The 58,156-nt window shown below is 28.6% G+C and overlaps 2 protein-coding genes and 1 pseudogene across 5 annotated transcripts; all 3 read left to right on the top strand.

Annotated features, from left to right (window-relative positions):
- Positions 1-23,626: 23,626 nt before the first annotated feature.
- Positions 23,627-31,187, top strand: LOC111303850 (general transcription and DNA repair factor IIH subunit TFB1-1-like). The gene is made up of 20 exons (XM_022900326.2): positions 23,627-23,900; positions 24,260-24,338; positions 24,430-24,491; positions 24,668-24,731; positions 25,208-25,322; positions 26,481-26,556; positions 26,645-26,740; positions 26,916-26,960; positions 27,142-27,198; positions 27,356-27,511; positions 27,646-27,711; positions 27,962-28,085; positions 28,286-28,342; positions 28,426-28,553; positions 28,630-28,821; positions 28,915-29,028; positions 29,294-29,371; positions 29,832-29,879; positions 30,228-30,296; positions 30,730-31,187. The coding sequence occupies exons 1-20, from the start codon at positions 23,820-23,822 to the stop codon at positions 30,814-30,816; spliced, it is 1,794 nt and encodes a 597-aa protein (XP_022756061.1). The 5' UTR covers positions 23,627-23,819; the 3' UTR covers positions 30,817-31,187.
- Positions 31,188-33,765: 2,578 nt separating this feature from the next.
- On the top strand, positions 33,766-51,979 carry LOC111303848 (ubiquitin C-terminal hydrolase 13-like). 3 transcript variants are annotated; one of them, XR_016327053.1, is made up of 34 exons: positions 33,766-33,976; positions 34,132-34,198; positions 34,361-34,511; positions 34,621-34,778; positions 35,549-35,814; positions 35,882-36,100; positions 36,188-36,296; positions 36,380-36,495; positions 36,903-37,001; positions 37,789-37,898; positions 39,083-39,157; positions 39,684-39,762; positions 39,881-40,027; positions 40,463-40,543; positions 40,623-40,742; positions 41,651-41,773; positions 42,090-42,167; positions 42,615-42,703; positions 42,788-42,896; positions 43,355-43,423; positions 43,506-43,658; positions 44,521-44,576; positions 44,749-44,926; positions 45,018-45,119; positions 45,207-45,278; positions 45,379-45,444; positions 45,812-45,877; positions 46,122-46,208; positions 46,326-46,442; positions 46,707-46,781; positions 46,872-46,958; positions 48,898-49,088; positions 50,840-51,083; positions 51,710-51,979. XR_016327053.1 is itself a non-coding variant. In XM_022900325.2 (32 exons), the coding sequence occupies exons 1-32, from the start codon at positions 33,947-33,949 to the stop codon at positions 47,220-47,222; spliced, it is 3,354 nt and encodes a 1,117-aa protein (XP_022756060.2). In that variant the 5' UTR covers positions 33,766-33,946; the 3' UTR covers positions 47,223-47,603. The 3 variants fall into 3 exon arrangements, 2 of the variants coding, with proteins under 2 accessions (XP_022756060.2, XP_022756058.2); XM_022900325.2 differs by lacking the exons at positions 48,898-49,088; positions 50,840-51,083; positions 51,710-51,979 and adding an exon at positions 47,181-47,603 and having other exon boundaries at positions 43,506-43,616; XM_022900323.2 differs by lacking the exons at positions 48,898-49,088; positions 50,840-51,083; positions 51,710-51,979 and adding an exon at positions 47,181-47,603.
- On the top strand, positions 48,942-52,308 carry LOC149515249 (uncharacterized; annotated as a pseudogene). The gene is made up of 3 exons (XR_016327054.1): positions 48,942-49,088; positions 50,840-51,083; positions 51,710-52,308. The product of XR_016327054.1 is annotated as an uncharacterized LOC149515249 (transcript).
- The last annotated feature ends 5,848 nt before the right edge of the window (positions 52,309-58,156 follow it).

Below are 58,156 nucleotides of genomic sequence, written 5' to 3'. Positions count from 1 at the left end.
AATCGAAAATCGATTAAACCGAACTGAAATGACCATATTTCATAATTTTAGTCGGTTAAATCGGTTAGAATCGATTTATGCTCACCCCTAGAAAATATATACCAAATAGATTTTTTGAATAGATTAATAATATATTTTTTTAAATGCAATTTTTTACTTAATATTTTAAAGCAATATGAAATTTTTATTTAATTTTTCTAAAATGATATAAAATTTTCTCCTTAATTTTTAAAATGATGTGAAATTTGTTAGAATGATTTTGAATTTCTTTAACTTAATTTTAGTTTGTTAAAATTTATTTTCCATTAAAATATTATTTTAGTGATTAATCATATTATGATAAAAAATAAAAATTATTTTAAATTATAAGACTTTATAAATTATATTTTAAATATAAGAAACCAATTTTTTTATTTTTTGTTTTTATTTTTTATTTTACAAGATGGATTTTTTAATCTAAATTTTTGAAAATCTATTTTCTATTAAAAATAAAATTATATTTAACTAATAAATTTTATATTATAATAAAATATAAAAATATAATTTTAAATTTAATATTTTATTTAAAAAATCGAGATAATAGTATTTTGATTTTTAAATTTTAAGTGAAATTTTATTTTGATTCATTCATCTATCACATGAGATGCAAGTGATGACAATTACTATTAATTTAAACAATTTTATTAATAGAATGATTAAAATAATAAAACTTTATAAAATAGATATCAAATTAAAACTTAAAAAAAATAGATATCAAAATAAAATTTAGTTTAAAATTTATAAAATAAACCACGAATTCTATTAACACTGTGCCACATGTCACATCTTGTATTTTTATTAGTGTGACATGTGTTTATCTTTTTTTTTTTACTTTTTAATATATTTTATTATTAAAAATTATTTTTTTAACAGTAAGACCGTTGCTTTTACGGTGAACCCAATTTTTTCGGTTTGTTTTTTTTAGTTTTTATGTATCTTATATATATATATTTTTGTATACTTTATTATAAAAAAATTATTTTTTAGTGGGATCCACTATTTTTCTTCGTAAGATTCACTTTTTTTTTTGTTTTTTCAACGTTTCTTTTTATATATATATATATAATTTTTTTTTGTTGAATACACTTTTTTGGTTTTTTAATTTTTTATGATTCATAAATTTTTTAACGTGAGATCCACTTTTTTGTTATATTCCTTGTGGTACCCATTTTTATCTTCGTTTTTTAAAACTTTTTTCATTTAGGTTTTTATTTTTTTAATGTTTAATAAATTTTTTTATTTTTTTGTTTGGACCACTTGTACTAATTTTTTAAAAAAACTTAATTCATTTATTTTATATTTTATTTTTAAATCCACTTGATATCAAAAAGATGTCATTTATTTTTTTTTAATTTGTAACATTTTCTTTTTTTCTAATTTTTCTTTTTTTATAATTTAATAATTTTTTGAATTTTATTTTTTAGTAACTTTTTTGATATAAAATATATATCACGTATCAAGTGGGTTAAAACTTTTATCTTTGTTTTCTGCAGTACATGGCACCCATTTTTATCTTTGATTTTTAAAACTTTTTTCATTTTGATTTTGATTTTTTTAATGTTTAATAAATTCTTTTTATTTTTTTGTTTGGACAACTTGTACTAATTAAAAAAATTAATTAATCTATTTTAAATCACTTGATATTAAGAATATGTCACATTTTTTTAAAATTTGTAACTTTTTCTCTTTTTTTTATTTTTATTTTTTATATTTTAATAATTTTTTAAATTTTATTTTTTAATAACTCACTTGATATAAAAAATATGTCATGTGTTAAGTAATTTGATTGTTTTTCACTTTTGCCTTTTAATCATTTTTTCTTGTTTATAATTTTTTTCTTTTTTATTTAATAAATAGTTTAAAATATTTTAATTTTTTTTATGTTGGGCCCATTTGGTAATATTATAAAAAATATATTCATTTAGTTTTTTTTTTTCTTTTATGAATTTTGATTCATTTAAATTCAATTATTTTATTTTTTAAATCTTGAATTGGGTCAATTTTTTTTGAAAATCAAAATCAGATCAAATATATTTTTAAAGTGTTCTGAATGTATAGGTATATAAAAATATATTTTATTATCTATTTAATTTTATATTTATATATACATATTATATTAATAAAATAATTATTTAATATTTTAATTTAATAAATTGGCGTGACATTCATATCTGCCTTTCTTTTTATTTTCTGTTTCGTTAAGTCTTGGTTTTTTTAACTTTTTACTTTTTTAATTAAATAAAATTTATAATAAAAAAGTTAATGGATGTAGAAATAAGAAAACAATATATATATATATCATAAGTTTTGAATTTCTCCGATCAATTTATGCGACTTTTTAAAAAATTTAACATCAGGTTGAGTTTTTAATTTATTTTTAAATTATATTCTGATCAAAGAAGGATTTTGGATGTTTCATCTTGTTTCGGATATATATAAAATTATATTTTTAATTATTTAATTAATATATATTTATATATGTATTATATTAATAAAATTATTATTTAATATTTTGATTTAATAAAAGTACTATATTTATCCATAATTAAGATGTAATCTATTTATACATTCATTCATCTATCTATTATATAAATTTTATTGATTTTGCATTTTGTTTAACTCTCGTTTAAACTGTCATCGATGCACTTATATTTTTTTTTCAATTTTTTTTATTTAAATAAAATTTTCAAAAAAAAAAATGAAAGTGCTCACATTACACCTCTTTTTTTTTTTTTTGTAGTTAGTTAAATTTTGCAATAAAATATATAGATACATAAGAATGGTAAAACAATTCATATTTGATAGACTTCAATCACACCGAATTTGATAGAAAGGTGATTTTTTTTTTAAAATTGGGATTAAATTTAGGCAAATTGAATTTTTTAGAAGAAACAAAATAAGGTTAGCAATGAGTTAATGGCACTTTTCACTAATCCGCTTCTCGTATATATAAAGTATATATTTTAATATCCATAATATAATTTTTGTGCCTTTTTACCTTTACTTGTCATCTATTTAACTCCTTCTTTTCTTCTTTTCTTCTCTCCATAATTAATATATAATTTTTTTATTTATGGTGTGACTTATTTGGTATTATTCATTAAAAATATTTTTTCTTTAATTAGATAAGTTTGTTAAAAAGAAATATAGCATAAAATATCCATGCGGCATTTGAATTTTGTTTCTTTTTTGCCCTTTCAATTTTTTAGTTTTTTAAATCTTTTTAGTGTTTTTAAAATTAAAAATAAGTAACAAAAAAGGCAGTGTAAATGTCCACATAAAATTCTATTTTGATTCTTTTATCTTTTTTTTAATTGTTTGGGTTGTTTTTCTTTTTTCCCTTTTTTTTAAAAGCTTTTTAATATAAATCTTACATATCCATCCATAAATTAAATTTATCTATCCATCCATCCTCATATTAAAGGTTGCAAGATTTTAAGAGTAATCAAATGTCCATGTCAAACTTTCATTAGCACATTTTTAATTTTTAATTTTTAATTTTTAATTTTTAATTTTTAATTTTTAATTTTTAATTATTTTTTATTTTGTTTTTTTATTTTTACTATTACTTTTTGTTTTTTGTGTTTTTTAATTAGATAAATTTGAAAGAAAATAATGTCAATTAAACTGTCCTCATGGCATCCTCATTTTTTTTTGTATTTTAATTAAATAAATTTTACAACAAAATGTGCCAGTTGATATGGATGGCAAAATGATCAATAGTCAATGGGTTTTAATCAATTTTGATTTGATATGGATGTTTTGTAAAAATCATTCTTTATTTGACTCGAGTTGTTTTTTTTTTTAAAAAAAGCAAAGATAGGTTTAAAGCGGATTTAAGATGTTCTACCCAAGTCACCTTATGGTATATAAAAATATATTTTTTTATTTATTTAATTTTATATTTAAATATATATGTATTATATTAATAAAGTTATTATTTGATGTCATAATATAAGATTTAACATTTTAAGCTTAATTTGAATGTTTACATGGTATCCTTATCATAATTTTTTCTTTTTTTTTATTTTTTATTTTTTATTTTTTATTTTTTATAATTTTTTATTAATAAAGTTATTATTTAATACTAATTTAAGAAATTAACATTTTAAACTCAATCAAGATATCCAATAGTACTCCTATAAGCTTCATTTTCTCCATTTTTTCTCTTTTTTTTTTTCATTTTTTGTTTGTTTTTTCATTTTTTTTTGTTTTGTATGCCTTTTTAATTAAATTAATTTTGTTAAAAAAAAAGGCCGTTTAAGTGTCACGTGGCATGCTCATTTGACTTTTTTTCCTTTTTGTGTTTTATTTTGATATTTTTTAATCAGATAAATTTTGTAACAAAATGTACCGATTGACAGAGGTGCCAAAACTGTGAAACTCATACCCAACTTACGAGGTATTATCCACTTTAACCTGAATGTCTCACAAATGTCTCACGAAGGTTTCACAATTTTGCTTCATAAAATATGCCTAACATATATGGGTTTATATCTCTAGATATGTATATATCATATCATATTCTCATATATTTTGTAATGTGAAATTAGAGGCATTACAAAAATAATTCGTATATTACAAGTTTTTTATCCATCTCAATTCGATAGGGGATTTTTTTTTGCTATATTTATATTTATATATTATATAAATTTGTAATTGAATATTAAGAACATTACTATTTATAATTATTTTTATTTAACTTTTTAATTTTTTATTTCAATAATCGTTACTCTTATTAAAAATATACTTAATTTGTCTTATTCATTAAATTTATAATAAATATTATTGTGTATGAACAATAAAAAAAATTGATCCCGTGACAAAATGCAAGCCAATTTCTAGTAGGTTTTAATTTTTTTATGAATTAGTGTGATACTCGTGCTCTACTACCAATTTTTTTTAGCATAATTAAAATTTTAAAATCTATAAAATTTTTATTTAACTAAAAACCAGTATACTAAAAAATAAATAATCAAACCCAAGTCAATCTAAAAATTTATGTATAAAAGCAAAATAAGATATAATACAGAAAATTTATTGAATTGATCACAATTTGTAAACTATACATATTACATTTTTATAAAACTTCATGAATCATAATCATACAAAAATAATTATTAAAGGAACAAGTCCATGTATTATCAATATCATAAAGTTGTGTCATTTACAAAACAAAAAGCTGATTTACAATCTTTTATGTTATGAAATTTCTAGTACATAAGAGATGTATGTTTAATTTTTTTCAAGACATCATAAGCATGCAATTTTAAGATTTAGCCATTGAAAGAGAAAAGATATTTTGATTCATTGAGAAATAATGAGACAACAAAGTATTAGTGTGCATTTATACTAACTTTTATTGGGTCATGGTCAAATCTCTTTCTACTTTTCATAATTTTTTTAAAGTTCTTAATTTACCTCTAACCTCACTCGACTCTATAATTGATTGGATGAGGGGATTATGCCTCGAACGTTGGCAACCCTCTAGATGCCAATACCATAATGCCACTAAACCAAAGACTCATTGGTTTCACCTTCACATGTTTAAAATTTGTCATTTATCTGTAAATTCCAATTTTTTTAAACATCTTTCAATCTGCATATCCTCCGTAAGCATTATACTTCAAAACAATGAATACTACTTAGTATTTTATATATAAAATCTATATAATTACGTTTTAAAAGAAAAGGCTTAAAAAAACACTTTTCCTATACTTAAATACAACTATTACCAATTTCAAGAAAACTAAATATTATACCAAATAAAGACAACTTTGCAAATGAATAAAAAGAAAAATGAATGAAAAAAAATTGAGCCTAAACATTTTTTATGCAACACCTAGCAAAAATATTAAAACTCTATGACAATGCATCTAAGATCAACTTGGTAGCTTTTCCTTTTTCTTTTTCTTACTTACTTTTTCTATTTACAAATTCTAAAAAAAAAAAACCATAAAAGGATTAGTAATTACATGTCAATTAGTTAATGCAAAGGTACTTATAGCATTTACTTCCAATAAATTTGAGTGTCATTTCCACAATTACTCAATTGCATAGAAATGATTAAAAATTTAGTCTCAAGTGCTCTTTATAAGAGAATAGGGCTAAATATGTTTCTTAAACAAGTTTAATTATTCTATACAGATCCAGCCTAGACTAAAATTTTATCTAAAAATCGACACAATCATTTAGCAAAACCAAGAATATTACATCTCATTTATATCTATACGAAATTGTTCAACTATAACAAATCAAAATTGCATCATTAAACAAAAGGGACAAAAAATCTAGAATACCTTAAATATCCATTATATGCATGGTCACATATGTTCTAATAATACACTTACCATATATTAAAGTCTAAAACACAAAAAGAGGTAGCCTTAGACAAAATAAAATATGATGAAGTTATCATTTAACAAAAAGCTACACCATAACCATGGATGACAAAAAAAAAAAAAAAACCAAAAACAAAGACAATGGTCAAGGCACAATGCAATTATAAACCAACAAAGTTGTTTCTAATATAAAAAAGAAAAAGTGACTCATATTTAGATACATATTTGAATTTATCATCAACTCCCAATAAAATTTTCATAGGAATTAAAAAAGATATAAAATACAATAAAACCATACACAAATAGATAAAGAACCTATTTAAAATTTGTTTTTCACCAAAACGTAACCTTGAAATATAGTCAAAATATGCACAAACGCCAAATGCTATGACTAACTCTAATAAAAAGCTTATAGCAATCAAAATGATATAAAATATGAAAAATAACTCACACATAGCATAGAAACAAATCAATGACCACTTAAAAATGGCATTTTTAAAGCAAAATAAAGTAACTTAAAAACATTATAAAAATATGAACTGATTACCAAATGATGTGGCCATAACACTTTCACAGATCTTATGCACTATTAAAACAACCAAGTAAAACAAAAAATGTTAAAAAATAACATATCTTTTATTGTATCAAAGTTCAAAAAATGTAAAATCAAATGACTGTATAAGGAAGCAAGTATATGCTTAAGTTAAAAAAAAAAATTTAATAAGTACACAATTATGGTTAGGTCATACCAAAATATATATGAGTGGAATAATTAGCAAAATCACGATAAAATAATTAAAAATAAAATCTTAATCATCTATGGAATATATATAGCACATTAAAAATACATTATATACATTGGTTAATCTAGGTATGAAATATATACTTTCAATTGAATATAAAATGTATAAAGTAATAACTCCCACCATCTTGATTGCATATGAAATATATATAATGTATTAAAAGTACACTACATACACTAATTAATCTAAGATGTAATATATATACTTTCAAAGGAATATATAGTGTATAAATTAATAACTTAACTATCTTGATACTTTTAACATAGCATACTCTAATTTGTGCTCGATTATATTAAAATATTAAAAAATCAATTAAAAAGTAAGCACACGATAATCAAACATCAATTAATAAGCAACTACACAATCAAAACCAAGTTAAAAAATAAGCAAGTATATATTAAAAGAAAATATTGGAATTTGTGTCCATGTATAAACTACAATAAAGCAACAATCAAACTACATGCTTTTATAAAAATGTAGTTGCTATTGTCCATTATATATATTTGTAGCTGTTTATAAAAATTTAGAAGTGAGTATAGATAAATGTTTAATTCCTCTCAAAGGTTGGTGATCATACAAACAATTATGTGAATAGTTTAATGACATATAAAAATACTTTGTTATAAATAAAAGATTATGTACTTTTATTATCTTCATAAATCTATCAAATAAACAAAGATAAATATTACAAATCATGGAAATTCACCTAACGGTGGTAGCAAAAGCAATAGCAAGAACTAAGCAATAGTAAGAACCAAGATAGATAACATCAAGAGACATTCTAAAAAACATTTTTTATGCTCAAAATCTTCTTACATAAACAAAATCAAGAAATTTATCAATTAAATCCCAAAATTATAGAAACATTTCTAACAAAGACAACTAAACAATTACTAAGTTGAAATTATAGTAAGAAAACACCGATTCCTAGAATTCATTAAACCCAAGCATATATAAATAAATTTAAAAAGCAACTTTATACATCTTAAAGTGATTACAAACCTTTAATTGCTTAAACTAATGAAAGTCGATGTAGAATTGATTAAGATCACTTTACTTGTATGGTTTAAGATGTACAATGTTAATGCTTCATTCCATCTAAAAAAAATCTTTTTATCATCACAACACTATAAATACGTGCCCACTTGACTTCAACCATAAAAAACAACATAATAAGTTTGTCCACATCTATTTTAAACAAAGATAAAACTTATTATTTGTAGGTAACAAACCTCTATATCCTTTTGTAATTGATTGGATAAAATTTCTAATTGTTCAACATCATGCTACCATGTCAATAAAGCTATTACTCCTACCTTTCTATAATTGATTATGTAAAAAATGATTTTATACATCAACCTATCAATAACTTTTTTTGTTTGAACAAAAAGTATATATGAATATAGGCATCTAAATAATGAAAAAGTTGAAAGCAAAATAAAATGAAACAAGGACATGAAAGAATCAAAGCTTTGAATAGTAAAATGTAACAAAAACATCCAACTAAAAATAATATAGAGGTTCACCTTTCTTTAAGTTCATATTTAAATTAAATTATATAATAATGTTTTGTAAAAAAAGGTAACATCAAAATAGAAATGTTATACGATTCATTTGTGATTAAGTAAACCTAAAAAAATGCATATTGAGATAATATTAACATAAGTGAATGAGTAATAATGTAGTAATATTAATAAACAAACAAAGCAAGGTACTAATATTAATATAAAAAAGTAAGAAAAAAAGGTAAAGAAGATTAGTTAAAATAACCAAATTTGATATATAAAACAACCATTGAACATAATAAAATGCAAGTTATTTCATGCTTTATTAATTTTAAACTAAAAATTAACATATATTACATAATTACAACATAGATTTTTCCAAAAGAAAATGTTCCTATTAAAAAAAAGAAAGAAATCTCATAAAACATCAACCCTACTTCAATTTTCATTAATAAAATTTTAAAAGAAATTGAAAAACAAAATTTAAAGGCTTAAACCTTAATATTTTTAAAAAACCAACTAAATCATTCCATGCAATAATCAATCATTCCATGAATCACAAATACATGGAGAATTAATTAAAGTCATCTTAAAAATCACAAAAAAAAGAAAAGAATTATAAAGACAAAATCAAAAAATTATCAAAAACCAACTCAACATATCATGCAATAATTATTCTTAGTTAGATTAATCTTCAAACTCTGAATCATAAAAAAAATAGAAAATCAGCTAAAGTCATCTTAAAAATCACCAATAAAAATAAGAAGAAAAGAATTATAAAGACAAAATTAAACAATTATCAAAAACCAACCCAATTATTCCATGCAATAACCAATCTTAGTTAGATTAACCTTCAAACTTTGAATCACAAAAAAATGGAAAATCAGCTAAAGTCATCTTAAAAATCACCAATAAAAATAAAAAGAAAAGAATTATAAAGACAAAATCAAACTACTATCAATAACCAACCCAATCATTTCATGTAACAATCAGTTTTAGTTAGATTAACATTTAAACTTTGAATCACAAAAAATGGAGAATCAACTAAAGTCAGCTTAAAAATCACCAATAGAAATAATAAGAAAAGAATTATAAAGACAAAATCAAACAATTATCAAGAACTAATTTAATCATTTCATGCAATAATCAGTCTTTATTAGATTAACATTCAAATCCTAAATCATAAAAAAATAAAGAATAAGCTAAAATCATATTAAAAATCATTATTAAAAATATGAAGAAAAGAATTATGAAGATAAAATAAAAAATTATCAATAACAACAAAGAAACAAAAAAATAAAAAAAAACCCTAAAAAAATAAGAAAAAACATATAAAAAATTAAAAGGAAATTTTAAAAAATAAAATGTTCTTGTTAAAAAAGCAAGCCAAATTGGTGTGTTTAGGCCAATTTTGAAAAAAAAAAATGGGAAAAAAGAAAGAAATGGGAAGATTTCTCACTTACCCCTTTTCGATATGATTTTTTCAAATTGTAGAAGAAATGAGGTAGAATGGGAAACAAACTTTTTCTTCTTATTTTTCCTATTCTGTCATTTTTTTTAACTTTTTAGTAATCTAAAGCCTTTTTTAAGTTTCATCATCTTGTTTTTAATTTAAAAATTACCTCTTATCATAACATATAGATCTATAAATCTATAGCTAGACTTAACAAATGAATGTAGTCACCACAAATCTTTTTTACCATGTGTGATTGGCCTCGTAATGAATTTACCCTTTTAAAGGAGCTCATAAGCTTGACTAAAGGCCCCTAAAAGAATAGGTTTGGGTTTGTAAACCAAAACAAGATTCGAGAGTTTGGTTACATATGAGAAAAGTTATGGCACCCTCACATGCCTATCCAAAGCATAGTACCATTTTATTTTAAATTTATCCTAAAGTCTTGAGTCTAATGGTTTCAAATTCTTATGTTAAAATATTGAAAATAATTTTTAAGATTCTCCATCAATCTGGTAGAACTCTTAAAAAATATTTTCTCACCTCAAAAGTATTCAAGAATCTTATTTAATTTCTTGAAGAGGCTTCATCATCGAAAAAAGGTTTATTTATTATTATTTTTTTATGTCAAAAATATATTCAATTATTCCACCATTTAGGCCAAATTAAAAATTTTTTTTTTTGAATTTTTAAATTCTCCATTATTTGGACCTATTTAGAAATTCTTTTTATTATTTGGAAAGAAAATAATATGAAAATTATTTTTATTGAAATTTCATCTAAATTATTTCACCATTTGGGCCAAATTTAGAGAAAATTTCTCACCTAGAGATTTCTTAAGAATTTACCAATTAAAATTTCTAAGAAAATCTCATCATTAGGTAATAATCACATATTTTCAATCAAAATTTTATTTGAAAAAAATACAATTACTTGTATTAAAATTTTATCTAAATTATTCCATCATTTGGATCAAATTTAGAGGAAATTTCTCACCTAAGAATCTTATTCTTGGGTAATTTGTATTTAATTGCAAAATTTTTATATTTTTATATTTTTATATTTTTATTCTTTTTTTATTTTGAAAATAAATATTAATTATTGCTATTAAAACTTTATCTAAATTATTCCACAATTTGTGACAAATTTAGATAAAATTTCTCACCTAAGAATTTTATAGAAATTTACCATTTGAAATTTTTATAAATTCCATCATTAGATAATTAATATTTATTCTCAAAATTTATTATTTTTATTTATTTTTATTTTTTCCTAAATTTAATAAAAAATACTAACAAAAAAATAATATTAAGAAAAATACTAAAAAAATACCAAAGAAAAATAAAAAACGGCTCGACTAGAGGTTGGATCGGCTCGGCTATAGACACAGAAAGTGGCTAAAAGGCATGGCTCGGGGGTATGGCTTGGCTCGGCTCAGCGACGAGATTCGACTGGGACACAGGTCACAGAAGTGGGTTTACGCGTGGGTCGAGTCACCCACTAGAAATCGCGCAGATCCGAGGATTTATTTGGACGCAAAACGACATTATTTTCAATGGGTATATAAGGCTAAATCTCAGCCTTTTTAGCAGAATTCTTCTTTCCCCTCTCTCTTTTCCCCATTTTTTTTTTATCTTTCTTTCTTTCAATCTAGATGAACTCTAGTTGAACTTTGATTGAATTCTGGGGAATGTCACCGGAATCTAGGTTGGGTCACCGATTGATTGTCAAAAATTTTAACTTTTACTTGAATTTTCATCAGATTTTAAATTTTTTCACCAAAAAAGTCAAATGGCGCTAGAAAAGTCGTTGAAAAATTCAACTTGCACCAAAAAATTCAACGAAAACTGAAAATTTTCTAGAATCTGGAGATTTTTCCAAAAAAATCCCTTTTTTTTCTCTAAACCCAAATATCTTCAAAAAATTTTTGTGCTTTCTACTTACTGTGTTTCTAATTTTTGCTTTCTATGTCTGTGATTTCTTTCTATGATCTTTTCTATGATTGACTTCTATGTATCCTCTGATCTGTGTTCTGTGTTATATTTATAGAGCCTAGCACAAGTGTTCCTAATTAACCAGGAATCCACTTCTAACAAAACTCTCGCATTACCACAAAAACATCATATTTTTTTAATAAAAATCAAAACCAATTTTAACTCTACCACCATCTATCCACGACACTCTTTTTTTTTAAATTAAAATTTTTTCCACCTAAAAACTAAAAAAAAAAAGAAGATAAATTAACAAAAACAAATAAAACCCAAAAATAAATAAAAAATAAAAGAATAGGCAATTAGGCTTGATAACCTGGGCTCTATTGAGCCAAGCCCAATGGGTTTAGGCCCAATAGGCATGGGCCCGCACCAATTAAGGTGTCTATAGCTGCCCTTCTTTGTACATTTTCTGTGAAACAGAAATTGTATAAAGACGTAGACACCCAATCAAAACTCAACTCGACATTTTTTTTTTAAACAAAGCTCCTTTAAATAGATGCACCACAACTTTAGAAAAATAAATTGCTCATCTAAATAGAAGCAACTGCAACTTAAAAAAAAATAAAATGTTTCTCTAAATAGAGACAACCACAACTTTGAAAAATAAAATGCTCATCTAAATAGAGGTAATCACAACTTTGAAACAAAATGCTTCTCTAAATAGAGGCAACCATAATTTTGAAAAATAAAATATTCCTCTAAATAGAGGCAACTACAACTTTGAAAAATAAAATGCTCCTCTAAATAAAGGTAACTACAACTTTGAAAAATAAAATGCTCATCTAAACAGAGGTAACCACAACTTTAAGAAAAATAAAATGCTCATCTAAACAGAGGCAACCACAACTTTAGGAAAAATAAAATGTTTCTCTAAATAGAGGCAATCACAACTTTGAAATATAAAATGCTACTTGACAATCATGTCTAGCGAAGTAAAAAATCAGATCTAATGAAATTTGTAATGAAAACTCAAAGATTCACAATCTGAGTTCGAAAGTCAAAGGTTTAAATTCATAAAAACCTTTTAACTTTGTAAGAATTCACTGAAATTTAATTATCAAAATTTTAATTTCACAAGAGTTTGATTTGTAAGATCTCAAGATTTGCATTTGCAAATGCAAAACTCGCATCCAACATTTAAAGATTCTCATTTGAATTTTAGAGATTTATATCCAAAAGTTCAAAGCTACTCATTCAAGTTCAAAAGTTCATGTTTGGGATTCACATCCAAAAAGTTTAACCTTTGAAGAGTCATATCCAAAAGTTCAAAACATTTCATTATAGTTTAAAGATTCACATTCGACGAACATTAGGGTTTCACACCTCAAAGATCCTTATTTAAAACTAAAAGATTCTCATTTGAATTTGAAGATTCTTATTTGAAATTTAAAGATTCTCATTTGAGATTCAAAGATTTTCATTTGAGAACTCAAAAATTCTCATCAAAAGATTTACAGTTTCTTTTTCAAGTGACTTAAATTATGCAACAATGAATGTTATGATCAATAATGCAAATGTTTTCTCAATGATGCAAATGCAACAATATAGATTTTCATAATGCCATAATGCAAATGCATATCCAAACCAAAGTTTTAAACATTCTCTAAAAATAATACCAACGTAATGCATGTAATGCGGATATCAATGTCATGAAATTCTAATCAAAAAGTGGTAATATGGTTCTCAAGACTCCACCATCTCACGTTTTCTCCTTGTTTAGCTTTTCAACATTTTGAAACAAGTTTCATCAACTGATCATCATTATTTTCATCATTTGATCACCATTCGGAGGTTTCTTAACATTAACAATTTTAGAACAAGTTTTGTCAATTGCCTCATATCATTTAATCATAACTCACAAAAAAAGCTATTTAGTATTAGTAATATCAACATAAATTCCATCCATTTACCCATATTATTTTCACCATAATTCACAGGCTTCTAACACTAGCCATTTTAGAATGAATTATGTCCTCTAATTCATATTATGTTCATCACTTGATCACCATTGACAAGCTATGTCAACCAATTCATTCATATACTCATCATTTGGTCACATCATATGCCTTCTTAAATAATCTTTTTTTAGGTTTCTACCATTTCTTTCTTTTTTTCTTATTATCTTGGATTTCTCTTCAAAGGAATACAAGATTTTTTTATGTATATTGTCATTCATTCATCATCATTTCAAATCATGACAAATATAATGCACTCATACATTTTTTTGATTTATTCTGGGGATGCAACAATAAGAGAACACATGGTGATTTGAGAAAAAGGTAATCAATGAGTAACGAGTTTGGTACAAAATAAATGGAAAAAAAATAAGTTGGATGCATGTCATTGGGATGAATGGTATATCCAACTAATGAATATTCAGACAATTTTGAACATTAATTCAAGATTTTTTTTCAAAAACCCATTCTAATGACTATCAAAATCATCTTAAGCTTATCAAACTTTATTCTAGCTTTGAGAAAATTTCAAATGTCTTTGACCTTTATCTATGCGTCCAACTCTCAACTCAGATATTTTTTTACCTAAATCGCCTTTTCAAATTTTTAATTTGAGTATTTCTTTTTTCTTTTTTCTTCTTTCATCTTTTTTATTTTTTTATTTTTTTTATTTTTTTCTTTCTTTCATTCTTTCACCCATTATTGATATCTCTTTCATATCAATCTATAAGCAATAAAGCATGATTCTGTCATTTCATCACGAGCATACATTAGCCCAACATATGATTATTCAATTCGAACACTCATATTTGATCCAAATAGACTTTTAAAGGTTATAATGTAGGCCATGATGAGGGGTCATGAAAAAATAGATAAAATAGGCTCAAAACACGTGTTTAAAGGGTTTAAAACCAAAGGATCATTCTTATCATTTGAAGCAACTTGGCATTTTACCCCTTTCCACTTCATTTTACTATTTTTTCCCTTTTTTCATCTCATTTCTCATAAAAAAAATCCTCACTACTTTGCCCTAACTTGTTTGTGGCATTTTTTTCTCTCTTTCTTTCATTTTACTTTTTTTTCTCTCTTTGAGACCTTTTACGATCTTTTACCTCTTTTTTTTTCAAAAAAATACCCAACAATATGGAGGGTAATCCTTGGTCAAAGTTCTTTAGAAAAATAAATCATAATAGGCTCAAAGGGGTAGCAATGAATGATTTTTCAAATGGTAAAAGAAATATGATCATTTTTTATCTCAAATATAAATATTTTTCTTGAAGATCATCTATTGAACAAAAACAAGCTCATAGATCTTTATAACAGATTGTATATCTTCATTATATACCTATTTTACATCTGCTAGTAGCTGATTTCTTTTACTTAAATAATCTCTTCAGATTAATATGAATGAGTTCTCAAAATTAAATCTCAGAATTATTATTATCATTGTCTAAACATTCATCATCTAAAATTTGAGAATGAGAATGAAAAGTATGAAAGGTAACAAAGTATAGAACCATGGTTGAATGAAAAAGAAAATGTAATGAAATGCATTATCCTTGCCTTTCATTAAAATGATAACAAATGAAATCATATTGCATAAAAGAAATCTTAATATTACTCTAAAAAAAATCTTAAAATGACAAACAACTTTTAACTAGCTTTAACATCCTTCTCAAAATTATACTCCTATGTAATTAGGTGAAAGATCTTTATCGACATTTTACCTCTTGATTCATTATAGCTCTCTAGGCTTTTTTGGATCAATGTGTTCTTGATTCTCACTCGGAGCATTGATATTGTGATTAGGCAATAGATTGCCATTGATATTAAGTGTTGTTGCTTTTTCTTGATCAAAACTTATCATACTTATCCTTGATTAACTATTGCACCTTATATTTCAAAGCAGTGTAATTTTTAGCGAAATGACTAACAATTCTATAGTGGTAGTCATAGTGAGCTGTAAGATCATACCACTTGAGATAAAATGGCTTGAGTGGCTCCATACAATCGAGGGTAATCAAGTGGTTATTATAAAGCTCTCAATATAACTCTGTATAAATCATAGAGATCGGATCAAATATGGGTTTTTTTAGGTAATTCATTACTCGCATGAATCATTTACTGGGCTAGTAGGATGAATTTAGGGTCTTATGAGAGGTTGAATGTTAAGGCTGTATATGAGAGCTTAAGGGGTTAAAAATAGGCTGGTATATTGATAGGTAAAATGGTTATGGTATGGACTGGTATGGGTATGATAAAGTATTGTTCATAGCAGGATAGTATGGAGAGTAACCTTGTGGATATGATTGATATCCCTTGAACTGTTTATCAAAACTCACAGCTTTAGTTTCGATCTCTTTCTTTTTTGATGCCTTCTTAGTTTCTCTTTTTTTAACTTATCATTTTTAATGGTGTTTTCAATGATTTCGTCTAAGATTACCATATCAGTGAAGTTTTTCGTTGTATTTTTTATTATTTTTTCATAATAGAGAGATTTTAAAGTACTGACGAACAATATTGTGATCTCTTTCTTAATCAAATAAGGCTGTACCTGAAAAGTTATATCCCTTCACTTTTGGGCATATTCTTTAAATGATTTATTTATCTTTTTTTCATATTCTGCAAAGACAGACGATCATGGGTTAAGTCTATATATATCGATACTGACTGATAAAGTCATGGGCCATATCACTCTAATAACAAATGCGAGTTCTATCCAATTGGACATACCATCTAGTAGCAGAGCCCGTAAGGCTATCTTGGAATACTTTCATTAATAGTTTTTTATTATTAGCATTGGCTACTATCTTTCGACAATACATGGTAATGTGAGTTTTTGAACACTTTGTACCATTATATTTTTCAAACTCTGGCACTTTAAACTTCAGAGGAATAACCATATTTGAGATTAAACAGAGCCCAGCAACATCTACAAAACCATAAAAACCAACTCATTTCACTGTGTTAGCCTTGAATTGATCCTTATTTTGAAATGAAAAAATATTAAAGCTAAATAAATTTGATCAAGATTTAAAAAAAGATTTATTTAGTACATTTCTTAAGTTTTATATTTTGGTACTAAATAAATAATATGATTTTCAAAGCTTAAACAAACTTTTCTTTGTTTTCATATTTCTCAAACCAAATCTACCTTTAAAGATTATTTATTTGAGCTTAAATGAAAGTCCAATTATTGTTTTTAAAGTGAACATATTCATTTTGGACTTAATACAATTTTGACAATATTGGTTTTGAGAAATAGATTAACTTAAGAAAGTTATTTTACAAGAATAAAATTTTTCGACATTGAACTTATTTTATTTTTCTGTATTAATTCACAAAGTTTTAATATTTGAATTTTATATGGTTGGAAAGCTCTTTAAGTCTACTTTCTAATGGATTAAACAAAATCAAAATCCAAATTTTTTAAGAAAAGATTTTGAATTTTTACTAGACATTCAGCAGTTGTCAAAAAAATTACATAAAGTGTAAATTTGAAAATTCACTATAATTCATACATAGTGAATTAGGTAATGAACTTTATATGGATAGAAAGTCCTTTAAGTCTAGTTTCTAAATCTTAAAACGGTTTGTGATTTAGATTTATGTAACTTAAGTTATGATCAAGTTAGTAAGTAGAGTGCAAAATAAGAAACCACCACCCAGCATGGACATGATCGATCCCCTCTAGAAGGGATCAATTGGCTTTCAAACAAAATGCTCTTATGATCGAAAATCCAAAAAAGGGATCGATCCCCTACAAAAGAGATCGATCGGTTAGGCTATTTTTAAAGGAAAATTGGTTCAAAACATGAACCAATCGATCCTTTAAGGGAGGGGATCGATCCCCTGAAGGCCAAAATCACTCAAACGACTATTTTATCAAGGATTCAACAACTACTTTCACTTTCCAAACACTTTCAACAGCTACTTCTTAAATTTCTATATGAAATCAGGCACTCCAACATATTAAAAAAATTGATAAATCAAGAAAGCAAAAGCTAACAAGCCATATTTTTATTCTCTCAAATAATCAAGAGTTTTTAGAGCTTCAAAGTCTATATCTTTGTCATTATTGTATCCAAATTATATTTGTTTTTCATTCATCATTTTCTTGTACTTAAACTTAGCAAACACTTAGACTTAGAGATGTTGTTCTATTATTTATAAAATTACCTTGGATATACAATGGTGGAAGAGAATAAGAGGTGGGGTATCCTCTTGATATTGTAAGGGTAGAGGTTGCTATCTAAGCTTTAAGAAAAAGATAGAGATTTAGTATAAGATAGGTTTGCATATTATAAGAATTTTTCTTTAATTAGTGGATTAAAGCCTTAGTGTGGACAACTAAGAGAGATGACGTAGGTACCTTATGGAGAAAGATCGAATCTCTATAAATCATTGTGTTTGATTTCTCTATCCCTATCTCCTTATAATTTATTATTGTTCATATTTGATTTTAAATTCATTAATTATTATTGTTTACATTATATTTTCATCAAAGGTGCTTATTGTCTTAATTTTCATCCAATTATATTGAAATCATTGTTTGAAAAAAATTTAGAGAGATCAAATTCACCCCCCTCTTGGATCACCATTTAACCTATAAAGCTAACACATTACTCATAGCCTCTCTTTCAGCATACTAATCTTCTGGTCAGCTTTCGAGTCCCTTAGTGACTTGTCCTTTTTTTATTTTAACTTTTTATTATTTTTTGGATTGTCCAAATCAAGGACCTGAACTAGTTCTATTACTTTTTCTATAAAGATAGAATTTACATAACTCTGATATTATCTAGAGTTTAAAGCTGATGGTATTTTAAAGTATATGTACCTTACAGGATAAATAAACTATTATGGTAGTGGACCTTGTGTTGGTTGGGTTTGATGTGGCTCAAAATCAACTAGGTATAATGGGTCATCCATCTCTTGTGATGGATGGTCTTGTTAGCTAGTACTTTCTTCTATACATTTCCCCTTGTTTAATTTGTTTAAAGCTTTTAAAATCCTATTCAACTCCCCTTCTAGCTTCTCTTAAGTTTTCTCTATCCTCTCAAGACGATTGAAATTTTTTTATTTTAACTCTTGTGTTATACTGGTGAGTTGATTGTGTGAGATTCTTAGTTAATGTAGCTACTCTTGAACCTTGAGTACCATAATTCTTATTATTAGAAATGCTATGCTTTATGCATGAATGGAATGTGGATCTTCATGGATGAAATGAGAATAATGCAAATGATAATGTTAAAATGTGATCATGAAAATGATGTATAGAATGAAATGATGCATATGCATAAAATCAGACAAATAACATGGTTAGTTTCATGGGTGAAATGAAAATGATGTAGATGTTCAATGTTACATATGATAATGAAAATTATGTACAAAAATAAACAAATTAAAATAGTTAGCAAGTTACAAATTATTTTTTATTGTGTCCTAATTTTGGGTTACATCTATCAATAGGTAGAAATGGCTTTATCTTGAGTTTGGCCTTTAAGTATACACTATATATAGGGTTATGTGACTTTGACCACTAAAAGTTTCCAAATTATTCTTTACATTATTGTCCATCATAGACTAATAAGGTAGTCCAATCCTCACCCATCACAGGCTACCAATAGAAATGATTCAATTTGAGTGGGAGTATTTCACTAGTCATTGCAGATATTATCATTTCACGAGAGCATAGGTACTTTACTCCTTCCTAAGAGGGATAGAGCTCGGGTATAGAGCTTATGTAATGCAAATGCATGTGATAATGTGTGTGGAGGAACATATAAGTTTCATGCCCCAAAAAAATCAAATAAAAGTAAAAAAAATATTAGTAAATAAATAACACAAATCATTAAAACCATTAGACCAAAGGATATGATAAATTCAAAAATTATGGCTTGACTCTTTATAGCATCCCTGTAGAGTCGCCAAACTATCATAACATATAGATCCGTAAATCTATAGCTAAACTTAACAAATGGATGTAGTTACTACCAATCTTTTTTACTAAGTGTGATTGGCCACATAAGAAATCTACTTTTTTAAAGGAACTCCTAAGCTTGACTAAAGGTTTTTAAAATAATAGGTTCACGTCTGTAAACTAAAACAGAGTTTGAGAGTTTGATTACATGTGAATAAAGTTATAGTATCCCTATATGCCCATCCAAAAGATGATAGCATTTTATTTTAAATTTATCATAAGGTCTTGAGTCTAATGGTTTCAAAATTTTATGTTAAAATATTGAAAATAATTTTTAAAATTCTTCATCAATTTGGTAGAACTCTTAGAAAATATTTTCTCACCTCAAGAGTATTCAAGAATCTCATTTGATTTCTTGAAGAGGCTTCGTTGTCGGAAAAAAATTTATTCATTATTATTATTTTTTATGTCAAAAATATATCTAATTATTCCACTATTTGGGTCAAATTAAAAATATTTTCTTTTTTAAAATTTTTAAATTTTCTACCATTTGAGCCTATTTAGAAATTCTTTTTATTATTTGGAAAGAAAATAATATGACAATTATTTTTATTCAAATTTCATCTAAATTATTTCACTATTTGGGTCAAATTTAGAGAAAATTTCTCACCTAGAGATTTCTTAAGAATTTACCATTTGAAATTTTTAAAAATCTCATTATTAGGTAATCATCACATATTTTCAATCAAAATTTTATTTGAAAAAAAATACAATTACTTGTATTGAAATTTTATCTAAATTATTCCACCATTTGGGTCAAATTTAGAGAAAATTTCTCACATAGAGATTTCTTAAGAATTTACCATTTAAAATTTTTAAGAATCTAATCCTTGGGTAATTTGTATTTAATTCCCAAATTTTTATATTTTTATATTTTTATGTTTTTATATTTTATATTTTTTATTCTTTTTTTATTTTGAAAATAAATATTAATTATTACTATTAAAACTTTATCTAAATTATTTCACTATTTGGAACAAATTTAGATAAAATTTCTCACCTAGAAATTTTATAAAAATTTACCATTTGAAATTTTTATAAATTCTATTATTGGACAATTAATATTTATTTCAAAATTTATTATTATTTAGTGGCGAGATTCAACTGGGATGCTGGTCATAGAAGCCGGTTGACGCGCAGGTTGAGTCACTCGCTAGAAAACGCACAGATCCTATGATTTATTTGGACGCAAAACGACATTGTTTTCAATGGGTATATAAAGCTAAATCTCAGCCTTTTCAGCATAATTCTTCTTCCCCCTCTCTCTTCCCCTTTCTTTTCTCTCCTTCTTTCTCTATCCAGATGAACTCCGGTTGAACTTTGACCAGATTCTAAGGAATATCGCCAAAATCTGGGTTGGATCACCGGACGGTCATCGAAAAATTTAACTTTTATCGAAATCTTCACCGGATTCTGGAATTCTTCATTGAAAAATTCAAATGGCGTCGAAAAAGTAGTCGAAAAATTCAACCAGTGCCGAAAAATTCAACGGAAACTGAAAATTTTTCAGAATCTGGAGATTTTTCCAGATTTTTACAAAAAACCCTCTCTTTTTTTTTCTCTAAACCTAAAAATCTTCAAAAAAATTTTTACGCTTTCTGCTTGCTTTGTTTTCAATTTTTGCTTTCTGTGTCTGTGATTTCTTTTTGTGATTTTTTCTACGATTGGCTTCTGTATATCCTTTGATTTATGTTATGTGTTATATTTATAAGGCTTAGCACAAATGTTCCTAATTAAACAGGAATCCACTTCTAACAAAACTTTCACATTACCACAAAAACATTATATTTTTCTAATAGAAATCGAAACCAAAACTCTGCCACCATCCATCCATGACACTCCCTCTTTTTTTTTTTAAATTAAAATTTTTTCCACCTAAAAACTAAAAAAAATAGATAAATCAACAAAAACAAATAAAATAATAAATAAATAATAAATAAAAAATGAGCAATTGGGCATGATAACTTGGGCCCTATTTAGTTAAGCCCAATGAGCTTAGGCCCAAACCTTATTTAACCAGGCCCAATGGGCCTAAACCCTAACCAATTAGGGTGTTTACAACTCTAAAATTAGTTTTTAAGACAAACATGAGCTGACTCCCTTAATTGAAATAAAAGGACAGTTTTTTTTGTTATGTATAAATTTGACCTACTAGCCTATTACATAAGAAATACGGTGAACCAATTAAATAACCATGGTAAAAGTAAATTTTGACTTTTTTTTCTTTGAAAGTATTGAAAATTAAATATCTATTATTAAAATTAAGAATTCAAAATTTTATTAACATATTACGAAATTAATCTTTTTATTTTATATGCTTGATAATAATTTGTAATCCAATTTACTTCAAGCCATCAATGTTTTGTCTTATGTATCTTCTTCAACATCATGTTATAATTTCCTAAATATCGTTAAACTTTGATATCATAGTAAATTAATGAATCGTTTAATTAAAATAAATATATTAAGCAACATCTTTTATATGAATTGGCCAAAACTAAACTTTAAAACTATACTAACTACATTGTTTTGTGATGCACATTAAAAAGGCTTAAAAGCTAACTTTGAACCTTATCCCCCCTCCCCTTTTTTTTTTACGATGGATAACAATTATTAAGTTAAATAAATTTTTTAATAAATTTAAATTTAAATTTAATTAATTTGTTACTTACATATTTGAGTCTTGGCTTATGATAAGTTCATACAATCATATTTAAAAAATAATATCAAATAAATTTAAATTTTAAATCTCAACATCTATAATATATTTTTTTATCCTCAAATTTACAATTTTTTTTGTAAGAAAAAAAATCTATTTTTAATACTATCATTAGAATACCCTATGCATTGGTCATGAATTTAAAGTGTATATGTAAAATTTTCATTTTCTTTAACTTTTAAAACTTAAATGCATGACAAAATTTGTCCATGTGAAAATTAATTGGTTTTGGTTACATAACCAGTTGCAAATATTATTTATCTAACAAATCATACTTCTATTCTTAAAATTTGGATCTAACACTTTCAAGTTGAAATCACAAGCTATAATAATGGAGTAGGTCTACTCTTTCGAATCAATAAATATTATTACTAAATCAACAGAGTTGATTAAATTGGTTAAATATAAATACTTTTTTGTAAGATTTAAATTTGAATTTTAATACCAATCATCTTTTTGATAAATGATCTATAAATTTAATGTAAGTCTTTCTTTATACTTTTGATTTATCTTGACCTTAAATTAAAGAAGTCCACCTCGTTTTAAACTATTACGTGCCAACAAATATTATTACTAATTCTATTACTATTAAAGATTTTTATTAGGACTTTTCCTAATTCTAAAGCACTGGTAAATAATTAATTTTATTACAAATATGTCCATTGCGTAATTTTTGGGTTGGTTAAATTCGAATCAAATTATAAAACAATGTTTGTCTGAGTGCCAAGGGTTTAAAAGAAGTCCAATTTCAAATTACATTATGGGCTTGAAATTTAACCAATCAAGCCCAATACTTTTTTTCCCCCTTCATAATCCTCTCTCTGCCGATGATTCCTTGGGTTGATCTCGCTTTTCAGTCTTCTTTCCATCACTCTACCTGCAACTTTCTCTTTCGCCCTTCGTCTTTTTCCTTTCCGATCCATTTTTTTTTCTCTCTATTTTCGATACAACCAAAACTATAAATCTCAATTATATGAATTTTTATCAGTAATTATTAATTTCTATAAATTATTTTCCTAATTAATCAAAGATGGCGAGCCGTCACGTGACTAAGCGAGCTAAGTACAAAACCACAATCAAGGATCCTGGAACTCCCGGTACTCTTAGATTGGTACTCACTTTTATTTTGTTTTATTTTTTATTGATTTATTTGTTAGATTTCAATTTGATCGATGTTGAAAAAGAATAACGAACTAATTTTAAATATTTGAATTTTTTTTTTTATAAATTTGAAGCTATTTTCACTTTTTTAAACAAGTTTTATGGCATTATATTTATGTTTATAGTAATAAAATATGGTTTTGAATGGATGCTAATAAGAGAGCAATTGGATAGAAAGTTTTAATTCAGGAAATATTTTAAGTTTGTGCTGTATTTTATTGTATTAATAGATATTTTTTAGTGACTATTTTGAAAAATGTATTATGTGGTTCGAGGAAATAATGAGCTGAGCAAATTTGCTTTGTACAGACACTTGAGAAAATTTTATTCGTGCCTCATAATCCGAAGTCGGCTGGAAAGCTTGATGTTGAGTTTCGATTCATTAAAGGTAAATTGCTATGTGTAATTCTGTATGTACATTTGCACGTATTCACTATCATATTGTATAAACATTGTTGCTTACATTACCAAATGTGCAGGTCAAAAGCATACGAAGGAGGGATCAAATAAGCCGCCGTGGCTTAATCTTACGAATAATCAGGTATAATTGTTTATCATTTATCTTCATTGAATACATTTTTGTATAGGGACAGATAATTGTGGTTTTGGTTATTGATTTATTTTATTATTTATTTAGATTGAATCTCAATGATTTTCTGTGTCTTGACTTGATGGATAAATGAAGCATTCAAAGTTTTCTTTCTGTGTTGTTTTCAGAATGGGAGTTTCATCTTTGAGTTTGAAAATTACTCCGATCTCCAATATTGTCGAGATTTTGTGGGTAAGTTTAAAGTTTAAGTTGAATGAGATTTGCCACAATATGATTCTTGGATTTCATTAAGGATTTACTTTCATGTCGGTCCTTGTTCTTAGCATTCGCCATGCATGCTTTTGAATATCTTTTTCTTCTTTGATAAATTTTTGAAGAAGGCTTTTAGGTTTTCTAGCTCTTTTTGTCGACATTGAATAGCTTATAAATGATGTTAACTTGTTCTTGTTTTTGGTTTTTGGTTTTTGGTTTTGTATTTTGTTTCTTCACTCTTAACGAGTGTATAATTCTGTTTAATTTCTATGGTTATGGGCCTGATGTGTACTGTGTACATGCTTATTTATCAAGTATTGTTTGATCCAAAGGCAAAATATACCCCTTATCTTTTCCCTTTTAATTTTACTGTTGTACACTTTTCATGTTACACTGCATTGGTTGAAGTTGTAATTCACTTATTTCAAGATATGATGTTCATTTATCATGAACAGGAAAAGTTCTTGCAAAGAGTGGAGAAGTTTCTGAAAAACCTACTGTTACATATCCTGATGAACAACTCAGTGCAGCAGAAATGGAACTCCGAATTAAGTTGTTACAGGAAGATAGGTAAATTTACTTTTTTTTTTTTACATGATTCGGAAACAAATTTATTAAAAAGAAAAAGAAAAAAAAAACAGAATTAATTAGAAATCAACTGTCATCACTACCCATTTGGTGGCATGCTGGTTTGCATTGTGAATTCCAAATGGGGTGGGGTGAGGGATTCAAGAGGCTTACCACAAGCAAATTTGAGAAAAAAAATTTCAAGGTGGGAAGGAAAATAAGAAAGAAACGTGCTGTAAGGTGAAGTAATTAACATAGTTGTGGTTTACAGGATTAAGTTTTATTATACTTTTATTGCACCCATGCATTCTGTTAGTATGGTTTATACTTGAAAGTATTTCAGGTAGATAAAGGAACATAGTATTCAGGCTGTGGTTTGTAAAATATAAAAATGCATGTTGATATTATATTATTTTTGCACCGTAAATCTCTAACAGGAAGTTAAAACAAGCCAGAAAGTTTTGATAGTGAGTTTATTTTTGTTCAGAAATAATCTCCTTTTGTCTTTCTGGAGATATAAATAAGTTGAGTGGACATATCTTTGTGTTTATGAACATTTCAGATGACAAAATTTTCTTTAGTTCTATGTATGATGAGTGGAACATAAAATATGTGAGTTTGAGGTGGACACAGGATATAGAACATGATGGCTATTGTTATGTATATGTACATCTTTTAAGCCAAATAGGATAAATAAGGTATGATTGTGTGAGTTGAATTGCCACAATCATATAAATATTCTGAGCAGATTTGACATGTAATTAAAATTCTCAACAGACAGTGTCTTGTGTATGTTTGCTTATTTTGTGTAGTTGGCTCTGCTTATGCCTTATTTCATTTTGTTTTATATGAACTGGACCTTGTGACTATTGTGAAAGTGATGGATTAGTGTGGAACCCCAATAATCTACACTTTTATGGTGAGCTTGGAAGTCCTATTCCTATATAAAGATTTGTGGCAGAGTGTTTTGATTGGTAAATGATTACATCTTTTGTGCTGCCATAAATTCTGTAAATGCTTGTACTGAACATATAATAAACCTTACCCTTTACATCTTAAGCATGAAGTTTGAAAGTCACTGCTACTGCCTGCTGGATTCTTTGTTACTAGATACAACTTCCTGAGCTGACAATTACTTGCTAAATTTTCATTTCTTCACAGTGAACTGCAGAAACTTCACAAGCAATTTGTGCTTAGTGATGTCCTCACAGAGGCTGAATTTTGGGCAACACGGAAGGTTAACTGCACATTTAAGCCTGTGTTTTCTCCTGTGCATACTGTTATTTTGGAATGAATATTGAAATATTCCTCTGCATCAATTGCAGAAGTTGTTGGATACAGAGGCCAACAAGAAGACAAAACAACGGCTGGGTTTTAAAAGTGCTATGATTTCTGACATCAGACCATCAACTGATGGTCGGGTACAACTTTTCCCTCACTCGCTCTCTCACTTATACTTGCTTACATCTTTCCTCTTCCCATTTGTCTATGTCTTCACTCACAGGATCAATTACCATATGGTAGTTTATTTAATGTCCTTACCGAGTAAGTTGGCTAAAAAAAATTTATATGATTTTTGTTCTGTTGTTCCTGCAGACAAACAAAGTCACATTTAATTTGACCCCAGAGATCATTCTTCAAGTATGATATCTTTTTTTTCTTTTCTTTCATTATATTTAGCTAGTGCCAAACACCTATTTAAACTTACCTTGTTTCTTAATTTTTGTTTCTACTATATATTTGCAAATGGGAAATGCTAGTTTTAAGCATTAGTCTTTGGCTGTCAGACCTGGTATAACTGATGCTCAATGACTTTTAACAGATTTTTGCTGAGAAACCAGCTGTTCACCGTGCATTTTTAAGTTATGTTCCTAACAAGGTACTTAGCATTGAAATGATTTTGTTCTTCTGGCTGTTTGGCCTGTCAATGATGACCTTATTGTTATATTGTCTATTTGAAGATGACTATTGTTAGGGGTTCATTCAGCATGTTTCTGTATATCCTATTTTTTTTCCTTTTCTTTTTTGGATTATAGATGTCAGAAAAGGTTTTCTGGACCAAATATTTTAGAGCAGAATACCTACATAGTACGAAAAATAGCATTGCTGCTGCAGCAGAGGCTGCTGAAGATGAGGAACTTGCTGTTTTTCTCAAGCTGGATGACATATTGGCAAGTGAGGCTCGGTGGAAGGTGCTCTTTCTTGGAAAGTTAGAATTTTCTTTATTTTGAATATTCTTAAATGGAACGGTTCTACATTCTTTCTTACGAATAATCCTATGAATTAGGATAGTCTTTACCCTTTTGTATATGTGTTCTTTTTGCAGATCAGGCGGGTTGATCCAACTCTGGACATGGAGGCTGATGAGGGGGATGATTATACACATCTTCCAGTATGTTGGATGCCATCATTTCAGTAAATTCATTCATTTTTTTACTGCCTTCTGATAATTTGAAGATAAAAATGGATGTTTTTGAATTCAAGTTTTACCCACGGTTCATGTATATTATTTCTTTGTCTGTTTGTTGTGGATGAGTTCCACAGTCTCAACTTTAGGCAAAACATCTTGTCTTAATTGTCATTTCTCTCTGTCTTTTTTTTCTTTCCTTGCATCATATTTGTTAATGTTTCTTAATGTGCAGGATCATGGAATCTTTCGTGATGGTAGTAAGGACATGACTGAATCACAAAATGAGCTCTACAGAAGAACTCTATCACAAGATATTAACCGGCATGCTGCAGTTGTTCTCGAGGGAAGAGCTGTAGGTAAAGGCCTTCCCTTGAATTTATGTTATCTATGACCATACAATTTAGGTTTTTTCTTACATATATATTTATTTATTTGTTTGATAATGGTTTGTTTTTGGGGAATATGGTTTGTTTTTGGGTAATATGGTTTACATTTTTCCTTTCTGAAAACAGATATGTCTCATTAAATTGCATCTGTTATATGAATCTGAATGTAGATGTGGACTTAGACGACACAAGGGCTGTAGCAGAAGCGCTTGCTTGGTCAAAACAGGGTTAGCATGGTTTTATTCTAATTCATTTAACCAATGTGGTTTTATGCTTTATAATTGGTGTTTATGTTCAATCATTGCATTAGAATCATCTACTAAGAGAGAATCTGATGGGGATACAAACCAGGAGAGATTAGCTAGGGTATCAAGGATGACTGAAATAGAAGATCTTCAGGGACCAAATAATCTTCCATCAGCACCACTTTGCATTAAGGTGCCTTTCTTGTGATTGTGTGGCTTTAGTATATCACTGTCCTATAGATATTTTATTTGTTTGTGCCTCAAACCAGGATCCTCGAGATTATTTTGACTCTCAACAAGCTAATGCACTTAGAACTTCCGGAGATGCACTTGGTAGAACTGAACAAATAAAATGCAGTTTGAGCACCCAGGAGGTGTATGGTTCTTTGAGACAGTCCATCTCAGTGATCAAAGCTATGGGGTTGAAAGATCCTATAGTCAAGCCAGAAGTTGCTCATCAAGTAACAGCTATTTCTTCATGGTGCTTGTTAATATTCTGGTACATAATGGAAAGTGGTGGAAATTATAACTAACAGTGAAACATTTTGATGCAGGTTTTTGATGCTTTGACCAATAGTATCTCAACTACCAAATATCATATCGGTAAAAATCCTCATGAAAGTGTTCTGGACAGATTGCCAAAGAAAACTAAAGATGAACTATTGCATGTGAGATTTCTTTTTTTTTTTTTTTTCGTATAACATGTGAGATTTTTTTTGTTAGTGTAATTGATATAGCTGCTTTTTATACTGTTGATATCAGTCACCATTGCTTACTCGATAATTGCTGGAGCATTATCTTTTCTGCCTTAACTCTTAAGGCTGTGCAATTATATTTAAACTTTATTTTTTTACTTAATTTGATAATTTTTTTTCGAATATTGGTTTGTGTCCTACAATCTTTTGCTTATAGAAAAAATCTCAATGTTTCCAGCATTGGACATCAATCCTTGAACTACTCAAACATTTTTGGGCATCATATCCTATCACCACCTCTTACCTCTATACCAAGGTAAATCCCACACTTCTTTTTACATGTTTAAGTTACAGAAAACTAGGAATGGGTAGAATATGTGATTAATTGAAGGTTGGTGATGTTTCCTGTCAATGGATGAAGATTCAGGTTTTAAATAATTTTTTCAAAATGTTTTTGTAGTCCCCACCTCTCTCCCTCCGTCCTGCATGCAATGATACCAACACACCCACACAAAGTCACAAAGAAAGAAAAAGTCGGGTTAGAAAGAAACTTTTTTATTCAAATAAGAATCAAGGCCTTTTTAAGGAGTAATTTACAAGAAAATGCATATTCTGTTGTTAGGAACGTTGTCCTGAAAGAAAATGATGGCCAAAATAAGAATATGAAAGAATTCTTAAAAATAAATCTCAATGTGATTGACTTTCCTGTTTATAGAATTTTTATTTTTCGGAATTTATCATTCCAAACTGTTGTTCATTCAGTTTACCGTATGCAGGTAAACAGACTGAAGGATGCCATCTCAAATATCTATCCACAGCTAGAGGTAAATTTATCGAAAAAAGCTTTTCTTCACTTAACTTTCTGATCTTTGTGTTAGTATCTGTCTTCATGGTTGTTTATGTCTATAGCTAATAACAATGTAGTCCTTGTAGTTCTGAATTGATGCTATTATTTTTTTAACTAGCATTTTGTATGCTCAGTTCTGTTTGAATTTTGCCCTTTCTGCAGTTATGTTGTCTAATTACCCATCAGTACCCCTCCTATCCTCTCATTTCTTTTATCTTCTTGGCTAGAGTGATGCCAAAGCATCATTTGTTTGGATGATTGGTCAAAAATGCTTTACCTTTACCAGTTTAGCAACATCGTTTCTAACTATGCCATAAAATTCCAGGAGATTAAGGGATCTGTCCCCTCGGAACTTCGGCATCAGGTTTCCCTCCTTGTACATCCAATGCTTCAGGTGAGGACTTTTTTTAATTCTCAGTTCATGTGCAAGGTCATGTCCCATAAAACGTAACAGAGGATGGAGAGGAAATATAAGTGTCAAACTGCTAGGCAGGAGTTTGACTTGTTCTCATGAATTTTGTGTTCCAAAATTACGCTACCTGCTTGGTTGTTGCCCATGTGTTGGCTTTGGGATTTGGTTGAAACTTGGACATGGTTCCTTCTATTTCATAATAAATAAAAGGGATAGATCTTCCATTAGCCTCATGGGCAGATGGTAATAGCAGCACATGCAGGTGCAGTTACGACTTATATGGTATGAAATTAGCTCCAATATATCCAGTTGGAAACCAGTAGGCCATGTCTCTTATGGCATTATTGGTCAAAGTCGGTTTTATTAGGCTTAGCTGTTTTCTGAACTTCACTCTGGTCGAATGTGACTTGTGCAGGCTCTGGATGCCGCTATTCAACATTATGAAGCAGACATGCAGAAGAGATCCACAGGGAGTGTAGATAAACCAAACGGATATGTCTAGGGGAGCTTTATCGTTGTCTTAATACATATCTTATTCTTATATTCACCTGTACATTAGATCAATTTTGATGTGGAGGTGATTTTATTTTTGTTCCATTGATGTCGAAACAAGCTTCACAGTTGCAGATACAGCATTTTTCTGAAATTAGAAGGGAGGAAGCCTTGTGCATCCCTACAAATTGGATTCGCATATCCGACCTGATTGGATAGAACCGGTAAAAGCTATCTGTAAGGTGGCCAAGTTTTGAATCTCAGATGCTATTGTCAATGTATTTGACTTTGGTCTTCCGGTATTTGTTGAATTGTTTCCCGTAAAAGAATTTGTTGTGGAATATCCAATTATGGTATTTTAGTATTTTATTTTGTCAACAAGGTGACTAGCTTTGAATGATCTTTCAAGTTTTCAAATGGACTCAATTGAAGCAAGGGAAATTGCGTAGGAAATTATGTGGCATTTTCCAAACTTTGAACCTTTAAGAGTTGAGCAAGGGTGACCCAAAAAAAAAAAAAAATTTATGTGGTATTTTTGAAATTTTGACCCTTTGCAAGTTTAGCAAGGGTGCCCAAAAGAAAAAAAAAAAGAAGAAAAAGTATGTCGCAAGTACATAAATCAAGAAATTAACTTTGATGTTTTAAAAGATTAAATAATAATTGCTTTTTTATTGTGGTTCCTAAGAACAAATTGTGTCAAATATTGAAATAGAATATAATTTTAAACAAATAAAAAAAATTATTATCATTAATGAATGAATTTTCATAAGATGATTAAAGAAAAAAAGAAAGTGCTTGCAAAAGAAGAAAAGTAAGTAAAAAAAGAAAACAAAAAAAAGGTAACAAGTCCATTAAAATATTTTGATTGATACGAAAAGATAAAAAAGGACAAAAGTGAAGATTAGACTGGTGCTTCTATTTTCATTTATTTTTACTCTTTACCCTTGTTTTTAATTATTTTAAAATAAAATTATCTATTTTTTTTTTTAAAGTTTTTGAATATACATGGATGATAAATTTTATAATTTATCAAATTTTTATATCTGACAAATTCAAAAAAAAATTTACATTTAGGGTTTTCAATAAAACATATATAATCAAATTATCTTGATATAATAAAACATTTATTTAATTTTATGAAATTTCAATAAAATCCAAAATTTCACTAAAGAAAAAACAATTCGAAGAATTTTTATAATATTAAAAAAATTACAAACTGTTTCAAATAATTATTAACTTATTTACAATTTGAAAAACGAAAATTATAGTTTTAATAGAAATGACACATGATTACGGTATATATGTTTTTAAATTTCTTTTTAATTTAAATGATTTACGATGAAAACTTTTAAAAAAATTTTAAATTTATAAATTCAAATTTTAAAAAATAGAATGAATTAATTTGAGAAAAATAATGAAATAATTTCATTTAAAAATAATTTTAAAAAATATGTGAAAACAAAAATAAGAGTGCAAATTGAAACTCCCTTAATTGAATTTAACCTTTCTATCGTGTATATCTAAAAATATAATAGAATTGTTTTGTATTTGATTTTGGAAATCTGTATATTATATGTATTATACTATATTCATCTCCCAAGAAAAGGGTAGGAGTATTTGCACCCCAACAACCCTCGCTATACTCCCACAAAATTAATAAAATAAAAAATTACTTAAATATTCATCATTTAATTTTTTTTTCTTTTACATCAATTCTCAATAAGTTATTGAAAATAAACTTTTGAAAATTTTTTTAATGTATCCAAAATGTATTTTCAAAAACTTTTTAATCATACAAAAAAGTATTATAATTATCCAAAAATATATTTTCAAAAAACATCATAATTATCCAAAAATATATTTTTGATAACAATATTTTTACTTTAATTTATTTGTTGCGATCTCTAAATAAATTAATAATATTTTTTTTCGACATATATGATATTTAATTTTTACAATAAAAATATCATATCTTTGGATCAAATATTATTTATTTAATAATATTCGAAACATTTATCAATTTTAATAAACATGCATTTAAAAAAATCATTAATTATAAAGAGTGTTCGTGCAAATGCACGCGATGAGATAGTGACGGTTCATTGCACTTGGGGTAATAGCTAATTTGCACGGTATTTTTTTACGTTTAATGGTTCATCTCAGATACACGTATGTTAAAATTACAAAATATTGTAAATATTATTGGACGTGTAGTGCTTGATAGCTTAAAGATTAAAAGTTTCTAGTGATGAATTTATCAGTCCACTAATTAAATAACGAGATCAATTTTCATTTACTGAAAAATTATTTGATTTCAATTGATAGTCGAAGATTATTACGTTCTAAAATTTTATTTTTGAGAGTTTTTAAAAAATTTCATAAATAAATATTTGAAAATCATTAAAATATTTAGAAAATACATTATAGAAATTTCTAGTAAGTTTTCATAATTAGATTTTTTGAAAAACATTTTGAAAATGAATTTTTGATATGTTAAAAAAATTTTTGGACATTCATTTTTAAAAACTTTCAATATATTTCAAAAATTCACATCTAAAAAATTTGATTCATCATCTTAAATCATATTTTTAAGTTTAAAATCTTAAATATTTAAAAATTAAATATAACATCAAACAGATAAAATGATATAAATAATTTATCTATAATTATAAATTATTTAATATTAAAATCAAAATTAAGACTTGATTTAAGGCTTACAAAGGGATTAGGGCTTTGATGAAGTAAAAAAGTGAGGGGTGTGGAGTGTTTAATTTTTTTAAAAAATTAATTTTACTTTTGGGCGTAAAAGAAAGAAAAGATGAGGGTTAATAGTAGCGGGTGTGCACAGAAAAAATAGGGTGTAAATAGTCAAATTTAAAGTACAAAGTACAGAAAATAATTGAAATTCCAAAAATACCCATTTCCCAAATAAAGACCATCGAACGACCTTTCCTTCTTCGTCTCGACAACCTTCTGCTGATCTCTCTCTCTCATCGCTTCGTCTCTTCACTGTAATAAATCATCAAATATAATTAAACCAAAAAAAATAAAAATAAAAATCTTTCTCCCAATTTCCACCTTTCTTTTCTTCTTTTCTCTCCTTTTCATAAGCTTGAAATTAACCTTTCAATTTCATAGCCATGACTGTCATGACCCCTGCCCCCATCGATGTAATCACTCTATCCGTTTCTTTTTTTTTTATTTCTTTTTTAATTTTTACCTTTTGGAGTTTCTTTAGGGTTCTTTTTATTCAATCTTGATTTCTTTATGGATCCGTCTTCTTCTATTTTAGTTATTTTGGGGAATTTTTTTATTGACTTTTCAGCAACAAGAGGACGAGGAAATGCTCGTCCCAGACTCTGATTTGACCGACAATCACCAGCCCATGGAAGGTATTTTTTTCTTTTTAAATAATTCTTTTTGAGAAATTTACTTCTTTGAACCGCTTACGACAATGCAAGTTCGCAAAAAGTTCTACTTTTTTTTTGGGGTTAGCGTTGAAAAGAGAGGGTTTGATTTGATTGTGATCCTTTGATTTATGTCTTAATTATTAGTTGTAGCGCAATCCGAGACTGCAAATACTGTGGAAAATCAACCAATTGAGGATCCTCCTTCATCAAGATTCAGTTGGAGAATTGAGAACTTCTCTAGGTTAAACACCAAGAAGCATTATTCTGAAGTCTTCGTCGTCGGTGGTTATAAATGGTATATTTCTCATTCTCTTCTTGTTGATAGTACTACTGTTTTTTCTTTCTTGCTTTCCATTTTTGGCAATAGCAATTGATGATTTATACTTTTGGTTTGAATTGCTTAGGCGAATACTGATATTTCCAAAGGGAAACAATGTGGATCATTTGTCTATGTATTTGGATGTTGCTGACTCAGCAAGTTTGCCCTACGGGTGGAGTAGATATGCGCAGTTCAGTTTGGCGGTACTTAATCAAATTCACAATAAATATTCCATCAGAAAAGGTATTACCCTTTCAGTATACTATCTATATACTGTTTAAGTATTTTTTTTAGTTATTTTTTAAATTCTTTTTGGTGTTATAACATAAACAAGGTTTGTTGCTGGGTTGAGATAGCTTGCAACATGGTTGGAGAAAAATGTTGATTTAGTCTTGTATAGGAAGTTGCATCTGTTTTGTTTTGTCGTGATCAATACAAGAACATTGCTCATTGGTGATGTTATTCCATCATGTCAAAGAGTTATGCTTTTGTTACCCTTTGGTGAGCAGTCTAATATGGATTTGATTCAATGAAAAGCAGGTCATCTCTGGTTACTTGTCAGATGAAAAAGAAACATGACACGTTTTTGAAGCCCTATGTTTCAATATGGAGTTCTTGATGTCTTGTCATTTTTTACGATTAAGAGGCATGACTTCTATTGGCCGATAATAAGACTTTTGAATTTTGGAAGATAATCTTAGCACGGTGTATTCAAATCTTGATCTTTGGTAAAATCCCCTTTTTTTCTTGTGACTTCAAAGCTCGCCTTGCATGTATAACATCTGACCAATGTTCAATTCGTTCTCTGTTTCTATCTCTCTTTTTTATGGTTTAAAAATTAAAATCTATATGTGGCTCTCTAGCTAAATGTAGGTGATGGTAATATGTTCTAGTGTTACCTTAGTTTTCATAATTATTCTTTTGGTAACTTTATCTGGATTTTGCCTAACATTGGAAATAATAATGTAAGCTTATTAAATTTGCACTTATCTTATCTGACTTGGATTTTGCAGACACACAGCACCAGTTTAATGCGCGAGAAAGTGATTGGGGTTTTACATCCTTTATGCCCCTTGGAGAGTTGTATGATCCTTGCAGAGGGTATCTTTTGAATGACACTTTGATTGTTGAAGCAGAGGTTGTTGTCCGCAGAATTGTGGATTACTGGACATATGACTCAAAGAAGGAAACTGGTTATGTTGGACTTAAGAATCAAGGAGCAACATGTTACATGAACTCTCTGCTCCAAACTCTGTATCACATTCCTTACTTCAGGAAGGTAAGTACTGATGCTCCATATTTTGTTGAATTAATGTATCGCTAATGCTTCGGATGTTACATTTCAGGCAGTGTATCATATGCCTACAACTGAGAATGATATGCCATCTGGAAGCATCCCTCTTGCTCTGCAGAGTTTGTTTTACAAACTCCAGTACAGTGACAGCAGTGTTGCAACAAAAGAGCTGACCAAATCATTTGGATGGGATACATATGATTCTTTCATGCAGCATGATGTTCAAGAACTTAATAGAGTTCTGTGTGAAAAACTTGAAGATAAAATGAAGGTGAAAAGCTTCAATGATTTTTAATCATGTGTTTATTCTAATGTGAAACCAAAGTGAAAATTTTGATTACTTATGTTATGCCACCAGGGAACTGTTGTGGAGGGCACAATACAGCAGTTGTTTGAAGGACACCATATGAACTACATTGAGTGCATTAACGTGGATTACAAATCTACAAGGAAGGAGTCATTTTATGGTATCTGTTTCTGAAACAACTGGTTTTGGGTTTTATGAGTCTTGTTCACCATGTGATGCTAATTATATTTTTGCCTATGCCAGATCTTCAGCTTGATGTTAAAGGCTGTCATGATGTTTATGCTTCTTTTGACAAGTATGTAGAAGTTGAACGACTTGAAGGTGATAACAAATATCATGCTGAACAATATGAATTGCAGGTAAGCGACTATTGTATTTTGCAAAATACAAATGGCAGACTTGTTAATGATGTTCACAGTGAGCATGAATAAAATGGATCTAGAATTTTATCAATCCATTTTCATGTTTCTAAGAGAATATTAGTAAGATGTCTCTGCATACACTACAAATCACTTGATTACTAGCAATTTTGCCTTTAGTTAGATCATTATTCATTAGTACTATAACTGCATAAGAGGCTGTGGTTGTAACAAAATGTTTTGTTCTGCAATAGCTAGAACTGAATGGCTTTGGCAGTTTTCTTTTGACACAAGCATTTATTTTTCTTTCAGTTGTTTATGTATGGTGTTTGGTGCATTATATCTGATTGTGTTACATCTTTTCCCAGTTAAATGACTGCATTTTGAATTTTGAATGATTGTTTCAGGATGCTAAGAAGGGTGTATTGTTCATTGACTTCCCTCCAGTCCTTCAACTTCAGCTTAAACGATTTGAATATGATTTTATGCGGGACACCATGGTCAAGGTCAGCAGTTCTAACATCTTAGCTTTGTGTGATTCTTTTTAATCTATGGTGCATGTGCAGTCCAGAGGCCTCCATTGTTAGAGCTTAATACAGTCATTTCCTTTTTAGAGAAGTGCGGAAACCATTAGTTCTATTTCTTGTTTAACTCTTACTATACTCAAATGATTGTTGTGAAAAATAATCGATATCCTGAGCCCTAAATTAGTTGTCGTGTTCTGTGCTAGTTTTGACTATGAATGTAACAAAACTTATAAAAAAGATTTTAGATTTTCTTTTTGGTTGGGGGGGCGGGGTCCAAACCTTGTAACCCACTCATCTGGCACAATTCAATGACTAGTTTTCTTCAGCTTGATGTTAAAGGCTGTTGTGATTTGATGCTACTTGTTGGGTGGTGTTGGGGGAGTTCCATGTGAAAACCTCCTTCATGGTTTTCACTAGCCTCTCTTCATTTTCTTTAGAAAACAGAAATGGAATGACTGGTGTGCTTTTTTATTTTGTTGTATCTTTTTGGTACGTAGGTTCTATATTTTAATAAAAACTCAAAGGAGGCAGCAACATAACTTCTTGATGTCTTATTCAATGTATGATGACAATCCTTATCTCAACGAGACATTGTTGCAAGTTCTGTCAGATGAGAAATATCTGTTTTTTTTTTTCTTTTTGTTTGCATATATTCATTACATGATTCTTTTGCATGCTTTTTTTAATTTGTGCTAATAATTGTTAAGTGTGTTGTCTTTATACTGGATTGAATTGGTAAACTTAATGATTTCCACTCGTTATATAGATTAATGACCGCTATGAGTTCCCTTTGCAACTTGACCTTGATCGAGATGATGGAAAATACTTATCACCAGAAGCTGATAGGAGTGTTCGCAACCTTTACACGCTTCACAGGTACCTATAACATTAAGCATTTATCAAATTCGGATATACCTTCCCATTTTCTTTTATTTTTTCAATTTTGTTTTTAATAATGCTCATGGTGGAAATACTTTCTAGATGTTTCTATAACTTCTTTGATATCTGCTATATATATGTCCTGAATTTGTGTTATTAGTAATACAACAACAAACAGGTAAACTTTTTAAACTAGTAACTCATGATGATTAATTTATTTTATGATTAGGATTTTTATTGTTTAGAATCTTGTACTGGCTTCATTGTAAGAAAAATTTGTACTCATATTCCTTTTCTGGATTAAAGAAGAAAGTGGAAAGACAATGAAGTGTCCCTAGAATTTTCTTTTAGCAGTAGAATTTCAAAAGAGCAAATTTGGCTGCTGTTTGAAAGCAGTGGACAGTAGCAGCAAGAGAAAAAGAACAAGTAATATTACTAAATAACCACATTCTCAAAAAACACAAAATGGTTCATATCCTTAATGAAATTCAAGTCTGCCAAGTTTGGTCATTACAAGGGGATATAGTAGGCAAACACTTATTTGTCCACTTGGATTAGGATTCTGTAAGTGATTAGACTAAGTAATAAAACACAACTAATAGGAACTAAAGACTGCTTTAATGCCCCAATAACTAAACCAAATGCAAAATGAGACCCAATGGATGGTGACTTAAGGCCCAATCCAGCCTAACTGATAATTAACAATATTGACCTGGGCACCAAAATTCTGATGCTGATAAATTACTTTTCTAATTTCTTATTAACCACCTAGGAGATCTTGGACCAAAATAGTCGTCTTTGTTAATGAATAAACAATTCCAAAGAGAATGATATAATTGAACCAAGCTATTGTGTACTAATGTTGTTATATTGTGAAGAGAGGCACCTTACATGCCTGACAGAGGCAAGAGAATGTTGATTCTGTTTTGCATCTCCCTCAACTGTCCTCAACAATTCGACTTGGTTCTTTTTCCAATTGCCTACTGTAGGATGGCAAGGAAAAAAAACCGACGAGTTTAGAAACAAATCATGTTCCTGGGTTCTATAATGATACTAAGAAAGATGGTATATGCGCACCAGTTGAAGTGGCTTTGATGCATGGTTTTTATGTACATGCTACTTTATGTTTCTTTGATGCTTATAATAATGTCTGGTGCTTACATCTTTGAGTTTGTTTACAGTGTCCTTGTTCACAGTGGTGGAGTGCATGGTGGACATTATTATGCATTTATCAGGCCGACTCTTTCTGATCAATGGTATGGATCATCCTGTGAAGTATCTCAGTGAGTTGTGTTTGAATGCTTGCTACGGTTACTTGTTCATGGAGAGTTTTAAGCTATTTTTAGCAGAGATTTTGCTTTTTGAAGTTTTTGAAATGACAAAATATACATGTGACTTGATGGGCAGAGTTTACATTTGGCCAAATTTTAATCGTGTCTTTAGGTCTTTTTGGTGGGCCAACAATTGACAGCTCTGGTGGTGGCAGTGAAACATGCTGGTGTGAATCACTTAGAAGTTTTACCAATTGCTTCAGTCAAATTGATGCATAAAAATACTCCTAAGCAAAAAAATACAGGAAATAGGTGTTTAATCAATTATTGTTGAAATAAAAAATGGACTCTTGAATTCTTAAGATGCTGTATGAGTATTAAATTAGCCAATGCTGATTTTTTAAGGTAATGTGTTTATAGCACACATATGCCAGCTATGCAAAGGAGCCTAGACTGGTGAAAGTATTACTTCTTTCATACAGTTAATGTATAGAAATTGTGTGCTTTTCAGGTATAAATTTGATGATGAAAGAGTAACCAAAGAAGATATGAAAAGAGTATTAGAGGAGCAGTATGGTGGTGAAGAAGAGGTACTGTCTTTTGAGCACTTTTTTTATAGAATTCTTTATATTCAGCTTTTCTGCTTTTAACTTTATGTATTTTATGGGTTATGATTTTAACAAATTTTCCTTGCTTTTGGTGCAACAGTTACCACAGATGAATCCGGGATTCAATAATACTCCTTTTAAATTTACCAAATATTCAAATGCATACATGCTGGTGTATATACGTGAAAGTGACAAAGACAAGATAATATGTAATGTGGATGAGAAGGATATTGCTGAACATCTTAGGGTAAGATGCTATTGTTAATATATTTAGAGCTGCAAATGAGCTGAGTCAAGAGGAGTGGTAGGCAGGGAGATAGGCTTGAAAAACTAACAATCTCCTAACTAGGATTGAGCTCAGCTTGTTTATGGCACCAATGAACCTAAAGGGCATCGAGTAATCTGATTTCAAGTAGTTTGTCAACTAGGAGTAGATCAGCGTATTGCATAGAATGGTATTCTTCTCAAGCTTGGCTTGAAGAAATCAATGAGCTTCAGTATGATTGTCTCTTGGTTGCTTTATCAAGAGCAATCACAAATGAGCCTCTTACCAAGCTGATTTCAAGCTGAGGTTGAGTAGTCTATTTTGTCTTAAGAGTTATACTTGTATCTAAATTTCATTATTTCAGATCCATCCTTTCCTCACAATCTAATGTGAAATATTTTTTATAATTTTGGCCAGGAGAGGTTGAAGAAAGAACAAGAAGAAAAGGAGCACAAGAAGAAAGAGAAGGCAGAGGCACACCTTTACACCATTATAAAGGTTGTTGTTTGAATCATTAATTTAGTGACTGGTTTAAGCATTATTGAGTGTACTTTCTTAAGCTATATGATTGTTCTAGGTTGCACGAGATGATGATCTTGCAGACCAGATTGGGAAGGATATATATTTTGATCTTGTGGATCATGATAAAGTTAGGAGTTTCCGTGTTCAGAAGCAGATGGCTTTCAGTGTGTTTAAGGTATGACAAATAGACAAAAAATGTTTTTGATGCAGAACCCTAATAAGCTAATTAAGGGATTAGCTTACTTTATTTTTTTTTATTACTCTTGCTGTATTTATGGGACTTATTTGTAATATTTTATGGATCTGGGGTTATATATTGTATTTTAAATTTCCATTAAGGTTTAGTATCTTAGTTTGTTTTCTTTATCCTATATTAGGTTTTGTTTTAAGTAAAGTTTATTAGTCTTCTATTAAGAGTCTTAAGTATTTTCTTTAAAGCCCTACTTGGGATAGGAGGTTTAGATTTTTTTAGGATTAGGGTTTGTTGTAGGGTAGTAGCCTATATAAATATCAATGTACTCATTCTTCTAAAGACAGGTTATGAATACGATAATTTTTAGCATTATTGCTACTAAGATTGTATGATGCAATCATTCTTAGGTTTGACTCCTAAGGACCCTACATGTGATGGTTAGGTTTTCTTCTTCTTGGTTTTGGGTTAAGGAACCCTAAGTGTGAACCTTAGGTTATTCTCTTTTTTTTTTTTTTTTATGTTGCCCTATCTCTTTATTCAATTTTAGTATTTACTTAAGAATTTCAGATTATTGTTATTATAAACCAAAGCTGCCTTGTGGCGGTTTTGCTTTCCCATGTGTTAATTGGCGCTTATAGTAATAGTTTTTGCTTTTTTTTTTTTGGGAATTATTGGTTTCTTCGCCAAATTAGTTCTCTTTTTCCCACTGTTTCATGATTACTACTTTTTTGATGATATTTCATGAATCATTTCACGTCATAAGTCGTGAAATCACAGAGCAATCTTATTCATGTGTTTTTTATGATGCAATGCTATTGTATTTGGTTCACAGTCATAGTTGGCAATTTCTTCATTATTTTGTTCATAATTTACCATGTTGGTACATGCAGGAAGAGGTTGCTAGAGAGTTTGGCATACCAGTGCAATTTCAGCATTTCTGGTTATGGGCCAAGCGTCAAAACCATACATACCGTCCAAACCGACCATTGACACCTTTGGAGGAAACACAATCTGTAATATTCCTCTCCATCGATTCTTATATTCTATGGTTAAAAACCTTGTTTCAGTACTGTTGTTTTAGCTTCGGTTCTTATTCAGCATAGTTTTGGCTTTAACTGCCTGTCATCATTCATCCTGCGAGCTTTTGCATGCATATTCTAGCATGCCTCTCTCTTTCTTTTAAATGAATGTATGTATTTTTATATTTATATATCAGTAAGTTTCATTATAAAATGATACAGAAAAATCCAGGAAAATGTGCTGAATTTACCTTTTTTTAGTTTGACAAGGATCTAACTCTTTGCTTAATTGTATCTTTCCTCACTGTAGGTTGGAACATTAAGGGAGGTATCAAATAAGGTTCATAATGCAGAACTAAAGTTGTTCCTGGAAGTTGAGCTTGGGCTGGTAATCTGGTTTTCCTTTTCTTAAGCAACATCTTTCTTTGAAACTTAAATTTTCTGTCCAGTGATGTAATTGATCTCATTCAGGATCTTCATTCTCATTCCCAAAACACAAATTAGGAGACCCAAAAAGATAGGTCTGATTTGGGATTCTAAAAACTTTGAAGTGCAAAAAGTTGTCTGTTCTTAGAGTAGAAAGATATAGAAGTTAGGTATCAGACCCTAAGGTTTTATGCTTCACATTGGTGCCCAGTAGCATTACTTTTCTGCCCTTCACAATACAAGTTTGTGAGATTTGAAACTGGCTGCATTTTACTAAATGCTCTAGGCAAGTCCTAGTTGTGAATCTTGCCTAAGCTTTATGAGCTTTTGATCCAGATTTGCTCCCTTTACCTTGATGATTTTTTGGTCTTCTTGTATTTGCATCATGATCTTAAACATTATTGTTCAGGATTTACGCCCAATTGCTCCACCAGATAAGACAAAGGAAGATATTTTACTTTTCTTCAAGCACTATGATCCTGAGAAAGAAGAGCTTCGGTAAGTTTTCTCAGGAAGTGTGGGTCCCCTTGCCTTCTGGGAAATTATATGAAATCTTATGGGGTTATCTTTCTTTTGTATCAGCTTTGTTGGAAGGCTGTTTGTGAAAAGCGGAGGCAAACCAATAGAAATTTTGTCCAAATTAAACAAAATGGCAGGATATGCTCCTGATGAAGGGATCGATCTTTATGAGGTTTGCTTCCAGACTCCTGTAATATTTACAGTAGTGTAATTTTTAGTTCTCAATCAAGTCTTTTCCAGTCCTCTCTCTCTCTCTCTCTCTCTCTCTCTCTCTCTCTCTCTCTCTCTCTCTCTCTCTCTCTCTTTCCTTTGCGTGCATTTTGAGTGAGAGCAGTTGTTTGCACGGAGGGTATTTTAATCCTTTTCCTTTTTCATCTCAGATATATGTACCCGGTATAACAACATCTTTTTCCAGTATAGTGGTTTTAGTTAGAATTAGTCTGGCCTGTTCTAAACTGTTTTCACTTGCACTGTTGATAGTTAACTTGTTTAGTAATACCCTGTATAACAACATTTTTGTCTGTTTGACTGTGAAATGTTATTATTTGCCATTTGGTTAATTTGTCCAAACATTTGCATAATTTTTTACATGCTTATGAGGTAACACCTTGATTGTGCTTTAATGTCCAGGAAATTAAGTTTGAGCCCTCTGTTATGTGTGAACCAATTGACAAAAAAATCACATTCCGAGCTAGCCAGGTATGCATCATACTTCATTTTGGAATAATTATTTGTTATGATCTTTTTTAAGTGTTCTATTTTTCTATCATTTTCACTGCAGCTTGAGGATGGTGACATACTTTGCTTTCAAAAGTCTCTCCCTGTTGCAAGTTCTGAACAATCCCGCTATCCAGATGTTCCTTCTTTTTTGGAATATGTGCATAATCGTCAAGTACATTCTCTTCATCCTTTATATCCCACAGTTTTCTTGTCAGTGAGTATTCTGTTGTTTTCATTGCATTTTCGTCTCAAGTCTTGATGAATGAAGATAATGAAGGTTGATCTGTCTGTCATATTGCTGCTTTTTATATGATTGCCTTCCCATCATTCTGCTTCCAATGGATGATGTGTGGTAGGTAGATTACTTGTGCTTCTTTTTGGTCCAACCTGATGCCTGGGTTAGATTTTCACTCATGATATGTAGGGCCTAGAGTGCACTTTATGAGCACTTGTTTTTCTCCATCAATTATTAGTTTGATAAACTGAAGATTATCCATATGTTTTCTTTTGGCACAACCTTTTCTATTTTTTTAAATGAAAGACAAAAACATGCATATCTAAACTAGATCTGCTGAATTTGTTGGTTGTGAATAAATTTCTTTTGTTGATATATCTATTAAAAAAAAATGCCTACTTGAAATTTTAGTAAATAAATTGGAAACATCTCATATGAATACATATGATTCTTTAGCTAGAATCTTCTTGAATTTCTCCAAGTAACATTTCATATATAAGAATTACGTAACCCATAGGGTTCTTTTTAGGATGTGTGGTATTCCTTTTGTTTGATTCATCATCATGGCTCCTAAAGGGAAATGTTCAACCAGTCAATCGGTCACGTTCATTTTACAGTGCTGTTTTAATTAGAATAATCTGGTCTTTATATTTTGTTTAAAGCTTTCATTCAAGTAGCAGTAAACAGTCTTGGATGCTTGCCATGGGTATGCTGATCTTCAATGAATAGTATTTTATTGGTTTTGGAATATACAAGCCTTCAGTAATATCTGCTCTAATAAGCTTTTTTGCTTCATAGGCTAAAGAAATATTTGCATTTCTTTTTCTCTTATATCTGTTAGGTTGTACACTTTCGGTCTTTGGAAAAACCCAAGGAAGATGATTTTTGTCTGGAGATGTAAGTTCAAAATTTCAGTTGAAGTTGTCTTCCATTACTTTTGCTATTGACATATATTTATTAATTAACTGGTAAATAGTAATTCATTTTGTTGTATTTTGTGCTATTTTTAATATGAATCTGAAGATCAAAGTTCTATACTCCTTTTCTTTTTTCTCTTTTGAATGTTTAGGTCAAGGCTTTATACTTATGATGATGTTGTTGAAAGAGTAGCTCAGCAACTTGGTTTGGATGATCCATCGAAAATCCGGCTTACTTCTCACAACTGTTACTCTCAGCAACCCAAACCTCAGCCTATTAAGTATCGTGGAGTGGATCATTTGTCTGACATGCTGGTCCACTACAATCAGGTTGTAATCAAATGGCCTTAGTACAAATTGAGAAGCCAAAAGGATGAAAGGGCTAAAAGCTAACCAACCAATTTATTTTGTTCTTTAACAGACTTCTGATATTTTATACTATGAAGTATTAGACATCCCTCTGCCAGAATTACAAGGTTTGAAAACCCTGAAGGTAGCATTTCATCATGCTACTAAGGATGAAGTGAGTATGTGGATCATAGTTATGAGTTTCAATGAATGATGTTAAAATTTTGTTTTAATGCAATAAAATTTGGTTGTTGGTTGCCAGGTTATTATTCATACTATTAGGCTTCCAAAACAGAGCACTGTGGGTGATGTGATTAACGATCTTAAGACAAAGGTGGGGTTTCTTTCATTTCAGGGGTCAAGTGATCATGTTGAGGGCATGTATTCTTAATCTTCTTACAGAGTAAAATTCATGAATCATCATTTTGAAACAGGTGGAGTTGTCTCATCCTGATGCAGAACTGAGGTTACTTGAAGTTTTCTATCACAAGATCTACAAGGTGTGAACATCATCTTTTCATGGTTACTTTTTGCTCATCTCTGAGTTTACCCTGGAAATGTGAAATAAGTAAAGGGAAATTTTTTACATGTTTATTTGATTTATTCTGTATGCGTAGGTGAAATAGTTTTGAATGTCATAGTTGTTTCATTATCCTCTAATCCCATCAGTTTTTCGTTTAAAACTTGACACCACTTGTTGAAAAGGTAGTTCATGGTTTACTTTCTTGAATTGCATATGCCGCTTTCTGTGTTTTATGTATATGTAAGAAACACATTTACTCAAGCTAATATGGGTACCTTTGTAACCTGTTGTTCATTTTTCCTTCCTTTTGGTTACATAATGTTGTTTCTATTACATTTCTGCAGATTTTCCCACCTAATGAGAAGATTGAGAATATAAATGACCAATACTGGACATTACGGGCAGAAGAGGTCAGTTGCTTCCTCCCTTCTTGACCCCTCCTCTCCTCTCTCTCCCTCTCTCACGCATACATGCACTCACACACATCCAGAGCAACATAAGAAAAGCTCTTGGTGCTATCTCCATCCTGCTGTGATCTAGGGAATAAGCGTTTTCTTAATTTTTTTGGTTTGTTTTACAAATATCATTTCTTAGCTAATGGCTTTCTTTAAGATATGTGGTGCTGGATTTTATATTTGTTATGCAATGTTACAGATCCCAGAAGAAGAGAAAAATCTTGGTCCAAATGATCGCCTAATTCATGTTTACCACTTTACTAAGGAGACAGCTCAGAACCAGATGGTAACAAGCTCAATATAGATTCACATTATCTTATTTTCCATTGCCTGTTTGCTATGCCAAAGATTGCTTCCTGATCACTATTTTCCTTTCCATTTTAATTGCCTCCTGTTTTCACAGCAAATCCTGAATTTTGGAGAACCCTTTTTCTTGGTGATTCATGAAGGTGAGACTTTGGCTGAAATAAAAGTCCGAATACAAAAGAAGCTGCAAGTTCCAGATGAGGAGTTTGCAAAGGTTTGTTTTACTTCCCAAATCCTACGTGAGCATGTGTTCACTGATTTACACTAAATCCTTCCTGTGTTCACTCCCTTTTCTCGTTTTGGCTGGGTAAATCAGTTATGGATTGATGCATACTAGGAACTTCAATGGTTACAGATCTCTGTTTAATATTTTTTTAGTAGCCATTTTTGCTTGCCACTTCTTTTTTCTGTTTTCTATTTCCTTTCTTCTTCTTTTTTTTTTTTTTTTAAATTTATATGAAACCTATTTTCATTTCAGTGGAAGTTTGCATTCCTTTCACTTGGCCGGCCGGAGTACCTTCAAGATTCTGATATTGTATCTAGTCGTTTCCAGGTGCGTGCATTGGTTTATTTATAGATATTTGAAATATCTTTTTAAGTTTTGTGAGGATTTTACTGTAATTTTGTTTTTACATATACACAGAGACGAGATGTTTATGGTGCTTGGGAGCAGTATCTTGGGTTGGAGCACTCTGACAATGCACCTAAAAGAGCTTATGCAACTAGTCAGGTAATTGCCCTTTGTGAAAAATATTCCAGTGTGTCGTCACAATTTTCGTTAATAAGACACCTATCATAAGGGATTAGGATATTCTTTGGTTGTGTTTGCATTTTCTCAAGGCTATGATTAATCAATCTATATGCTTTTCTTACCTGAGTCCATGAAAGTGACTAGTCTTTGAGAACCCAAGATAGTCTGACTCTGCATTGATATCGTCGTGCTTCTTTGCAGAACCGGCACACTTTTGAGAAGCCAGTTAAAATCTACAATTAGGGACCATTTTAGATTAGCTCCCTTAATGACATTGCACCAAAAAAAAAAAAAAAGGGTTCTCTACATGGATTATAAGACTCGGGTCTGGCAACAAGTTAGCATTGAGATGGCATCTGCAACATTTGCTTGTTGATTTGTTGGATATGTAATTCTTTCTATTGTGGATTGGAAGGACTTTTACCTAAGCAATTAGCATCTGCAAATGTCAGTTACCATCCACCGAGCTTTTTTGCTACTTCTGTCTTTAAATGGAGGTTGCTTGGTACGTTCTGTCTCGAGTAATGGGTAAGTTGCCTGTGTAATTTGACAGTATATAAACAAGATTTTGGATTAATTAGTGAATATGTATACAGAGTATAGTTGGGAGAACTTGTTTGCTTCCCTGATTTTGTCCATGTAGATGCGTTTAGCCCACGGAATGGTTGATTGCGATTCTTTTATAATGCCTAAGGCTTACATCTAGATTCTCATATAAGAAATCCAAAACTTTTGGTGGAAGGGACGTGTGAATCTCCTCCATTTCTACTCCCTACTTTTTTTTTCTTTTCTTTTATAGGAAAAAAAATGCTTATTAAGTATTAATGCAGATCCTCTGCATTTATTTTTCAAAGCTCCCAAACTAGGTTTCTTCAAATCTCTACAGCTGAGCACAAATTTCACCCAATAAAACAAAAAGACAGAAGAAAAAGGAAATTGATTTTGAGCTTCAACCACTTCGTTATACTTTCAAACTGTTTTTTAACATATATTGAGTCTGATATTACTGAAAAAAAAAACATAAAAAATCAAATTATAAATAAAAAATATGCTTTAATGAGTTCATATTAATAATCTACTAATGTTTTTTGAAAACAGGGTTGTAACAATTTTTTAGCCAATTTCTTTTTTTTTTTTTCATTTTAGAAAACTTTTGGTGCAGTTATTTTATTTTTAAAAAATTAAAAGTGAATAATTTTTTATTTTAATAATTTTATAAATAATTCATTTTTTATTTATTTCGTCTACATAGTGGGTGTGCAAAGGATTAATATTAAATAAAAATAATATCGATATCGAAATTTTGGGCCCTCAACAAGTTCACAAAGATCAGTGCCTGAATAGGCCCATCCTCTTCTCCGGTTACTACCCAGCTCGGCCCAAAATGGAAAACCGAACCATTTCAATACTAAAACTGTTCTCTCCTGGACTTAAAGTCTGGAAATGGGCCCCTGGCGCTGGCCTTCTCCGCCTCACTCTCCTGTGGAAAAACGGAAAAAGAAAAGAAAAGTAGATAATAAAGAAATCAACGGTAAGATCTTTCTTATTGTTTTTTAATTTACTATAAAACTATTCCTCTTAGTTTTGGGGTTATTAATGTTAAAACTTTACTAATAAGGGATTATGTTTTGGTTGAATTAACCTATTGGAATTCTATGGTTATTTTCTTTGTTAGAATTCGAACATTTTTTCCCCTTCCTTTTGTCATTTTTAGCAGATGCTTTGATTCATAGGAAAATAATTTTACTCGTTAAAAGCCGTTATTTCAGTAGTTGATTTGGATTAGATCCAAGTTCAGCTTGGCAAAAGCATGTGTTTCTGGATTAGGGTTATTGTTTCGAATGTTAATAGTATTAGCATGTGACTCGTATACATTGCTTTGTTGCGAGAAACTTAAAATTTGTAATGGATGTCACAGATTTCAGTATGATGTTTTGATCTTTAGTATAGTTGGATGAACCAATGAAGTCTAAAGAAAGGCCTCGCCTATTATGGATAAGTCTGAAGAAAGGCCAGCCATATGGAACTCCAAAATCAGATGGACAGTGGAAGTGGGAAAGAGTGGATCAAAAGTGTCAAATCCAATGGCGGCAAAAATGTTCAATGAAGGCAAGAATTTTTTTTCGAACACTCTTCCTCTCTTTACATGTGTTTGTCTTAACTAGGGGTTGCATGCATTGTTGTATAAACTGGTTAATCTGGTTATCTGTCTGTTGTCTATGGTATAAAAAAAGGGTAAAATATATCATTATTCACTTAATTATGATTGTATTTTTAAAATCATCACTTAACTATTAAAAATTTTAATTTAGTCATTATAGTTTGAGTTAATATTTATCTATCACCAAACCATTACTCTCTAGCAATATGTTGATGTGATAATGTCACTTTAATTGTCAGGTACCAAAATGTTGATGTGACATTGTCAAATCATTTAATATGTCACGTGGTATTATAAATTTTGAAAAAAATTCATTTTATTGACAAGATAATGTCATACAACACTTGATAGCTAGCATGATATTATCACATCAGCACACTATTAGAGATTAATGGATGGGTGACAAAAAAATTCTTAATTCAAACTTTAATGATTAAACTGAAAAATTTAGTAGTTTAGCCACCATTTTAAAAACATAATTATAATTAAGTGACTAATGATGTAATTTATCCTAAAAAAGAGAAAGAAAAGATATAGAGAACCCATCACATTGGGTGTAAATTATAAACAAGGACATTTCAGTTGTACTACCAATATTGGATGTGAGTAATGGTAACTGCACTTCTGCAATTTGTACTTTGGCATATTTGCTTAACATCTTGTTAAGGATGCTTTCGAAAATCGTAATTGGAATGCATCTAGAATATTTTTTTATTTTGTTTTTTTTTTCCTAAACTGAGAGGTTACTCCTTGTTATATTTAGAAACTGATTCCAATTTCTTCTTCTTCTTTTAATGTTTTTCCATTGGTTAGAAATGTGAAGCATACTTCTAGTACGTAGACATATATATTTGAATGCAACTGTGGCCATTCTAATGGCCTGTTAACCATAGATAGAATGAAATGTTATGGTATTTGCCACATGTTCTCCTTGAGAAAAAGAGGTTTAGAGCATACTTATTAAAATGAAAAATAATTTATCCCGTAAGATGTTAAAGCATTCATATTTAATAAACAGATAAATGTTTGATTGTCGTTTCAGTCCTTTGCTTTTTGGTTTAGTGCATGTTCTTTACGAGAAGAGTCTTTATTATCCTGCAATATTCTTGGACAATTATGTGCTGAGTGTCACAGAATGGGAAACCTGATGTGTTAGAAAAGTGTGCTTTTAGAGCTTGTGACCAGGTTATGTGACCTTTTGGAGTAGGAATTTGCTATTTCAGACTCAGTGACTCGTTTCTTAGTGTGTTGTCCTTCTAATCCGTGTTTCTGTTCCCTTGACGGTGTGTTTCTCCTCGTAAAGCATAGTCCTTTATTTATTTTTTAGAAGCATTTTAAGCTAGGGAGTTCTGCAGTTCAGCTTGTGAGATAATTGAATTTCTTGAAAATCTTTCATTTTAGTCCTAGTTTTCTGGAAAAGTGCTGTGATTGATTGTGGTCATTCTAGTACTCTTCTCCTATATCTTTATATTTATATTCTTAAAAGAATTGGGAAACTGTGTGCAAGACAGAATGTCTTTGCTTCGTTAGATACCAGAACTTCTGTGAGATGGCTTCATTATAATGGTAAAAATTAACTATGAATTGCTTCGTTTTTACTTCTACAGCTGTGATGTCTTTTTCATGCTAGAAAATAAGTTTTTAACTTATAACATTTGTTGGAGCACTATTCTTAGTGGAGCTGTTTAATGTGACATAGGCCAAGGGACTGATGGATCAAGAACTTATTTCCAGGACCAGAGGCCAGATCCCGAACTATCTCTAGAAAAACAAAATGCTGATACCAGATCTCGACCCCATGATGAAATATGGAAGTTGGCTATGAGCAAAATCTTTTGTCTCAAACTTTGGAATTTCTTGAGAAGAAATTCCTTGATGACATAGTGAAGCTTGCTAAAGAACAGAATAAAGCTGAGGATGCAGAAAATATTAGACATAGGGAGGTTAGTATATAGTTCATCTTGCTTCATATTCTCAATATTAGCTGCTTCTGTATCTATGTGTTATTTGCAAAACCAATTTCTACCAGCAAGAACCTCTTCCATAAAATGCCTGGTTTTTTCCTATGCAAACAGAAGTAGAGTTCTAAAAGCAAAAGTTTTGCCTAAAAAAATGTTGCATCCTAATGTTTGAGTCAGTATTTTCTCCTTTGCGTGGGCATTTACAGAAAGAATATGAATCTTTATGGCCCGCAGTCCTGTACTTGTTACTCGGGAAGGCAGTTTATATGTCCAAACTATTCATTTATAGTTGCCACCTTTGTCTAAAGATTGGCTTAATATAATAAGGTGAATTTAGGGCCGAATCTTCTGCGGCCATACTCTAGCTTCTTGGATTTGCTTCGAATCTAAGCTGTCAAGACAACCTATCTAAAGTAAATGATTACTTGCAACTTATCTACAATAAATGATGCCTTCTCACGGAAGCTTAAGTATTTAATGAAGCAAAGTGGCATATGAATTTTATTCTTATGACCATTCTTCTTCTTAGATGTCAACTTGGTCAACAACGTGTTCGAGAATGTTGCATAGACTTACATTGTGGTAATATTTTTGGTTTTAAATTTCAGAGAATAAATGCAATCAATACTCAATATCAGGAACAGCTAGCAGCAGTTTGAGCAGGACACACTAGTCGCAAAGATGAGTTCCTGCGAAAGGAATCTCTTGTATGCCAACAACAATACTGGCAGGTGATGATGGACCGTTATTCTCATAGTAGCATGGCTCCAGGTGATACCATGTCAACTGGTAATTCTCATGGTTACAGTGGTAAGTTGCTGATTCAGCTGCTTTTGGAGAGGATCTTTATAAATATCAGCTTCGGTTCTATTATTAAACCTATTTTTATCATCAATTTCTTGATTAGAAATTTCTTCTACTTTTTTTTTCTCCTATCAACTTTTTGTTTATCTAGATCCATAATTGTAGGCTTAGCATCGATCTCTTCATCTACTTCTTTAGAAAATGAGGATTCGGTACTACTAATTTTATCTTTTATAATTGGATTAGTAGTTAAAATTTATTTTTTCCTTTATCTTTTTCATATGAAATACTTTCATCGGTAGTATCATAATTAAGCATGTACTAATAATTAAACTTTTTAAAAAGTTTTATATGTGTTTCATATAGTTCTTTTATCATATTCAAATAATCAATCTTTTCTTTAGGAACAATGGTTTTTTCCATTTTATACTTAAGATGTTCTATGAGATTTTTACAGGATTTAAAATCTAATTTTTCAGCTTTAGAAAACTTGGTTGAGAAGATGGTTTATTATCATTAATAGTAAGAATGGTATTACCAAAATATAAAAGTCCAAAGTCATTTGTTTGACTTTTATCAACTTCTAATAATTCTAGTTTTTTGTTAATATTTACTAATAATTGTTTAGAATCTTGGTTTAAATCTAAACAAGTAACTTGTCCTAAACTATCTATTTTTTATTCTAGTATATCAATTTTATTAAACGATTCTTTAAAGAAAGTAGTAGATAAATCAATTAAACCATTAATATTATAATTGATTGTTGGTATATGATTTTGTAATTGAAAATCCATATGCAAACTATGATTATAAGGGTTTTATGAACAAACACAATTTTCAACTTCTTACTTCGTATTTTTGGTACCTAAAACCGTCTATATTCTTAACAGAGATATCTAAGGCTAGATTAAAGGCAACAACACTAGCATAGAGATAGTAAACAAAGATATGGGATTTATAATATAAAGTTAAAAGTTTAAAAATTGAGAAAGTAAAGAAATATTTACAATGATAGTCGAAAGTTGGATCCCTTAAATAGAATATATATATATATATATATATATATATCATCAACATGGATTTTTATAGACTATGATTTCTATACAAAGTTCTTTACAAATCTCTGATACTAATTACAAATAAAAGTGTAAGAGGATAGAAATTTACAAGATTTAAAGAAAAGGAAAGAAAGACTAGAGGAAGTGGTGGAGAAAGTTTGCCTTTTTATTGTCCTTCATCTCCCTTATTTATTCTTACTTTCAATAATTAATTTCTATTAATTATGTTAAGTAACATTTAAAAGAACTTATCTAATTTTGACAATTTGATAATTAATAAAAGTAAAATTGTACTTAAAGATAATGACAATTACATTTGTTGTACTGATACATATTCGTCTTTTTAGTAGCAAGTTTTGACTTTTTTTTCTTTTGTATCCATCTTGTTGATTTTTCAAGTTTATAGCCTCTTCATTTTCTAGATAATAATTATATTATAATTCGTATATTGTAATTCATATATTATATTAAGTATATCTAAACGAGTATATATATCTAATAAGTGCAAGGAATGTAAAATTAAATAAAAGGACTTGCCTATCTTTCTAAATGAAATAAAATAGGTGTATGATAAGATAATTTAATTTCTTTATTATTGTACTTTATTCCTATTTTTCTTCTTATTATTATTCTATTGTTCTTGTCTTCTTATTTGAATTTAATAAAGAAATAGTTTATTACAAATTGTTTAAAGATTCAAATATGCCAGTAAAGCTGTTCTTAATTTATTTCACTATTTTCATCATTTTTTATACTGGATTAATAAAGAAATAGAGTAATCCAGATCTTCCATTCTAGATAATTTTTCTATAAATTCGATTATTTCAGGCTCTGGCTCTGAATTATTTTCATCATATAATTTTTTCACAAAAATCTTTTTACCATATTTTATAATAGTGATAGAAGAAGTTTATGAATTTTGTGAGATTTCATTTAGCAATTCTTTCGCTTTTTCTATGATAGTGATTCTGGCTTAGAAACTATATAAACTTATTCTATTAAATTATGAAAGAGCAAATTTTGTATTTTTTTTTTATTTTCATTAGGTGCTAATAAATTTGGTCCATAAAATACGTTTTTTACTTCACAGATTTGATAGGGTTGAAAAATTTTTCTTTGTGAAAGAGTTTTATTAAACTAATTATTTTAATATGCATATAAGAAAAATATTCATCATTTTTAACAAAATAAAAAACTGTTGATTTAATAAAGGTAAGAAAATGCCTTATTAAATGAAAAGATAAAATTTGAAAAGTAATTATATTTACAAAACTCATTTCTATACTAACTATATTATAAAGGTCATGATCTAATCTAAATTTCGTTTTAGGAAATCCTCCTAAAATTTTCATATTTTTTAAATATACAAAAGGAAAATATTCAAAAAAATTTTCATTAAGTAAATGATCTATTTCATTTCTTATTGAATTTTTTATTCTATTAAAAAGTTCATTGAATAAAATTTTGTTAGCCTTTTCATATAAAATAATTTTTTAAACTTTTAAAAGAAAGGAAGAAATAGTTTTTTCTTCTACGAGAAAATCACAACTATTTAAAAGATCGTTAATCTCTTCAATGGAGTATTCTTTTTTTTTTCAAATTCAAAAATTTATGGTTTCTCCCAATTTCTTAAAGTTAAATTATTGAAAACAAGATTTTGAAAAGTTTGAAATTTATTAATCTGTTTGGTTAATCCTTTCGCAAGTTTAGTCATGTTTTTTTTCTAAAAACTGATTTATTACCTTGAAGTTGGGCTTTTCAAACTTTATTTATGAGATTATATAACTCATAGGGTAATTTTGAGTTATAAAATTTTTTTATTTTTGAAAATTTTTGTTGTATTTTCAACAAAATTTTTGTTTTATGAAAAATTTCAAAATATGACATACGAGTCTAGTGGTTTAAATCATGAGAATATTAGGATAATCTATAGGGTTTCATTACTTGTTGTGATAGAATTTTTACCATTTTCATGTACGGTTGGAGATATAATTATATTATCAATATATACCACAACAAAATCTTTATATTTTTCAAAAATGGTGTCCATTCATTTTTGAAAAATTTGTAGAGTATTGCAAAGGCCAAAGGGCATGACTTTTCAGTCTTTTGGTGCATTAAAGGTTGGCAATGATTTTGACTCTTTGATTAGCATTATTTGCTAAAATTCTAATTTATAATCAAATTTACTAAAATATTTAGTATTTTTTGCTAAGTTTATTAACTCATTTTTTCTAAGAATAAAATATCCATCAAATATTAAATTTTGATTAAGTTTTTTATAGTTGATTACCATAATGATTTTTCTTATTTGTTGTTCAGCCTAATTTCTTACTATAAATGTTGGGTTTAAATGTAGATTAATAGTAGGTTCTATAAGTATTTTTTTGTAAAAGTTCATTAATTTTTATATCGAATTCATTTATATCTTGTTTAGTATAGATCATTGGTTTTACTATAATTATTTTCTTTGAATTAAAAATTTTTAAACTACAGAATCTGGGACTTTTGGACCATAATTTTAATAGTTCTTCATTAAAATTGTCTTTTAAAATTTTATATAATCAGTGTATTTCACTAATTGATTTAATTTATATTTATTTGGTTTCAGGTTGAAAATCAGAATTACATATATGTTTATGATTTTTTACTAATGGTATTTTCATAAATTATTTATCTATAGTAAAAACAATATTATTGATATTTAAACAGAAAGGTAAATAATTGTTTAAGAAGTTATTTTCTAATAACATATCACAATGCATAAAAAGAAAACATAAAATTTTTTGGATTATAAATTTTTTATTCATTAAATAAATAGAAACATTTTTTTGCTTTATATCCTATTATGATTTATTTTCTATCAATTTTTATTATTGCTATAGGGTGTTTCGTTGGCTCTCATTTGATCAATTTATATTTTTAGGGTTTTGAACCTAATGGTTCATTCAGTAGGCAAAAATCCTTAATTAAATAGAACATTCATATAAGCAAAAGTGAATCTAAACAATCAATCAATATAAGAAATAATAATTTAACATGGTGGACCTAATAACTTATATCTATGAATAAAAAAAAATTTACTAATTATAAAAAATTACATCAAAACAAATCAAATTTTCTCGTAATTAATACGTATAATTTTTTTTAATTTCCTCTAGTCTATGTAATATTTTTAATTCAAACAAATATCTACTTATATGCACCAATATATCATATCTATATGAACTTTTTTAATTTACTCTAGTCTACTCATATTTACAAACTTTTAAATATATATATTTATAAAACGTAAATTTTTAATAATCTTATGAAATATCTATCAAATAAAATCTATAACTTTTATATTTTTTGCATACTTAACCTTATAAATATTTTATTTATTTATAAGCATATAAGTTTATCTATAAAATTTTTTATAAAATTTTTTATTCATAAAATAATATCAAATCAATATCAAATAAATTTTTTATAAAATTTGAGTTACTATTCTCAATTTATATTCGGGGCGTGTGTATGATTCTGTTCACCTCACTCCCGAATTTGCTTAGATTAACTTTCCTTGGCTACATCCTCCAGGCATAGTTCTGATGGTTAGTCCATGTATGCTGGCATGGTTAGCTTATGCTATATCCTTTTTTTTTTTTTCCCCTTTGTTTCTTTCCAATGTCCTGAGACCCTTGTTTTTCTTTTAATCCATTTCCAATTTTCTTGAGTTTTTCTTAGCCCACTATCTAGTTTTGTACCCAATAAAACCCTTACCTACTAAAAAATTGGTCCCGAGTCCCAACCCCCAAGGGGGTGCCGAGTGCCAATCCTTACCAGGAACGGACATTTTTGGTTTGAAAATCGAGGTTTAAACAGTTGTTGAAAGCTGTTGAATCTAGTCTAGTCTGGGTTTGATTATCAAATGCTGCTGATTCGTGCATCCAACCCACGTGCCATGTGCCACTCCTCACTTGCTTTGCTTCACTTCCACCCTCACATTATTATTTTCTCTCATTTGTTTCAGTCCTCTCGGCTGTTTGTACGTATTCAACATGCAATTGGACAATTAAAGGCTTCAGTGGATTATGCAAGGACTTGTGTGAACAAATCTAATTACTGATTTCCAAGTTTGCAATAAAAGGATAATTATCTCCCACTCTATAAATAAGGATATATATTTATTTTAAAAATTTAAAAACTAAGCACATACTTTTATTTCTCTCTCTCTCAATATTATTAGCATAATAAAAAATTAATGTCAAAATTTACCATACCATGAATTAAATATAAAATTGTCATTTACTTTATTTTCATCAAAATTTATCACTATAATTTTAATTTTTTATTAATTTTTAATACAAAATAACGAAATGAATGAAAAATTACTATTGTATTCACATAATATTCGTGAAATATTTCAATTTTATTATTTTATGAAAAGATTAACGAAATTGAGAGTAGAATGATAGAAATTTCCCATATGTATTAATAGAATATTTTATAAATATTTTAATTTTAAAACTTTTATTCAAAATTAATGAAAATGAAAGTATAATTACAAAATTTAGTAAAACTAAAATATAATGATACAATTCAATATTAAATAATCATATAGTGGCAAATTTCATTTTAAGTTTCTAAAAAATTCAAAAAAATTTATTGAATATACTGTTAATAAAATTTTTTAATTTCACATGAGATTAATAAAATAACTTATATTTTATTTATTTTTAAATTAATTTTTTTTATTTTTAAATATATACAAGATGTATCATCATGATAATTTTACTTGTAAAATTAAAAAAATTTCATTTTTAGCACATTTTATAATTTCTCAAAAATCTAAACCATCAAGTGTAAAAAAGTATATCATTAATATAAAATCTGAAACAATGGATTTTTTTTTATCATAAATTTGTTTATAATAAAAAATGGGAATTCAACTGTATTACTTTTATCTTTAATTTTATATTAACAATTATTCTCCAAAATCTTTAGTTTCTTATGTCAATAACTCTTTAGCAAATTTAAAAAATAATTAACAATCATTTAAATTTGGTTTTATTTTTTAATGAAATTTAAAATTGATTTAAGTGGTAAAAATAATATAAAATTTTTACACAAATTGGAACTTGCAATTATTTCTCTTATAAAAAAATAACTTAAGCATAAAAATAAAAAAAAATCTTAAAATTTTTTATCTGA

Source organism: Durio zibethinus, chromosome 13 (genome assembly GCF_047325235.1).
Source record: "Durio zibethinus cultivar Kanyao isolate XHJ-2024 chromosome 13, ASM4732523v1, whole genome shotgun sequence".
NCBI lineage: Eukaryota > Viridiplantae > Streptophyta > Magnoliopsida > Malvales > Malvaceae > Durio > Durio zibethinus.
The sequence above is the reverse complement of the archived record's forward strand: the minus strand, read 5'-3'. Positions and strand labels throughout refer to the sequence as shown.

Coding starts and splice junctions, on each gene's coding strand:
- LOC111303850 (XM_022900326.2), top strand. CDS start 23,820: ATGGCGAGCCGTCACGTGACTAAGCGAGCTAAGTACAAAACCACAATC. Junction 23,901..24,259: donor CTCCCGGTACTCTTAGATTG/GTACTCACTTTT, acceptor TGCTTTGTACAG/ACACTTGAGAAAATTTTATT. Junction 29,880..30,227: donor ATATCTATCCACAGCTAGAG/GTAAATTTATCG, acceptor ATAAAATTCCAG/GAGATTAAGGGATCTGTCCC.
- LOC111303848 (XM_022900323.2), top strand. CDS start 33,947: ATGACTGTCATGACCCCTGCCCCCATCGAT. Junction 34,512..34,620: donor GTCGTCGGTGGTTATAAATG/GTATATTTCTCA, acceptor TGAATTGCTTAG/GCGAATACTGATATTTCCAA. Junction 44,927..45,017: donor TGCTGGTCCACTACAATCAG/GTTGTAATCAAA, acceptor GTTCTTTAACAG/ACTTCTGATATTTTATACTA.